This window comes from Benincasa hispida, chromosome 9, assembly GCF_027475165.1.
Source record: "Benincasa hispida cultivar pf3 chromosome 9, pf3_genome.v1.1, whole genome shotgun sequence".
Taxonomy (NCBI): domain Eukaryota; kingdom Viridiplantae; phylum Streptophyta; class Magnoliopsida; order Cucurbitales; family Cucurbitaceae; genus Benincasa; species Benincasa hispida.
In genome coordinates, this window is record NC_143486.1 from 31,251,809 (window position 1) to 31,323,897 (window position 72,089).

The 72,089-nt window shown below is 30.6% G+C and overlaps 3 protein-coding genes across 5 annotated transcripts; 2 read left to right on the forward strand and 1 right to left on the reverse strand.

Moving 5' to 3' along the window:
• Positions 1 to 1,996: 1,996 nt before the first annotated feature.
• ABO5 (ABA Overly-Sensitive 5) lies at positions 1,997 to 5,989 on the forward strand. 3 transcript variants are annotated; one of them, XR_005484070.2, is made up of 3 exons: positions 2,013 to 2,887; positions 2,994 to 4,929; positions 5,044 to 5,989. XR_005484070.2 is itself a non-coding variant. In XM_039042183.2 (2 exons), exons 1-2 carry the CDS (start codon positions 2,099 to 2,101, stop codon positions 4,197 to 4,199), a joined length of 1,995 nt encoding a protein of 664 aa, XP_038898111.1. In that variant the 5' UTR covers positions 1,997 to 2,098; the 3' UTR covers positions 4,200 to 5,989. The 3 variants fall into 3 exon arrangements, 1 of the variants encoding a protein (XP_038898111.1); XR_005484069.2 differs by having other exon boundaries at positions 5,047 to 5,989; XM_039042183.2 differs by having other exon boundaries at positions 1,997 to 2,887; positions 2,994 to 5,989.
• An 11,097-nt stretch (positions 5,990 to 17,086) lies between these two features.
• AUG3 (HAUS augmin-like complex subunit) lies at positions 17,087 to 33,511 on the forward strand. The gene is made up of 18 exons (XM_039043128.2): positions 17,087 to 17,543; positions 17,683 to 17,719; positions 17,803 to 17,906; positions 18,003 to 18,198; positions 20,017 to 20,083; positions 20,844 to 20,947; positions 21,193 to 21,277; positions 22,942 to 22,996; positions 23,626 to 23,757; positions 25,451 to 25,520; positions 26,242 to 26,299; positions 26,422 to 26,477; positions 27,540 to 27,692; positions 27,955 to 28,066; positions 30,140 to 30,281; positions 31,684 to 31,759; positions 32,082 to 32,177; positions 33,185 to 33,511. Exons 1-18 carry the CDS (start codon positions 17,368 to 17,370, stop codon positions 33,314 to 33,316), a joined length of 1,851 nt encoding a protein of 616 aa, XP_038899056.1. The 5' UTR covers positions 17,087 to 17,367; the 3' UTR covers positions 33,317 to 33,511.
• Positions 33,512 to 43,955: 10,444 nt separating this feature from the next.
• On the reverse strand, positions 43,956 to 46,314 carry LOC120086508 (pathogenic type III effector avirulence factor Avr AvrRpt-cleavage: cleavage site protein). The gene is made up of 4 exons (XM_039043190.2): positions 46,019 to 46,314; positions 45,710 to 45,901; positions 45,088 to 45,258; positions 43,956 to 44,401 (listed from the first exon to the last, which is right to left on the reverse strand). Exons 1-4 carry the CDS (start codon positions 46,022 to 46,024, stop codon positions 44,348 to 44,350), a joined length of 423 nt encoding a protein of 140 aa, XP_038899118.1. The 5' UTR covers positions 46,025 to 46,314; the 3' UTR covers positions 43,956 to 44,347.
• Between the last annotated feature and the right edge of the window lie 25,775 nt (positions 46,315 to 72,089).

The window sequence follows — 72,089 nt, forward strand, 5'->3', positions numbered from 1 at the left end:
TAGACTCCGTGAGGTTGCGAATGATCCGAACCAGGTTCTTGCTATATGTAGTGACAACCAAAGCTATATGGAGGAAATTCATTATATGTACGATATACCTATTGTTCCTCCACCAGCTCTTAGACGTAGAGGACCTGTTCGGGAAGAGGATGAGTTTGATGAGGTTGCACATAATGTGGAAGAGTTGCCCCCTATGATGCAGACGCAAAGTCAAACTGATTATGTTAGTCCGATGATGATGATGTCAGCATTTGGTTCAGGACATTATGACTCAGAGGCTGGTCCTTCGTCTTCATACGTGCATGGACATGGTCGGGGTCGTGGAGAGCATAATGAATATTTATATTATGAAGCGCCTGCAGAGGTACCAGAGCAACATCAAGAAGAACCCGAGCAACCTCAAGTTCGAAGTCGACGACGACAACCAGCTCGAAATCGACGACGTCCGCCTTGTGGGACACATTGATTTTTGTAATTATTTTTATATAAATGAGATATTTAATTTACATTTTTTTTTTATTTTTATGAGATATTATTTTTTTTAAATTTATTCTTTTTAGAGTTTAAATAAAATAATAAAATATTTTTAGAAATTGTTTTTATAAAATGGAAAATTAAAAAAAAAAAAAAGAAAAAAAAAAAGAAAATTTGTACGGATGACCCAAAAATTGAAGTGTTTCGCTATCTCGCTCTCGATCTCTCTCAAAATCTCACTCTCACTCTCAAAATCTCGCTCTCTCAAACTCTCGCTCTCTCTCAAAATCTCGCTCTCTCTCTTACTCTTCCTCTTTCTTACTTTCTCCCAATACAAAATTATTTTTAACACATCAAATAATTATGAGTGTTATAACGAATTTGATTGGGAAGTTTGGTGGCAAAAAGAAGGAGATTCATTAGCTCGTTATTTAGTCAGACTTGCTGAGATGATAGAATCCGTAAAAGTTATTCAATAAGCTTTGGAAGGAATTCTATGGGGACCTTATGAAAATTTAGAAATACGATCTTTTGATCGAGGAAGGTCTCCGGAATGATAATTAAACAAACTCAAAATAATAATGTTTCAAAAAGAGAAAGGGCAAGGTCGAGGGTTCAAAATTCGACTTTTGAGTTGGATTATCAACTCATTTGGGTTGGGTTGGATTCAAATAAATAAAAATTTTATGGGTTGAGTTGATTCATAGGTTCATCTAATATAATCCGAACCAATCTGAATTTATTATTAATTTTAAAATAGTTTTTTTTATTACATATAACACAATTATTTATACATATATTGATTTTGATTTTATTTAATTTCAATATCTTTTAATAATTTATTATTCAACAACTCTTAAAGTAGTTCCTTTGCACTTTAGAAAGAAAATTTTTACTATATAAATTGAAATTGAGTTGTTAATCTTAATTCAATATATGAAAATAATTAAATAAGATTTTTACATATTTACGTTGTGCTTCTTTTAGAACAAAATTTTAAACAAATGACCGGATTAACCCGAACCAACCCAATCCAATTATTTATTGGATTGGGTTGGTTCGTTTTTTAATAAGAGTTATTTGTGTTGAAGAAATTTACAACCTGAACAATTATGTTGAGTCTAAAAAGTCTTTCAACTCAACTCAAGCCAACCTATGAACATTTCTAGCATATATCTTTATACATCCTACTAAATTGTCCAATCATAATTAGTCATGTAGTAAATTGTTTTTATTTTTAAAAAATATTTTAATCATCCGTTTGGTAACAATTTTATTGCTTATTTTCTGTTTTTGAAAATTAAACCTATTTCCTTCATTTGTTATAGTTGAATTTTTAACCAAATTCAAAAAATAAAAATAAATTTTTAAATTTTTGTTGTTTTTAGTTTTCACATTTTGATTTGATTTTTTAAACTATAAGTGAAAAATAGATAACAACGAAATAAAGCTTAATTTTTAAAAACATAACAGTTACTAAATCAATCTAAATTTACACTATTTTAATAAGAATATTATTAGAATATTAATATTGATAGTTTTTTTAAAGAAGAAGAAAAAAAAACTAAACTAAACTAGAAAGGTGTGGCTTAGTTCGCCGTTCGAGCTAACCAGCGCCACAGGCATGGCGGCGATGAAGGTACTCCGGCTTCCCTGTTACTATCACCTCCAACCCACCGCCACCGCCGCCACGTATCGTCACTTTGCCACCAAATACACAGCCAAAATCACTTCTTCTTCTCCCACCGGACGCTCCGTTTCCGTCGAGGTCACTCCGCCGGCTACTCTTCCCGTCGACTCTCGCGGTTACTCTCTTCCCCGCCGAGATCTCATCTGTAGAGCCGTTGACATACTCCTCCATCGCAAACCTCATTCCTCTTCAATCACCATTGATGATCGCTTCTCCGATTTAGCCTCCTACTTTCAATCTCTCTCCGTCTCCCTAACCCCAGCCGAAGCCTCTGAAATTCTCAAATCCCTGAACTGCCCTGATCTCGCTCTCCAATTCTTCCAGCTTTGCCCCTCCCTTTGCCCTAAGTTTCGCCATGATGCTTTTACTTATAGCCGCATCCTTCTTATGCTCTCCCATTCATCTTCCTCGAAACGGTTCGATCAAGTTCGTGAGATTTTGTCGCAGATGGATAGAGATCAAATACGTGGTACGATTTCTACTGTTAATATCTTGATTAAAATTTTTGGTAGCAAGGAGGACTTGGAAGTATGTACTGGTTTGATCAAGAAATGGGACTTGAGGTTTAATGCTTACACCTATAGGTGTTTGCTTCAAGCTCATCTACGATCCCATGATTCTGATAGGGCTTTCAATGTGTATATGGAAATGCGGGGTAAAGGGTATCAACTGGATATCTTTGCCTACAATATGCTATTGGATGCTCTGGCAAAGAATGAACAGGTTTGATGTGATAATGTTGAAAAAGTTTTGATGTTTGATTAGTTCTGCATGAATTAGTTGTTCACTTGTTTCTTCTGTTGCAATCTTTTTTGTTGTGTTTCAACAGCTTGATCGATCCTACAGAGTTTTTAAGGATATGAAATTGAAGCACTGTAATCCAGATGAGTATACATATACTATTATGATTAGAATGACTGGAAAAATGGGTAGAACTGAAGAGTCTTTGGTCCTCTTTGAAGAAATGCTGACAAAAGGCTGTACTCCAAATTTGATTGCATATAACACAATGATTCAGGCACTTTGTAAGAGCAGAATGGTTGACAAGGCAATTCTTCTCTTCTCTAATATGATTAAGAACAATTGTAGGCCAAATGAGTTTACATATAGTGTCATTTTGAATGTTTTGGTTGCAGAAGGGCAATTGGGTAGATTGGATGAAGTTCTGGGAGTGTCTAATAAATTTATGAACAAATCAATATATGCATATCTTGTTAGGACTTTAAGCAAACTAGGCCATGCGAGTGAAGCTCATCGGCTTTTTTGCAACATGTGGAGCTTCCATGATAGAGGGGATAGAGATGCTTACATTTCCATGTTGGAGAGCTTATGCAGTACAGGTAAAACTGTAGAAGCTATCGATTTGCTCAGTAAGGTTCACGAGAGGGGAATTAGTTCTGACACAATGATGTATAACACCGTGCTATCTACTTTGGGGAAGTTGAAGCAAGTATCTCATCTTCATGATCTTTATGAGAAGATGAAACGAGATGGACCTTTTCCGGACATATTCACGTATAATATTCTTATATCGAGCTTAGGACGTGTTGGGAAAGTTAAGGAGGCTGTTGAAGTTTTTGAAGAACTTGAGAATAGTGATTGCAAACCAGATATTATATCCTACAATTCTTTGATCAATTGCCTTGGGAAAAATGGGGATGTTGATGAAGCTCACATGAGATTTCTGGAGATGCAAGATAAGGGATTGAATCCTGATGTTGTAACGTACAGCACACTCATTGAATGTTTTGGGAAGACAGATAAAGTTGAGATGGCTCACAGTTTGTTTGATAAGATGATAACTCAAGGATGCTGTCCAAATATTGTAACGTATAACATCCTTCTTGACTGTCTTGAAAGAGCTGGGAGAACTGCTGAAACAGTTGATCTGTATGCAAAGCTTAAACAGCAGGGATTAACACCAGATTCAATTACATATGCTATACTTGATAGATTACAAAGTGGCTCTAATAGAAAATTTAGAGTCCGGAGGCAAAATCCAATTACTGGTTGGGTCGTTAGTCCTTTGAGGTAACATTGTAAAAAGTTCTTTAAGGAAGAGAAAAAGGAGACGGATGCTGAAAAGTCCATATATTTGTCTGATTTGCTCTCTTATGTCTATTTCTGACACATTTTTACCAAATCAAGCAGTTGCTAGAGACGAGCTATTGAAGTGTTGAACAGTTTCGAAGGTCTAGAGAAAAACCATCATATTTTCTGATTCTTGAGCAAAAGAAAAAAGGCCAAGGTTTAGGAAAAATTATTCGATGAAACCGCCATAATGTGACTGCTTTCTCGAATAATTTCTCAACTTCAGATATCCGAGGTGGTTTTTTCAGAGCATCAAGTGGTCTGGCAGTGAAAACATCGGTGTTCTTCAGATATGCAGTGTGAACGATATCATCATACAGGTGGGCAGAATGTGTAAATGAAGCCAGACTTCAATCCTCCTGCTGCTGAACTTGAAATCCTGAAACTGGATCGTCGTTCAACAACATAATAAGAAATTGCATCACATTTCATTTTCCTAGCCTCACAGAAATTTTATCATAAGAAATCAAAAGGGCTCCGTTTCAAAAGGTTGAATACTCTGTTGTCTAGTGGAGGTTTTCACCAACTTCAAGTCCCGTTTCAAGAAATCACATTGAGTTTAAGGGTTTATTTGGAATGACCTTTTAAGAGTTTACAAACAATTTTACAAGCACTTAAAAAATTAGTCCAAATAAGCTCTAAATTTGAGTTTTCCATCTGAAAGCGGCTATAAGGTAAGCGAGGTCACTTATTTGTCTTTTATTTGTTTGAAGCAGTTTAATTTTATTTTCATCACATGAGAAAACAAAATAATCTCCTCTTCTGGTCCCTAATAATTCTTTCTTTAGTAGGGTTTTCATGATAGAATGCTCGAGGCTGTATTCTTTTGCCTGTTTTGTTATAGTTGTCAATTTTGGATACCATCGCCACTGGCTACTACCTGAAGGATCCTCCAGCTTAGCCAACGCTACTACTGCTCCGTAGTTACTGTTTGGCTTTTCATTCGAAGAATAAATTTCACGTTCTTAAAATTATTGATGTACTCTCCACATCCTTTGCCATTAAAGTTCCAAGTTCAAATATTACTTTTGTAAAAGGACTTTATAGCCATCAACCTCCGACACTCCTGGTTACGATTCGGATGGAGATTCAGATGTTGCAGTGAGGTTATTATGGATTCTCTACTCTAGCACAAGATGATTTGGTTGAGGAGACTCTAGAAGTTTGTTTCGTTTATGGTTTTGATACTTTGTTTGAGAAGGGTGAAAACATTCAAGCAAAATTGTCTCCCAAAATTTCTTCCAAGTTCTTCGCTTTGATTGAAAAATGAAAACCAATGTGGTTTTCAGATGGAATCAATTCCTCCTCATTCTCCTTCAGTTCAAGCATAGTTTGGTAGTTTTGTCCAGAAATTGCATTTTTCTCCTAGTAGTTGTATTCTTGGAAGCGACAGTTTAGAAGTTGGTTTGTTTTGTGCTCTCCTAGTAGTTGTATTCTCCAATAGTTTAGAAGCCGATTCTCTCACTTCTGGCCTTATTAGTCTTCTCACCTCGTCGGCTCATTGGACTGCTATCAACTTTGGTTTTTTAGTTTATATGCTCTTTGGTATTACTTTTCTTTTTAGATCTGGTTTGTTAGGGTTTAAGTGATTGTTTTTTGATGTCTTCTCTTTGTATCCCAATAGTTCTTTTTTCCTCTTTTTGTTTTTTCGCAATTTCTCTATTCTCTTGAAGGTTATTGTATCTTTGAGCATTAGTCTCTTTTCATTTAATAAATGAAAAGTTATGTTTCCTATGTTTCCTTTTATAATTTTTATTTAAAAAAAAAAAAAAAAACGTTGATGTACTCAAGATCTTTTGAGAATGGTTGTTTTGATCCTCTCTATTGTTTGCATGCCCAACAAGTGCAAAAGTTTCTTTCATATTAAGGAGCATCTTAAGGAGGAGGAGTTTTTTTTCGTCTAATTTGTTTTCTCATTCTTAGGAGTTTTATTTTATGTTGTTCACTTGTTGTTTTAGCTTTATTTATCTTGGACCAATTTTTGTATTTCTTCAAGTTCATACTAATATGAGTTATTTAATTCTTTTTACCCTGTGTCCTTTATTTTTCATTATGAGCTAAACTTTTTCTTGGAATTCAAATTTTTCAACATTTAGTAGTCATTTCTTTTATTGATTTTATTGTTTATGGTTAAATTAGCTCAATCACCTAGGTTAGTATACCATTATATGAATAACTTGGACATAAGATTTTGTTTGACCCCTATAAATAGGGTAATGTCTATAGAGCGCTAGAATTGTATGCTTATTTATCTAAGTTTTAAATTAGCCATTGAAATATGTGATTGATTGCTTAGTTTCTTAAAGGCGTCTAAAAAAGAGTTGGATATATGTTTAATTTGACTTATGTTGAAGTGTTGGCTATAGTGGATTGTGCAATTTGCGGGCACAATCTGATCACAAATGACTTAACCCGTTTCGCTTGAAAATGAAAGATGTTGATGCATATGGGTCGCATGCTAGATTGTGATTGGGTAAAGTTGAGCCAAGTAATTTGTTAGGTATCGAGGCTTCTGCACTCAGAAAAAAAATACCCAACAAGGACAGATAAAGGCTGATTCGAGAATGCCTCCCTCTCCCAAAAGCTTCAACAAGCTCCAACTTATTCGCCTCCAAAAATGATTCCCGTAAACCTTTTTTAGCCTCAGCCTGATGGTCCCCACCTCACGTAACCTCTCTTTCTGTGCCAAAATTCCCGTTTATTCCCAACTTTCCTCCTTTGCCCATTCTTTGGTATGTATGTATAATTGGAGGTTTTACGATACCCCCTCTGTAAAGCTCACCTTGTCCTCTAGGTGAAAGTCGGGGAATTGTGATTTGGAATTATTCAATTCAACCCAAGTGGCCTCTGACTCAAGCTGATTCTGCCACTTGATCAGAGCTTCTTCTTTTCTTACAGTTGAATTCTACTGTTTGCCCAATAACTTTTCTAGTTGGGCATTCATTTCAAAGTCGTCCGACAACTCTGACAATCAAGGATGGATAGTTTGTTGTCCCTCTATGTTCTTCAATTGAGAAACATGAAAGACATTATGTATGGTGGTTTCGGGAGGGGTTGTAAACGATAGGTTACTGCCCCAATTGTGATTGGGTAAAGTTGAGCCAAGTAATTTGTTAGGTATCGAGGCTTTTGCACTCAGAAAAAAAAATACCCAACAAGGACAGATAAAGGTTGATTCGAGAGTGCCTCCCTCTCCCAAAAGCTTCAACAAGCTCCAACTTATTCGCCTCCAAAAATGATTCCCGTAAACCTTTTTTAGCCTCAACCTGATGGTCCCCACCTCACGTAACCTTTCTTTTTGTGCCAAAATTCCCTTTTATTCCCAACTTTCCTCCTTTGCCCATTCTTTGGTATATATGTATAATTTGGGGTTTTACGATACTCCCCTCTGTAAAGCTCACCTTGTCCTCTAGGTGAAAGTCGGGGAATTGTGATTTGGAATTATTCAATTCAACCCAAGTGGCCTCTGACTCAAGCTGATTCTGCCACTTGATCAGAGCTTCTTCTTTTCTTTCAGTTGAATTCCACTGTTTACCCAATAACTTTTCTAGTTAGGCATTCATTTCAAAGTCGTCCGACAACTCTGACAATCAAGGATGGATAGTTTGTTGTCCCTCTATGTTCTTCAATTGAGAAACATGAAAGACATTATGTATGGTGGTTTCGGGAGGGAGTTGTAAACGATAGGTTACTACCCCAATTTTTTCAGTCACGATGTAGTGACCATCGTACTTCGGGGCTAATTTCTTATTTCACCTCTGAGCCGATGATCTCTACTTGTAAGGCCAAAGCTTAAGAAAGATTTTCTCTCCTACTTCAAAAGTCACATCCTTACGATTCTTGTCGGCATACTTCTTCATCTGTTCTTGGGCTTTTGCCAATTGCTCTTTTTATGCCACTAATGCTCGATCCTGTTCCATCAACCGTTGATCTAATGTATCATTATAAGTTTTTTTTTATCACCATATGAAACTAAAGGGGGCAGATCCCTACCAAATAACACCCGAAATGGTGTAGTATTTAAGGAAGCGTGGAATGTAGTATTATACCAATGTTTGGCTCAATAAATCCAATTACTCCATTTCTTTGGTTGTTCATTGCAAAAACAACGTAGATACGTTTCTAGGCATCAGTTTACCCTCTTTGTTTGGCTGTTGGTTTGGGGGTGGAAAGTGTGTTGCGCTTAATAGTTTCTTGCAATGTGAAAAGTTCCACCCAAAAGTTACTCAAGAAAATCTGGTCCTTGTCAAACACAATGGATCGTGGAAACCCATGATATTTGATGACTTCCCGAATGAACGTGTCAGCTACTTGTTTTGTTGTAAAAGGATGTGTCAACATAATTAAATGGTTATATTTACTCAGCCTATCAACCACCACCATTATTGAATTGAATCCCTTTGATTTGGGCAGGCCTTCAATGAAGTCCATGGATAAATCATCCCATATCTGATCCGGAGTTGGCAACGACTGGAGTAGTCCCGCCGTTGACAATGATTCAGTTTTATTTCGTTAGCAGATCGAGCACTGTGCAACATAATCTTTCATGGTCTTTTTCATCCCCTTCCAATATAATTCCCCGATCAACCTTTTGTATGTTCGTATGTAACCTAAGTGGTCTCCTATATAAGAGTCATGAAACATTTAAAGGGTGGAAGGAATCAATGAAGATGTTGCTGACAATACTAACCTCCCTTTATATAGAAGCCTCCTTTGACTCAATGAAAAGTTGGGAACACCGTTAGGTTCAACTTTCAATTTTTTGATGATCAACTTTAAATCTTCATTCTAGTACTTCACCTTGAATGACAGTGGTATCAAACAAGATTAGGGAAGATAGAATTCACAATTTAGCCTCAGGTGGAAGTCTTGACAAGGCACCAGCTGCTTTGTTATTCACTCTCGGTTGATATAGAATTTCAAATTTGTATCCAAGCAACTTTACTAACCATTTTTTAAATTGAGGTTGGACTTTCCTTTGCTCTAGCAAAAATTTCAAAGTTTTCTGGTCTAAGACTACCACAAACTTCTGTCCAAGTAAATAATGTTGTCACTTCTGCACCGATAATACCACAACCATTAGTTCTTTTCATAAATCAACTTTGCTCAAGCCCTTTCGAACAACTTTTGACTAAAATAAGCGATAGATCGTCGATCTTCTATCAAAATCGCCCCAAGCCTATAGCCCGATGCATCTGTTTTGATCATAATTTTTTTATTTTGTTGAAATCTAGTAAGGCCAAAACTGGGAGTGATACCATGGCTTTCTTCAACTTACCAAAGGCTTCCGTTGCGGACTGATTCCACACGGAAGCATCCTTTCGTAGAAGTTGAGTCAATGGGGTTGCGATCATCCCATAATCTTTAACAAATCAATGATAATATCTAGTCAAACCCAAGAATCTCCGCAATTCAGAAATATTCTTTGGTATGGGCCACTCGTTCATGGCTTGAATCTTTCCCCAGTCAGCTTGCACGCCCAATTCGGACACCCAATGTCCCAAATAATGAACTTTGTTTGCCCTAACACACATTTCTTGTGGTGCATACAACGGATGATCCCTCAAAGTGTTGAAAACGATTCCAAGATGTTTCTCATGTGAATCGAGGTCGGGATTATACACCAAAATATCATTAAAGAAAACCAAGATAAAATTGTTGGGTTATATGACTTTAAACTCACAATTTATAACATTCATTAAACATATTCTATTTCAAATAAAGATATTATTGAAGTTTATTCAATAAATATGTAAACTGTACTTTTAAAGGCCTAAATCCAATAAATTAAGATTCATGGTTATTACATGAGTTCTTGGACTTTATGTGGAAACATAAAGATGGATCAAGTTCGAGTAAATAGCTAAAATGGTCTATGGTATACGAATAAGGTTAGGTACCTTATTCTGGTAATACTATAGGATGGGGCCTACTTTGTATTTAGTACAAGAAACATGAAGTGGGGGTGTCTTATGCAAAAAGTATGTATAAGATCAGACCAAAAAATGAGTCATTCTTACTTTACAACGTTGTCTATTGTTTAAAACTGACTGTTTCAAATCAATGACTTAGGTAACTTGATCTTAATCCTGAGCTAACTATGAACTCCTGATTATTCTTGAATTTGCATAGGTGAGGGTTGGTTCTACAACATCGGCTTAATAAACCTCATATTTCAGGGGTAAGACCAAGTTGATAGATGGAGACATAGGGTGCTAGATGGAATTTACTCCTATCCGTTTTTAGGGATAATAGAGAGGTTGTTCCTTTAAGTGCTGACTTCGGGTCTTGAACAATGGGCCTCACTCTTTCATTGGCCCGAGAGAGACTCGGTTTGATGATTGGATCATAAACCAATTGTTCATTAGAGGATCAATGAGACTTAAGGAGCTAAATGTAATATTGGGGGTAAAACAACATTTGACCTAGTCGTTATTACGAATAATCTGTGAATGGTTAACTTACTAATTATGGTTATATCTAGTAGACACAATTATATCTACAGTGAGGGTAGTGCAACTGCTGGGCTTTAGTGGAGTGGCCCGGTACGATTAATCTTGGACTGTTGGAGCCCGTAATCTATAGGTCCATTAGGTCCCTTACTGGCTCACAAACGGAATATACCTTAGAATATAGTGATGAATTTAATTTGAAACGTTCAAATTTGAATTAAGGAAATTAGTAATTATATGTAATATAATTACATGCTTAGTTATCGAATTAAACAAAATTGGAGAATTGGTTAATATTTAAATTCGATTTAAATATTAATTTCATGAATAGAGATTCATAATTGTGGAATTGGTGGTATAAATAATTTATTGTTGGATATTGAATTATTTTAAATTAATTAAATTGTTTAATTAATTATTTAAATTAATTTTATATAAAATTAATTATTTGAATTAATATTATTTAAAATTGGATATTTGAATTTTATGAAAATTCAAGAAAAAAAATCAATTTTGATTTAATTTAAGTTTTAGAAATTTAAATTAAATTTTGAAAATTGATTTTAATTGAAAATTTTGTTTTTTAAATCAATTTCTACTTTTAAGTGGGTTTATCCTACATTTGAATTTGGGACAACACAAAATTCTACCATTTGCACAAGTAGGTGGTGTCTTTCATTTGATGAAGTCATTTAGCATGCTGAAGAAGATAAAAATTTAGCTAGATGAGCTGAGAAATAGACATGCAAAAGTTGGATGGTTGAGTTTTTTAGTTGAAGAAGTGTTCTTTAATTTTGAGAGAAAAAACCAGTGTGCTTCTCCTCTTAAAATTCCCTCAATTCAGTTTATTTTGAGTCTCACAACTCAATCCAAGATCCAAAGAGTATAGTATGGAAGATTTATTGGTGGTCTACACCTTGTTGATGAGGAGATTGAAGCTGAATTTGAAATTTGAAGTCTTCAAAGATGAGTTATTATGAAACTCTCCTTTTATTTGATGAACATGCTTAATTTGACTCTAAAACTAATGAATTAGAGTGCTTAATGATCCTAATTTGTTCCGCTAATTGCTTGCTAACTTTATCAATAAACGACGTAGAAAAGGGTTTGAATACCTGATTCATTAAAGATTGGAATGTGGCTGGAGCATTGGTGAACCTACAAGGCATCACAACGAATTCATAGTCTCCTTCATGTGTCTTGAAAGTTGTTTTTGATATCCTCCTCCTTCGTTCTTATTTGGTGATAACCTGATCGGAGATCCAACTTGGAGAAATACTTGGATCCGTGCAACTCATCCAACAACTCCTCGATTACTGGTATAGAAAATTTATCGACTATGGTAACTTGATTAGCCTTTCGGTAATCAACACATAATCTCCGCCCACCATCTTTTTTTCGAACTAGTATCACTGGGCTGGAAAATGGGTTTCGGCTTGGTCGAATAATGCCGAAAGGCAACATTTTCTTTACCATCAACTCTATTTCATTCTTTTGCACATGCCCATATTTGTACAACCTTACATTGATCAGTTTCTGGCCTTCCACCATTGGAATTTGATGATCAATTTCCTACTTAGGTGGCAGACTATTTGGGGTTTCGAAAGCCTCTTCATTCTCCTTTAAGAGGCATTCAATTTTCAGAGGTATGTTTTCATCTGAAACCTTCAGGTTGTCGAGCTGCTTATCCTCTTTTTCTGCGATCTCCATCTTCTAAAATTCTATTAGGAACCCTTGATCTTCCTCTTATCAACATCTTTATGGATATTTCTACTTTAGTCAATGATGGGTCCACCTTAGTATAACTTGGGAGTCTCCCCGCGTGGAAGTCCTTGTCCAAGTGGGCCAGTCAAGCCTCATATATCACATCGTGTTTAACCATATCATTTCTAAAATCATATCCAAGTTTCTCAGATCAAAAGGCAAAAAATTTTCCAGCACAGTTACCCCTTGTAATTCTACGATCACTTCTTTACAAACCCTTTTTCTCTGAATCGCCTTGCCATCTTCGATCACTATTCCGTAATTCGTCGTATTGGTCAATGACAATTTTAATTCGTCAACAAGCTTCCGATTGATGAAGTTATGAGTTGCTCCACAATCAATCATAACCATCACTTCAGTCTCTCCTAATTTTCCCTTCAATTTCATGCTTCCGGGGGTGGAAAAACCCAAAACATGCCTCAAAGCGAGCTCGACCTTCTCTACTTCATCTTATCGTATAATCTCCTCGGGAATCTCCTCAATTTCTTCTATCTCTTGGCCTTCTCCGACAATTAAAAGTCTCGATTCCCTTGTCTCTCTCGTTTTGCAATTATGGTCGTGGGAGTTTTTTTCATCGCACCTAAAACACAAACCTTTTTTTCTCTTTCCCCCAATTTTAGCATCTAATAATTTTCGGGTTGTGCCTTCCTTTCTTTGGGCCCCAGTTTTCTCGTGTAATTACACGCGCATAGTATTGGGTCGATTGTGCCCCGGGCCCATCTTCCCCAACCCACTCGATTTCATCTCTTTTCCTAAAGGGGTTTTTGCCAATAGCTCCCTCTATCTCCATTAACGCTTAGTCTTTCTCATCGAGGGCTTGTGCTTCCTTCATTGCTGTTTCTAAGCCAACCGAATGACAACTCTCCACCTCTACTTTTAAGGCGCCAAACCATTGATAAAAGTTCCAACCAACACCTCTTTCGATATCTCTGGTAATGGGGCAGAGTACCTTTCAAATTGCTTTCAGTACTCAGTGTACGATCTCTCTTGCTTGATGGCTAAGAACCGTTGTGTCAGGTTTCACTCTTTCATGGTATGATATCGCTCAAACATTTGTTTCTTCAGTTCCTCCTAAGTTCTAATCGGGTTCCGATTATGGGTCCAACGATACCAATCGATGACATCCGGATCAAAACTCACCATCGCCACCTTAATCTTCTCATCCTCCGTTAGTTCATGAATTTCAAAATAATGTTCTGCCCTATACAATCATGAGTCCATATGATCACCCTTGAATATGGGCATTTCCAGCTGCTTGTATTAACTTGTGTCCCCTTTCGATTTCATTTGGGACGATCCACCTTCCTTAATTTTTGTGGACCCTTCTCTGCGATCCTTCTGTTATCAGCGACTCATCCTTCTCTCTACTTAGATTAACTTCTTGCATCTCTCCCATAAGCTGATCAACATTCTGGCACATGGCAAACACCATTTCCTTCAAGTCCGCAATATCCCGATCATGGGATTCCAACTTATCTTCTGATTCTTTCAGTGTCATACTCCTTGTTCTTCCCAGGATGAAAGGGTGGCTCTGATACCAATTTGTTAGGTAAGACAGATAAGGGCTGATCTGAGAGCACCTCCCTCTCCCAAAAGCTTCAACGAGCTCCAACTTATTTGCCTCCGTAAATGATTCCCATAAACCTCTTTTAACCTCAGCCAAATGGTCCCCACCTCACGTAACCTCTCTTTCTGTGCCAATATTCCCTTTTATTCCCAACTTTCATCTTTTTCCCTTTCTTTGGTACGTATGTATGATTGGGGTCTTGCATAATTGCGGCACAATGTGAGTCTAAATTTCTTTTGAAGGTCAAAATGGTTTGAATCCTTCTTTTCTTTTCTCATATTTTAAAATAATTTCTTCCCTTTACTGTTTTCCGTTATTTTTAGGACTTTACTTTTATTTTTATCACGTCAAAGCACACAACCAAATCTAATATTTTTTATCGGTTATCTTTGTCTACAAACTTTTAGGCCTTTATTTGTAAAACAAAAATATTGTACTATGTTCTATTGAGATTCGGTATTTAGACTTTATCCATTTTATATTACTTATCAAAACTATATACTTGCAATTAGAGACTCTTAGTTCCAACACCCACCAAAGGTAATTAATGTCAAAGAGACCTTAGCCTAGTGATAATTGACATACACTTCCTCCCTTGAGGTAGGAGGTTTGATCCTTTATTCCTACAATTGTCATACTAGAAAAAATGGTAAGACAACGATCTTCATCTTCTATATAATTTTACATGATATTAAAAGTTCAAATCTTCATACCTATGTTAAATAAAAATAAAACTTCTAAAGTATTTTTCATATAATTTTGTTAAATTACAAATTTAATACACAAACTTTTTGGTTTGTTACTTGATCTCTAAATTTTCAAAAGCGTCTTATAGGTATCTAAACTTCCAATTTTTGTGTTAAACAAGTCCATAAGTTTTCAATCTTGTGTTTAATAGGTTCTTAAACTTTCAATTTTGTATCTAATATGTCATTTGTACATTCAATATTTTCTCAATAAAAAAGGTAGTTGAGTTTAAAAGTAAAAGTGTGTGCAAAGCTTACTAATAATTGACATTTACGCATTTTTTTGAGATTGAAGGTTCAAATTTTCATACATGTGTTAAAAAAATACAACTTTTAGAGTATATTTTGTACAATTTAGGTTAAATTACAAGTTTAGTCCTGTACTTTCAAATATATGTTTATTTAGTCTCTAAACTTTTAAAAGCGACTAATAGGTTCCTGAATATTCACTTTTATATCTAATAAGTCTTTCATATATTCCATTTTTTAAAGTAGGTTAAATTATATATAAAAAAAAATATCTTTGAACTTTGCCATATGTTTCAAAAATACCCTTATACTTTCAAAAGTTGCAATATTACTCTTGAACTTTTATATACGTTTCAAAAATACCCTCAGAGTAGAAGTTTGTTAGAATTTGAATGGAACGTGAGATGTGAAATGGTATAGTAGGTGACATAGAATGAAAATTTGAATAACTACATCGTTTTAGGTCATCCCCACACATTTCAAGTTCCAATTTCGAAAATTTTAAAGAATTTATACTCCAAATATAGTTTGAAATATTTATGAAAGTTGAAGGGTAGTATTGCAACTTTTGAAAGTATGGGAGTATTTATTAAACAAAAAGGAAAGTTGAAGGTATTTGTTATAATTTAATCTTTTAAGTAATTCTTTTTAAAACAAAAGTTTAAAACCCTATTAAATGCTTTTTAAAGTTTAGGGATCTATTTGATACAAAATTAAAAGTTCAAACTCTTTAGAAATCAAATAGACACATTTAAAAATTTAGGCGGTACTAAATTTATAATTTAACCTACAACAAAAGGTGTGATTCGAAGGATTTCCCCAAAAAATGGAACAAAAATGTTATTTGACTTGACTTTTCCAAAATAGTGTTTTATAACACTTTTCAATCTTCTTTTTAATATTTATGGTTGGTTATTTGTCTCTCAACTTTTGTTCTATTTCTCTCACTAAAACTCCCCTTGTCATCCTCTAGATTATTTTTGTGGTTCATCAATGACAACGCTCCTTTTTATATATATATATATATATTGCCCCAACAATAATGATACAATGAGAAAAATTGTTTTTTCTCTCTGTGATAACAAAAGTGAGTGAGAACGAAAGCAAGAGTGAATAAGTGAGCTAGAACGTTGGTAAGAACGAGAGAAAAGTGAGCTAGAAACGAAAAAGTGATTAAAAATGAAAGATTAAAAATTTAAAAAAATTTGGGTGACACCAGCGAAAGGTTATAAAATTTTGTTTCAAATTTCATGCTTCTAAAATTTTTAGCTAATCTACAAAAATCCTAATTCAGTTTTGAGTTTTTTAATTTTTTTTCCCAATAATGTTGTTGATGATTTTAAAATGATTAAAATTGTTATAAAAACATGCTTTCAATTATTCTAAATCAATTTCAATAAAATGAAAATTAGATTTTAAAATGTAAAATTAAATATTAAATTAATTTTGAGTGATTAAGATGTGTTTTTATAGAACTTTGAGATTGAGAGAATTGATTTAATAATTTCAAAGTCACTATTTGACATGCATTTATTCGTTTTGACAAGTGTCTTTTTATTTTATTTTTTTAAATTATTGACAAGTGTTAGGGTATTCAAAAAACCTGATGACTCAAAAAAACCGAGCAACCCAATCCGTACGATTTGGGTTGAGCTATCAACTCATATGAGTTATGTTGGATTCAAATAAATGAAATTTTTTAGGTTGAGTTGGTTCAAAGGTTCACTAATCCAAACTAACCCAAACCAATCCAAGTTTATTATTTACTTAAAAATGTGTATATATATTTTTTATTCAGGATTCAATTATATATACATATATTTATTTTTATTTTATTTAATTTTGTTACATTTTAGATAATTTATTCTCTTACAATTCTTAAAAAAGATTTTTTAGTACTTTGGAAAGAAAATTTGTATTATATAAATTGAAATTGAATTACTAATCTTAATTCAATATATAAAAATAATTAAATCAATTTCTACATATCAGCATTTTACTTATTTTTAGATCTAAAATTTCAATAAATTATCCAAACAATTCGAACCAATCCAATCTAAGGTTGAAGAAACTTAACGTCCAATTGGACTACGGAGTAGAAAATATTTCAACCCAAACTACCAACACAGTTTTCAGCTTGAGCAAAGTAAATTGAAATCTTCGTGAAAAAGATCCCCCACTGTCATGAAAAAGATAAATGGTGACACTTTTGAAAAATTGTCACATTTCTTTGGAAGACATTCAAATCACTGATCGGAAAAGGGCGGCTAACTTCAAAATTTCGCTGTAAGTTCGATCGAGGAGAAGAAATTGTCGATACCCACAAACCAGCAGATGAGTGGCGCGAGGCTGTGCGGTTTGTTGGGCGAATTGGGGTATGAAGGCGCACAAGCATTGGACCCTGACAGTTTCGAATGGCCATTTCAATACGACGATGCTCGCTCGATTCTAGATTGGATCTGCTCTAGCCTTCGTCCCTCCAATGTCCTCTCCCATTCCGAGCTTTCCCAGTAACTTCTTCTTTCCCATTTTCGTCTTTTTCCTTTCTCTCTTTGTTTTGTTTTTTTTTTTTTTGGTTAATTTGTGAATGGTTGTGATTGGCTTGATTTTTACTCATCGGCGAGTGTCGTTTCGACGTTTGATATCAAGGTACGGGCAATTCCTTGAAGAGGGAAAGCTTTTGGAGGTAAAATTCTTTGGAATTTTTTTAATATGGTTTCGTTTTGATAGAAGAAGTCTGGGGTTTTAGCTGTTGGGTATGTCGAACAGGGGGAGGATTTGGATTCAGCTTATGATAGCATTTCGGCATTTTCGTCTAAACGAGACAACCAAGACGCTCTTTTTGGAGGCGAAGAAGGGTTGAAGGAGATAAGGTACCATATTGTGTACATTCTTTAACATTGGCTCTTATATTTGATTTGTATTGCTGGCTCTTATGCAATTTACAATCTTGTTTCTGACATTGGTAGAGAAGCAACTCTTGCATATAAATCTGAAGCATTACAGTTACAAAGACAACTTAGCCATCTTCAGTCACAATATGATATGCTTACAAGCCAAGCTTCTACTTTGACTCAAGGGAGACGGGCACGAGTTGCTGCAACGTCTAGTGTAAATGGACAATTAACAAGTATAGATGATAGCATCTCTGCAAGGAATTTAGAGGTATATAAACAATGGGGTGAACATTTTATTATTTCTCCTTTGTTTCTCTGTTTAACATGTGTTGTTTAATCTTCTGTTTAACCACTACTTTTTGTTCTTATTTTCAAAGAAATTCTATCTTGAGTGTGCAGTTTTCATTAGAGGTCATCTTCTTTGACCATTTGTTTGTAATGTTGCATTTTTCCTTTTATTATTGTTTTTTTATGAGAAGCTTAGTCAATATATTCAACAAAAGAGGAAAGAACAACCTAATGGCCTTAAGAATGACAGATCACTAAGCCTAATAAGGAGTGTAGGAACCAAAAGGCCTCCAATCTGTAATGGTAGGGAAAGGTTGAATTACCAAAAGAATTGTGCAGGGGACTCTAAGGTGAGGCCGTTAACTGCATATTTTCACAAAAAATTTCAGAAGGTAAATTGTAGAGTGATAAGAGGGTGTTTTTGATGAAGGAGAAATCATGGGAGGAGGATTTTAGTTTTAAGTCACTTCACCTCGCCTTTGGCGCTTTGGTTTCTGTTTATATTTGTTTTGAAAAATTCTCTCTTTTTTTCTTTTAAATATGTTTATATATAATGTAAATAATTGAGGTTATTTCTTGTGATTGTTGTTGCCTTGGTTTGTCCATTTGCGTTGTTAGGGGCTTGGTCTTTTGTATGGCTATTTCATGAGTTCTTTATTTTGTCTTAAATCTTAAATGAAATGCTCCATTAAGATTTGTCAAAAGGAAAAAAAAAAAAAAGAAAGAAAGGAAGTGCTCCCAAAAAAGAAGCTAATTTGGAAGACCAGAAGAAACAAAGGAGCAAACCACTCTAATGTGTAGAAGTGTAACGTTGGTTTATTTTTTTTTTATTATTATTATTTTAATAAGATACAGAATTTCATTCATTATCAAATAAAAAATTAAAAAACTGAACAACTTTCATTGAGTAAAAATAAAAGAATACATGAGCATGCAAAAAACCAAACCCACAAAAAGGGAGCCCAATTATAAGAAGGGGCTAGAGCTATACAAAATTGAACCTATAGAATAATTACATAAAGTCCTTGGAATTGAAGTATGGAGGGAAACATGAAATCTAACAAGGGACCAACATCTAGGATCCCTTTCCAATCCTCTAAATGCTTGATTATTCTGCTTGGCTCAAAGATCCCTCATGCCAGCTTATTGCCAAAAAGGTTTCCAATTGGAAATAATTTGTCATGCCATAATTACAAAAAGCTTTAGAAGTGGAAGATCAAGAAGACGCGAAGATTCTAACTTGGTTCCAAAGAGCGTTACTACTCATGTCTTCTTGAAATATTCATTTGTTTCTTTCAAACCACAGTTTCCATAAAAGTGCTATTGCCCCATTGGACCAAAGAGATCTAGCATCTCGGAAGGTTGTCCTGCAGAACAGCTGAAGTAAAGCTTTTGAAGGCCTGTTGGGGGAAACACCAATTAAGTTTGAAATTTCTTAAAAAGTCTTTTGAGCAAGCAGCAGCAAAAGGACAATTAAAGATACATCTTTGTGTCATAATTTTTTTATCTAATGGGTCCTCGTCTTGTCCATGTTCTAATTTTTTATATGGCATGTTTATACTCACATCTTTGTTCATGCTTTTTAGATTGCGAAATTCATATACTCCTTTAGCCAGGGATCTTAATTCTTTTTCCCCCTAAACAATCGGTTGTTGTAATTGTAAACATTCCTCTTAAAGTAATTGGTGAATTATCTCGTTCAAAGACATCATAAAATGTTTTTCTTTTCTTTTTTCTTTTCTTCTTCTTCTTTATTATTTTTTTTATTTTTTTATTTTATTTTTTATTTTTAATTTAGATGAATGCAGTTCTTGGAAGGATTGCGTCCACAGCCCAAGAGTTGGCTCATTATCATTCTGGCGATGGTATTATCTTAGTTGTTCTTCTTCCACTTTTTATTACGAATTTTTATTCTACTACTTTAAGGTTGACTTGGTCAATTATTTTAAATTAGTTTCAAGCTTATATTTTGATTCTTCTGATATTTCTGAATTAAATTCGTTGTGTGTGTGTAATTAGATAGATACCGTTGCATTTTGCAATTCCCCTTCTTATAACCTCATTGTCTCTCAGGAAAATGTCATCACCAATCTTAGTTGGCTGTTTTGGAAATTTAACTGCTTGAAAGTGTTAATATGGTTGTTAAACTAAAGAAAAAAAAAAAGCAGGGAAAGAAAAGAAAAGAAAAAGAAAATAAAAGTGTTAATACGGGTGTTGATTTACTTGTATAGTTTAAAAGGAGAGGGAGGTTCTTAGGAGCTACAGGTTCTGATGCCTTCTAGAGGCTCCTCTTAGAGTGCTTATCTAATTGCTGTTATACTTTGTCTTTTCTTTTTAACTAGATATGGGTGGTATTGTTGTAGAAGAGGTACGTTTATTTGTGTTATTTCATCTGTGACTTACAAGTGTATCCAATCCTTGTATGTGTTGTAACAGATGATTCTAGTCACTACTAAGCTTGAGCATCATGCATGCCCATTTTCTTTGTACAATACAACATTGGCACTTCCAATCCCTTAGATAATAATCTAAGTTTCAATTCATTTGTAAACAATTTCTTTTCCTTTCTTTTTTTTTCCCTTTGATTCCTGCTTGTGCAAGTTATGAATATGATTGCTTGTGCAGAGGATGGTATCTATTTGGCTTATTCCGACTTCCATCCATACTTGGTTGGGGATTCATCCTGCATAAAGGAGCTAAATCAGTGGTTTTCTAAACAACTAGACACGGTATGCAGATTTGATTTTTATATCTTTTGACTTTAAAATTGTTTAATGGGAACTTTTGGCCATCAAGATTTCACTTACGACAAAATATGATGACATTTTTTTTATTGGAAACATAGAACTTCCATTGAGCAAAAACAAGATACTGATGGAATTACAAATTAATGTGCTTGACATTTGATTTTTATATCTCCAAACTTCTACCTTTTAATTTACTTTCATTATTTTTGCCATGCAATAATGGCTAGGGGCCTTATCGACTAGTTGCAGAGGAGGGCAAGTCTAAATGTTCATGGGTGAGTCTTGATGACATGTCAAATATCTTAGTAAGAGGTATCTTTCTTGTGAGCTTTATTTGTCTCTAGTTGTATGAACTTTTCCTTAGTTTCAGTAGGTATGAATATGTTGAAGATCATGTTCTACAACCTTTTCCTTTTTCTCTCCATGAGGTGGCACTCCTTGCAATTCTTGTCTTCAGTGGTCTCCTTGTGGGAGAGAGAGGGGGGGGGGGGGGGGTTATAATTTTATGTGTCGTTAAAAATGGTTGTTTAACCACGTCATAAATGGCTGTCAACTAACTCTAACTAAGCAACTAACAAAAGAATTAAGCTCTCAAATTTATAACCAAACTGCAAGGAAGTATTCCAGCAATTTAGGGGAATCCATGTTTAGTTCTGTATCTCATTTACCCCTTAGAACAAAGTTCTCTAGTTCAAAGTTCTCAAATTTAGGGTGTGGTGAATCACAATACCCATGTAGTAGTCAACCCTCAAATAACTTCCGGTTATTCTTAGGAAATAATGAATCCTATTCCTGTGTTCAAGCCTTTATGAAGAGGGAGAAGGGACATTAGATTCCGGTGCCCAATCCTTTGGAAGGGTTTTTGTGTAAGGTTTTCTTCCAGTATTTGGTTGATCCTTCCTTTTCCCGTGGGTGTATCGATCTTTATGGTGCTTTGGAGGATAATCCCCAATAAGGTGAGGTTCTTTATTTGGAAAGTTCTTCATGGCCGTGCTAACATATTGGACCGGCTGTCGAGGAAGTTGCCTTCGCTTGTTGGGTCTTTCTATTGTATTTTTTATCAGAAGGTAGAGAAAAGTTTGGATCATATTCGTTGGTACTGTGATTTTGTGATTTTGCGAGTAGTATCTAGGAGTTCTTCCTTCAGACGTTTGGTATGATGTATGTTCGACAGTCATGTTAGCACTATGATTGAGGAGTTCCTCCTTAATCCGCCTTTTGGTGAGAAGGGTCGTTTTCTATGACTTGCGGGTCTATGTGCGATTATTTGGGTTTTGTGAGATGAGCATAATAGAAGGGTGTTTAATGGTTTGGAAAGGGATCCTATAGAGATTTGGTCCCTTGGTTGTTTTCATGTCTTTTTGTGGGCTTCAATTTTGAAGACATTTTGTAACTATTCTATAGACACTATTTGGATAGTTGGAGCCCATTTCTTTAGTGGGTACTCCCCTTTTTTGTGGGTTTATTTTTTTTTTTTTTTTTTTGTATGCCTGTGTATTCTTTCATTTTTTCTCAATAAAAGATTGTTTTCATTAAAAAAAAGAAAAAAAAAAAAAAAACCCTATGATGTCATTTATCCCAATTAATATTTTTTGGGTCTTCTACAAATCTTCAAGCTCACAAGTGAGGAATGTCAAAAAACATTGAAATAATTAACTGGGTTTAGTGGTGGTTTAACAAAAAAAAAAGAAAAAGAAACTTATGGGAGGGCGAACATCACTGTAATCTAAATTCTTTCATCATCTTTTACTCTCCTTTCTCATTTGTATTGACATTTCCCTTGCACTTCAGGTTTCTGTACTGTATGAGCTTTTATAAATTTAAACCAATTAATTAAAATTGTGGTTTTTCCAACATTTTGGCCAAAGGCCATCTTTTAGATGGAGGGGAAGGTGAGAGATCTGAGTCATTTGACTTACAATGCACTTGTGAATGATTTCTTTGATTTCCAGATTGCTTGTTTTTTCTGCATGCAGATTTGGAGACATCTCATCATCAACGCGTATCTGAATTGCAAAGGCTACGCTCAATGTATTTATTTCTTATCCTTATAGCCAAGTGCATTACTTGCTTACTTGAATTGATGCTTTATTCCAGAATGATTACTTGGGGTTGAATAGTTATTGGTTCATTAGCCTTGAGAATGTAGAATTTTTTTTAAGCACGATCCAAAAGATTTACTCATGGTCCACTTTAAATCATACATGTTTTAACATAATCTGGGTATGCTTTTCTTTAAAGGATTGTCCAACAGTTTTATGAGATCTGCTATTTTTATTGTTACTACCTAACCTCATCCTCTTCTTTCTCTTTCCTCAGAAATAACAAGACACGAATCTTAAGCATGTTTATATACTGTTGGGACAGTTTCCACGTTCATCATCTGGACCATGCTTTTACTGTTTCAGTATTTGTTATGATAAATGATTATGCATTAGATTCTAAGAAATCCATCATGATTGAGGGGCTATAGGTTGTTTCTCTTTTGTGCTGATTTCTCTTTCTAGGGCCCTTTTTTACTCAGCAAGTTCTAACTAGACTCTTCACGTGTCGTTCCTCTTTAGTTCTTTGGTTCTGAGTGCATCAATATATATGCACTTTTTTCTTTTGTTGATTTATACTATTTTAATGATGATTTGGGGCATGTCTTTGCATTTTAGTTTTGGGACAAGTGAAAGACAATGGGTCGAAGCTCAGGTTGAAAACGCAAAGCAGCAAGCTATTCTAATGGTTCTCAAGTCGCAAGTAACATCAGATGAAGCCCATATTCATCTTGATCTTCATTCTCTCAGGTATAGTTTTCAAAGGGCATCTGATTATGCTTTAAGATCTTTTAGGCTTGTTTCTAACTGTTCCATACTAAATTTGGGTAGGAGGAAGGAAAACATAAAAGAAAAGCCAACATATTTGAAGAACCATGTTTGTTATCATTATTTTGAAAGTTAAAATTGAAGTTTTAAAATAATTTCAAAGCTTAGAGCTTGTGGTTGTACTTCTGAAAAACTATTGTAAAGAATTATTTTATTCTATTATATTTTTTTGTATAAAAACTCTTCAGAAGATTGTATATACTATAAATATTTTTGTTCATTTGCCAATTTGCTAGTTTTTACATGTGCTATAGGCTATAGCATCACGTTTAATTTATTTGTTTCCTACTATATACAGAATATATATATTAAAAAACCACCTAGAGCAATCAGAACCCTTAGCCCAAAATAAAGCAGAAAAAGGAAATGAAAAAATCTATTAAACACAGAAGTTTTTTCAACTTACGCAACAAATGTTTTCTTTCTTTTGAGTGCAACAGCTGCGGGACGAGGGATTGAACCTCTGATCTCTAGGGAGGAAGGTCATGCCAATTACCGTTGAACTTAGCTCACTTTGGTGTAAAGAAAGTTTTCTTTCATCATTGATTAATTCATGGCAAAAGCAATTATTCAACTTTCACAGAAGTCTGAAATAGTTGATTATCAAAATTCTTTATTCCATTTGCACCGAACTCTCCTTACAAGAAGGATGATATCATTCTTAATTTAGTCATGTTTTCCCTTGACGTGGTGCCATGGGAGGATCTTAATTGCAAAAACATAATGACGCCCATCTAGTGTTCATCGAAGACTAGGTAATCCCAGAATCCTTAAAAAGCATATTGTTTACCTGGCAAAGTATGAAAAGCAACCTTATTTGAAACAACTTGCTGCCTATCATATCTGTACTATAAATTTGCCCCATCCATCACATTTTTATTGTGCCTTGCTGAAACCCCCAATCTGCCAGAAAGTCTTCTTGACGACCTTGGTAGGCAAAGGAACTATGAACCTTGGCATGCTTACCTACCTGCTAGCAACTGTTGCCTAGTGCAGTCAAAATAAATATAGCTCAGTGTTAATTGACATGTACTCCTTTTTTGAGGTCAGAGGTTCAAAATCCCATACTCCACATTTCTTGTGCTAAAGAAAAAAAACTGTTGGCTGGCTCAACCTAGACAACTACTGTTAAGACACCATCATCATTTTGAATTTTAATCTCTTTTGGTAAGATACCCTTGTAATGTTCTTTGGCCTTCATAACAACTTCCACCCAATCCAGTTATCTTGAGCCTTTTATGCAACACCTTCCAATCATTTAAAAGGTTTTTCTATTAACCCGAGTATCTTATTCCATAACATCATTTAGATCTCATGGATTTCAATCCTCCATAGTTGGGAATGACTGAAATTTTGAATGAGGAACAGCGGTCTATTTTTCAAATCTAATGATGTTTTACTTTGTAAATTTATTTTTGAAGACCATTCAGAGAATTGGGAAAGATTTTGGATTGTATTTGTATTTTTAGTCTTTTTGTGGTAAAGAAAATGTATTACTTTGGCATTGTAAAATTCTGTGGTCAAACATTTTGTCTTGAACAGATGACAGATTTGAAATTTGAAGATTGAAAGTGATACATTTACTGGATTATCTAAATGATGCTTAATTTCACAGGAGAAAACATTCTGAACTGGTAGGGGAACTTTCAAATCTCTATGATAAAGAGGAGAAATTGTTATCTGAGGTTTGTATATGAATAGAGCCTCAAGTTTTATTTGCTGTTGCTGTCCTCTGACCAATTTTCCTGCTTATTTGTTGAATTACTCTCATGCAGTTTTGGTTGCAATTAGATCGTTGCTATTCTTTTTGTTGTATGTCAATCTATTTTTAGATGGTTGATCTTTTTGATTGGTGATTGTGTTTGGGTTTCTAGGGTCTACCTCACGAAGCTTTACCTTGAATCAGCTCAGTTTGGGATGGAATTTAAACTCATTCAATCTGATAATATCTGAGACTATTGTAGTTAAACCATGGCTCTTTCTCTTTCATTACAGAGCTAGTTCTTATGTACCAATGCACTATCAGTATTTGGCCAATAAACTCCTATAGAACTCTTCTTAATTTTCTTCCTTGATGTCTGAACTACAACCCACGTCCCAGAGTACATCTTGGAGAATCCTTTGTACTAACTTACTAGAATTGGTGAGCAATTGAGTTTTACTCAACGGGATCCAGTCTCATATCTCGATTCTTCAGCTTAATCAGTGGACATTTCTTTTCTTTCTGTAGTAACTATCTTTTCCGAAAAGGCTATGGTAGAGCACATGATATAAGTGTTTTTTAAAAAAACAAGAAACAAACTTTTTCTCAGTGCAGTAAGTGGGTTCTTCCTCCAGTCTTATATTATGGGTGCAGAAGGGTATATGTTAATTGTGTAATTCTTATCTAACTCCTTTTATCCGTAGACTATTCCTGATCTGTGTTGGGAATTGGCTCAATTGCAAGACACGTACATTTTGCAAGGTACAAAATTACAGTTTTTTTTTTCTTTTAAAAAATGTTGGATTATTATTATTATTACTATTATTATGATCATAATCATCATCATCAATGATTCTAATGTAGCTTCATATTAAATCAATTAGGAGATTATGATTTGAAGGTCATGCGTCAAGAGTATTACATTGATAGACAGAAAGTGGTATGCTCACTATCTACTATTGTGTATTCTATTGATGAAACTTTAGAACTTATAAGGTATAGATGGCTCTTTTTTCTCCTGACTTTATGGTTGGCTTGAAACATTCCGAAGTATGTGTTTATGGACTATTAGTTGGATTTGAAATTTATGTATTCTTTTGTTTGTATTTTGTATTTTTGTATTGGTGAGTGTTTGGGCTAGTGTAGCTAGTTTGCATGCATAGGTGACTTCGTTGGGGTTGAAACACACTGCCTCTAAGTCACTTTATTCTATTTTACTCGCCTCAATGACTACTGTCTACCTATGATGGTCAGTTTTATGTTAGTCAAATTTTCTGTCTGTTGGCAAGTTAAGTTTTGTTAGCAGTGTTGGAATGGAGTTGTTATTTATTTATTTATATAATTTTAAATATTAAATATTATTTTTATTGTGTATGTGTCTGAATATATTGAAACGGAGCAAAAGGTAGAAATACAGTCTAGAGGCTGGGAGAGAAGGGATCCCTCGCTAAAGAATCTGTACAAGTAGAGGGCATTCCAGCTTGAGGCTATTTATTGGAAAACTTAGATTTATTAATCTATATGTTTATATGTTTTGTTTCATATTCTGATTGCTTTCTATCCACAAGGATTGCGAAAGAGTTCTAGCCACACATTTTGACAAATGGTGGACAAGAAAAGGAGCTAGGTTTATTTAGGATCTTAATTATCTGAATTTTGTACCTACCTATTAAACAGCATCAGGCTAGACTAAATCAAACTATCAATTTCTGTCATTTTTTTTCCCCAAAACGAGAGCTAGATTTCATGTACCTCCAATGATTGTTTTCTGAACACGATGTCAAATTTTTGGGACATGTTTCGCTGTGTTTCTTAAAGGATGGACATCTGGAAATTTTGTTACTCCTGAAGCAGAGTTTGTTATGAAACTTAGTTATTCTTGAAGCAGAATCTGTTCATCATTTGATTTCACATTGTACCTCCTATGGTTATGCTTCTGTGGTTACAGTTGAACAGTTTTCAAAATGGTTGTATTGGTGACATTATTAATTTTGTTTTACAGTTCATCAGTCATCTGGTCAATCAGCTTGCTAGGCATCAATTCCTGAAAATAGCTTGTCAAGTGGAAAAGAAGAACATGCTTGGAGCATATTCATTGCTTAAAGTTATAGAGTCAGAACTTCAAGCATATTTGTCAGCCACCAAAGGACGAGTGGTATTGACCTCATCTTTTAATACTTGTTTTGCAATAATGGAATACTCTCTTTCGCTCTAATTGTATCGTGCATCTAAAATTTTCTGTTTACACATTTTTTATTGCAAATAATGTAATTACGAAGAAATCTGAATTCTGAGTTAGTTAACAATTATTTTGCCTGGATGTTAGTTCTACTGCTAATCAATTAATTTAATGGTCTGCCTTCTTTATGAATTAACCACCGTTTAGTGTTCCATGATTATTGTTTATGTCACTATAGGGTCGTTGCCTGGCACTGATTCAAGCTGCTTCTGATGTACAAGAACAAGGTGCGGTTGATGACCGCGATAGCTTTCTGCATGGTGTCAGAGATCTATTAAGCATACATTCAAGTAAGGACAATCTTCCATTTGAATATTCACATTTTAAATTCAATACTGGTCTATTAAGCATAAAACTTTGTATCTTTTTGTTTGAACTGGAAAATGTTGTTTCTGAATAAAGAAGGAAACAGAGTTACCAATTAAATAAATGGGTTCCCTATGTTTTTAGGTTCTCTCTTTTTTGGAATTAAATTTGTGAATGAGACAATTGAATTTTTTATTCTTTTTTATAAGGAACCAAAAATTTCAAACATCGAACAACAACTTCTATTATGAGCAAGAACAATTCCAAAGGTCCTAAATAACCTGTTCCACAGGGAGGTAACAAACGCATAGTCCCAAAGTAAATTGGTCAAAAGCCTTTTCCTCATACAAAAGAAACGCCATTAAGGATGCAACATTGTGGAGGAAAGCCTCTAGATACGATCTTGAGTATTTACTCTCTCATCCAAAACTAGACCAGGTAAAAAAAAAAGCTTAGGAATTTTAACCTTTCAAAGAGAGGAAAATGCAAGGATCCCCTGAGGGGGAGAAGGGGTACAAAGAATCTGAAAAGAAGAACCATTTGGAAAAGCCTGCTGAAGGCCTTGGAAACCAAGACCTAGAGTTCCTTCTCCCCAAATGCGCAACCTGGTTAGATATGAAAGAAAGGAGACTGACAAGAACATTGAGAGGAAGGCAAGACAAGGGCCACTAGTGTAATTTTTTTCCCAAAAGGTGGTAAAGATGAGGGAACAAGGACCCTAAAGGTTTCTCCTCCCACCCAGCAATCCTATCAGAAGTAGGTATTCGAACCATCACCTCGTAGTTGTAGAAAGCTTAGTATGAAGCTCTTTACCTAGATGCTACAAATATGATTTTGACAGATGTTGATGCGTACCCATTTTATTTTTTGAGGGAATAGAATTGTTCATGGAATGCATGAAAAATTCACAAGCCTTGACCAGAAGATCTCAAATAATAAAACAAACAGAAATCATGAATGCTACAAATTGACAAAACAAAATGGAAATTGTTAATGCTAACTTTAGGATCAACCACTTCAGAACCTTAGACAGCACACCCAACTAAACTACAGAAACCAGAAGTTGGAGCATCTAAAGGAAGAGCAGAAAAGGCATCTTCAAATTACTGTAGCTGAATTCCTCCTCTCATATTGAATCTTGACCTGAAGTTTGAATAGAAACCTCTATCATCAGAACCACCAACAAGAATTGACGTTGATGTGTGACCATTATAATAAAACTGAATACAATAGGAGACTAAAGATAATTGCTGGTTTTCAAGGAAAATTATAAATGAAAACAATTTGTTAATGAATGACTCTCTGTCTGTCATTTAGAAAGCATTGATATTTTTATTTCGTTGTCTTTTGCCAACTTCTTACGAATCAAACCTTTTACAGACTTCTGGGATAAGCAGGACTATGCTACATAGTATCAATAATTTTCTATGAGAACTTGATCTTTTAGGGGAAGAAAGTAATCTTCAACTGTGCTTTTTGGCTATTATTTTATGTAACACGGAGGGGAAGAATAGATTTTTCTGAGAAAACTAAAAAGCTGGCTATTATTTCAACTTTCAATGGGTCTTTTTCACTTGGGGGTTTCAAAGTTTTTCGGTTCCTGTCTTCTTTTCTTTTCTTTTTCCCATGAGTTTGCAAGATTTGATTCATTGCTATCTTTTATAATTAATGTATATTCTTGATCCAAATATTTATATATCTAAAAAAGAGGTCCAGTATTTTTGTCCAAATATTAATTGATTTTCAAACATGTTGACATTGTATTTAAAGTCAATACAATTACAGAAGACTTGACCTTCTGGTTTAGAGTATTCTGGTATTGGAGGCCCAACGAGACTGATAAGTGTCTGACAAGGACATATGGTCAGAATTAGAATGTTCATGCTACATTGTTTATCTCAAGGCTTATTGTCAGGACTAGGAAAAGTTTACCTGGACATTGTAACCAATAAAATAACTTGCCTTTTTGTGGCTCTTCGTAAATTCGTTTTCTTCTCGTAGGTCAATCATTGAAGATTCTGTCTACTTTGCGCTAACAATTTAATTGTCTTGTACAGATATCCAGGCTGGAGTATCAACATATGTGTCTGCTCCCGGCATTATTCAACAGATATCTAGTCTTCATTCAGACTTGAGAACCCTTCAATCTGATCTTGAAAACTCCCTCCCAGGCGACAGAAACAGATGCATAAATGATCTGTTAGTATCTTATATCTTTATACAAGACTTTCAAATCCATATATCTGTCACGCCTTTAGTCTTTTTTATGCACAATAACATTCAAATGAAGCAATGGAAGTCAGATGGACCAAAGAAGTGACCCGTGTGGCTATCCATACGTTGTTTTTTTTAAAAAAAAAAAAAGAAAAAAAGAAAAAAAAAAAAAGAAAAAGAAAGAAAAACCAACTTCCAAGTAAGGAAAAAATATTTCATATGGTCAAAATCATTTCTCAAGTAAGGAAAGAATATACATGCATACAAAAAATAATAATAATAAGCCCACAAAAGGGTGGGTCCTAAGGGATGGATCTCCAATCAAGCAAAATAAGATGTAGCGAATAATTACAAAATTAATTTGTCACTAACACCTAGAGAGAAAAATTAAAAATTCACAAGGGACCATGCATCAAGAGGGTTCCTCTCATTCCCTATAAAAATTCTATTGTTTGTATCTCCCCAAATACACCATAACGTCACACACACACACACATCCATAGAAACTCCCTTTCAAAGGCGAATGAGGGAAAAAATTCTTGATCATATCACTAACAACTTTGTGATGGGCTAACTGAAAGTCAAACATCTCAAAGAAAAACTTTGAAACAGTACGTGTATAATCGCAACTCCAAAATAGATCATATCGCAACTCCAAAATAAATGATCTAGATCTTCCTCCACCCTTGAACAAAGTTACAACAAAAAGGGCCAACCAAGGATGGTTGGTCACTGGTTGAAGACTGTTTAGGGTGAAGAGTGTTGGTGACCATCTATACACTCTTGTGATTAAGCATTAGCGTTGTAGATTGTTTTCCTATATAATTCAAGCTCTACTGGCTTTAACTATTGGAGAAGCTGTTGAAATGAAAGTCCATATGGTGTGGAGCTATGGTCTTTATTAGCTGACTTTTCAAATAAGCAACAATTTTTAAGAAAACTACTTTATTTACGTGTGTATAAGTTTTTAGGGTGCGAGGCTAGTTGAGGTAAAAAAGGATTTTCATTATGTCACTGTAGTAGATCATGAGTGATTACAAGAGAATATGGACTTGAGTCATCAAGAAGTCTCTATTCTTCTGACTTCCATCTTTAATTTTTTTTTTTAAAATTAAAACTTTAAAACTATCTAATGACCAACCAGTTTGGATTGTGAGTTGTATATTGGTGATGGCCTCCATGCTGAATCTTGTGTTGATGTTCTTTTCATTGTAAGAATCGTCCAGTTCTTAAAACATAATATGACCAACCAGTCTGCTTCAGATTATAGTTAAAGTGTTTCATTCTATATTCCTGTCCACTTCATGTTCCTTTTTTGTTTATTTACTTTTTTAAAAATAATAATTTACTTTATTAATAAAACGATTCTTTCTATTATTAATTGTAGGTGCTCTCTTATTCAAAGTTTGCAGCAATTACTCTTTGCGTCTTCTACAACTGCACAACCAATATTGACGCCACGGGTACAAGTCTTCATTAATTTCTTGCAGGGATTGCTCTTATCAAATGCATATTTAAGTTATCCTTGTGTGAAACTGGTTGGAATCATTGGACACCCAGATAAGATAACATATTTTTCTCTTTTTCAAAACATTTAAATATGGTGCTCAATTTTTTATTTGTCTTTGCAGTCGTCTAAGTTAACTTAATCTATCATATGGTTGTTACTTATGCCTTCATTAGTTAGTTTATTACTTTTGTGTTTAGATTGCCTTTCTATCTGTGGTGTGTTTTTATTTTATTTTTGCACAATGGTCCTTCATTTCTGGATATTTTTTTTTCTAGGCCTTAATGAAAGAGCTGGATGAGATGGAAAAGATAAATGCCAAACTATCTTCTGCAGTTGAAGAAGTTACCTTGGAGCACTGTAAAAAGAATGAGGTAATCTTTGAGAAAATAATTTCTTTCTCTCTTACATAATCTTTGACTTTTATATACCAAAAAAAAAAATCTATGTTGTTCGATCCAAGTCTACAAACTTTTTATTATGTCAATCAGATGTCTGTTAGCTATATGAATTGCATAATAATAATATCTATTTGTCATTAGGTATGAAATATTTTATGCTTTACAAACGGTTTTGATAACTAGTAACTCACATTCCTTCCCCCTTTAGTCATTTTAAAAGATTTGGTTTATTTTAGTCTATGTTTTATTTTGATATGTGAATTCATGATATCTAAAAGTTAGATCCTGTTTGGTAACCATTTGATTTTTGGAAATTAAATCTATTTTCTCTCAATTTCTTACAATGCTTTGCATCTTTCTCAAGTAAAAGAATTGAATTATTAGCCAAATTCTAAAGACAAAAACAAGTTTTTAAAAACTACTTTTTTTTTTTCAAAACTTGACTTCATTTTTTAAAATATTTTCAAAAAGTAGTAACAAAGCAAGAAATTTGGAGGTGAAAGGGGTGTTTTTAAGCTTAATTTTTAAAAAATTAAAACAAAAAATCAAATGGTTCTCAAACAAGACCTTAGTATCTAGCTTGAACAGTGACTTTTGAAAGTTTTGAATTAATGTAACAAAATCTAAGTGGTCCTTGGATTAGCAAACATGTAAGGTAAATCTTTTAGCCAAATTTAAGATAAGCTTTTACCAATATAAGAGTAGCACAATCGGTTAAGGTGTATACCTTCAATCAAGAGGTTAAAGGTTTAAATTTCCTGTGTACACGACATGCTCTTGTACTCAAACTATAAGATCAGCTTTCTAACTCGAAGTTGTACTAGTCAACTTCTAGCCAAATAATTGCTGTTGGTACTTTTATGGAAAAAATGTGATATGGAGTGCAGCCATTACAATGTCAATTAAACATTCCAATCCTTGCACTTTGATTGTACAATACAGTCTCAACAGGTCTGACTTTCTTCTACTCTGTCATGCAGATTGTCAAACATCATTCTCAGGAAGTAGGGCTACAACGCCGAGTTTTTGTTGACTTCTTTTGCAATCCTGAACGTCTCAGGAATCAAGTTCGGGAGCTGACTGCTCGAGTTAGAGCCATGCAAGCTTCGTAGTCGATGTCGTTTGTGTATAATATATAAATTTTTTTTATCATTGCTTTATTTGTATGTAACTGTTTACAATACATCACATGGGGATGCTTAATTGCAAAAGGAAGGTTATAGGTTTCTTATGACACACATGATCTGTTTTGGCAGTGTTTAAAATCATAGTATTCAATCATAATAGTTCCACTTGTGTTTGAGGCCTTTTGGATGCATCGTTGAGATATGATGTTTGAAATTCATGTGTGTGGAGTTTATAAGTCTGAAAAATCACCTTCGATATGGTTTGATGAAATCTCATACGTTCCATAAGGCTTTTTGGACCCTATTATTTATATAATTAACAATTCTACAACATATTTAAATAGTCATGAAATGTATGAATTGAATGTGCACAAAAAATAGGGTTGTCATTAGGGTTTATTTACATGTTCATGAATAATGGGGTCTATATATATATAATGATAATAAAATAGTTAAGTTGATCGGTCATACTGATTAGACGCAAACAATACCTCTTCCTAGGTTGTGGTGCGATTGTTAAGAAAGTATCAATTTTATAATAGTTGGAGGTGTGGTTATTGAAGTTGATTATCGAAGGTGATTTTTGTCGGAATTTGTAGTCGGAGGTAGTTGTCGAGCCCGAAGTTGGTTGTACAAATGTGGTATTGGAGTTGGTTGTCGGAGTTTTTCATCAGAGGTGGTTGTTGGAGCTCAGAGTTAGTCAACAAAGTTTGTAGCGCGAAGGTGATCATCAAAGTTGATCATCAGAAATGATTTTTGCCGAAGTTTGTAGTCAAAGGTGTTTGTCGGAGCTCGGAGTTGGTTAACAAAGTTTGTTGTTGGAGGTGGTTGTCGGAGCTCGGAATTAGTCGTCGGAGTTGGTCGCATGAAGGTGGTCGTCGTAGTTGGTCGTCGAAGGTGGTTGTCAAAGCCCGGAGTTAGTCGTCAGAGTTGATCGTGTAAAAGTGATTGTCAGAGTTGATTCTCGAAGTGTGATAGCGAGTCACCGATGATGGTTGATGAATGAAGACATTGAAAACCTTAAAAGAGGTGAGTTGGTAAAATATACTAACTCAATTCCACCATCATTTAAAGTTGGTGGGCCAAACATTAAGTTTATTATTATATCAACTCAACTCATGGTGAACCAAACATCCTCTTTAAACTTACTCTTGAATTGATGACACTCTTTCACTAGGTCCAAATAATCGGGATTTTTCTTTCAAAAATGATAATATTAATAATAGTCGTTTTGGTTAAAGTTTATATACTACGACAAAAAAATTATTTAAAAAGTTTATAAATTTTCATATTTCCAAAATGGATGAAATAAAATTGTAAGAATAATTAAATAAATTAAAAGTAAATTTAGGTTATAACAATTAAAATTTTAAACTAATAACTACATCACAGCATAGACTTTTATGAGTGAATCAATTTAAGATGTAGGATTATTTTCAAGTTCATTTAAGATCAATTCAAAACCATCCATACAAAATTATTTTTCCTCAAATTTCTACTAATGTACATGTGTGTTAATTCTATCCATTCATTTTGTAATGACTACAATATTTTGTCTTAAAAGTTATTTTTGAAATCTTATCCATTTTTTTTAAAAGAAGAAACATAAATGATTGAATAAATAAAATATGACCTATAATTATTAGTGGTAAATTTGCAATACTAAAATTATATTAAAAAAAAAACTAAGTTAAAAGAAGATTCACTAGTCTCCCACATTTTAGTGTCAAGATATGTTGAAATTTTGGATAATTTACTTATAAAATGGCTTTAAGTTGAGTTTTAATCCCAAAAATGTAACCGTGGGGTAGATTTAATCTCTAAACTTCAAACAATTCCAATCATATTCATAAATTTTTAATATGTTAAAGTGATTATTGATTGGATTAACAAATAATGAGAAGTGATTGACGTAACTTTAGATAATAAGTCAATTGGATAAACTAAGAATGAGTTAATCAAAATATAGTCAGTCGATAGAATTCATCTTTTTACCTATACACTTTTATTTTATATAGTTCACTTATTCTAGTACGTCACATCATGTCAAATTATCATGCATAGCTAAACAATGAGTTGTCTAAGTAACAATATTAAGAGAGTTTGGTTGAAGTGAAAAAACCATTCGTCTAGTGAGTCGTACATGTCTCCTTCGCCTTTAACTTTTGGCCTGACTAGCTTTATCTTGAAGGCAAGTTAAGTCAAGTGCCAAATGAAGATAGCTTATTAAGGAGCTGCAAGTGTCACATTAACTACAACAAATAATTATATAACTTAGATAAGAAGTTCAAGCATACCATAGAGGCTAAATTTTTTACTACAAAATAGGATATAATAGTATGAAAGGGGAAAATAAAAGTGAAAATCTTTGGAATACAATGGTGACATAACATAGGTTCTTACAATGACCAGTAAAAGGGCGATATCTGTCATAAACCTTTTACTTGTCTACATATATATTCTTTGCTACACAATGGAATATTCAAACAAATTAGACACACAATTAACCAAAAGAAAATCCAAACAAATACAGAGTGGAATGTAAGGGAAATGGTGAAAAACTACCCTAAATTATATGAATGGTTACCGTCACTCGAACTTTTAATATGAACAATTATCTCTGTAGAATTACAATATCATAATTTAGTAGTTAAAATATCTCTAACTATCTCTGCTATGAGGTCATAGATTTGAATTCTCGTCCAATATTTGTGATGTAATATTAAAAATGGTCTCAATATAGTAGTATAATTTTGTTAGGGGCTAGATTTAATTGCAACAATGTATTAGTTTTGAGTACATAAATGCAACCATCTTAGAGGTAGTTTTTTTTTTTTTTGTTTAGGTCCTAGCGTCTAAATGTAACAACTTTAATTACACAATCGATGACTATTTAATGTGTTATATGTTATATGCATGTATGTTTTTTTATTATGCTTCACCTTCATATTTTTCTCCGTTTGATCAAACATGTTAAGGTATAGAAATCAGGGAGATTTTGATTTGGAGTCGTAATTTTCTTACTAATGATAATTCGATGAAAATGAAATATAAAGATTCAAAAATATAAAATCAAACAAAAAAACATGAATTAGAAGTCCAATTTTTCTTCATTTTTTTTTATTTAATTCTAACACTTGTTTTAAATCCTAACCAAGTTTTTAAAAAATAAACCTCAAAAAGTATTTTTAAATTTTAATTTTTGAAACTTAAATAATATTTCAAAACTAATATTGGTAAATAGCTAGCTAAAAGCCAAATATAAAATTATCAACAACCCATATTCAATTTTCCAAAAAAAAAAAAAAAAAAAAAAAAAAAAGTTCTTTTATATTTTGGATTTTTTTTTGAAAATTTTTACAGCTTTACCTCTTTATTTATTTTTTTTTCTCTAAATTATGAGTGGACAAAAGAGGAGAATATACTGTTTGTAAGAAAACCCAAAAGAAATAAGAGAAAGTGACAAATGAGAAAAAGGAAACAAACAAAGAGGATAAGAATTATTACTTGGAAAAATGGAAAAGGAGAATAGCTGCATTGACCCTTACACCAAAGACAATATAACAATAATTAATATGTTCTTGAAAATTGTCCAAATGACAAAAACCAATGCCAATTTGTAAAACATAGTAAAAACAAATTTTGCTTTACTTTCAAATTCATATCACATTTGAAAATAAATGCTCTCTTTTTCCATGTTGTTTCAATCATTTGTCTTTCAAATAAATTCTCTCATATGAATACTCAAAATATATACAATTTTCATAATAAATACAAATTCTTTACTCTAAATTTTGTGGAGGATATTGCTATCCTAATTCGAGGAAAGTATCCAAAGAAATAATGTAAAAAGGTAAGAGATAACTCGATTCTTGCTATTTTCTTGTCGTTTAAATTCTTTTTTTTTAAAAAAAATCATAGTCAAAATATAAGGAAAATTATTTTAAATGATAAAACAGTTGAAAATACTTATAAATAATAACAAAATATTACCGTCTATCGCGATCTATCACGGATAGATTATGATATTTTGCTATTATTTATAAACATTTTGTTTCACTTTCCTATTTTTGAAAAAACAGTCCCAAATATAAATAGGTAATTTAAAAAAAAAAAAAAATCGATTATATTAGGTCCTAAACTCAATTTTTTTTAAAAGATTAAACTATAATATGAAAACATAGGCACTATCTAAAGATACAGAGTATTTCCAATTAGAAACTTAAAATAGAGATGAACATTTGATTCTTACTATTTCTTTGTCATGTAATCAATTTTTCATAAAACTTTTTTAGTCAAATATAAATATATTGTTATAAAAAATTAATAATATGAGTGCTTTGAAAATTTGGTCACAACATTAGTAATGTTAAATATGAAAACATAGGCTCTATCTAATACACTAGGTTCTAAAAAGAATATTTTGCATCAATTTAAAATCCCAAAAAAAAAGTGTATTGAGTGCAATTATAGTTATGTGAAAGTTTTTATTGATATTAAAAAGTCCTATAAGTGCATCATGATTATGTGTGAAAAATATTGAATTGATTAATGTGAAAATGTAATGATAGCAAAACAAGAAAGACTAGAAAAAGTTGATATATAAGTTGGCCCCAGTTTGAAATTAAGAGATAGGGCAGATTCTTTATTGAAGGATGAAGAACAAAAAGCAATTTAACTCTCACTCCTCTCAAATTCTTAAAAATGTTTTTTTTTTTTTTTTTTTTTTTTATAAATTTTTAAGTTAATTTTAGCTAATATTATTTCTAAAAATTAAGTTAAGCATTCAAAATTTTCATATATATGTTTAGTATAGTTTGAATCTTACTAGACACAAAATAGATCGTTTAAAAAAATTGATTAAATTATATGCATATAACATAAACATATGTATGTTTCAGGTAAGACATAAAGGAGTTCCATTTAGGAATTTATCGTAATATAATAAGTTCAAAAGAACACGTTTTTGCATGAATTTAAAATCCCGAAAAAATGTTGCATAAATTTCCAAAAAAAAAAAAGGTTGGTTGAGTGCATTATTGTTATATGAAAGTTTTTATAAGATTAAAAAGTCAGTTAAGTACATCATGATTGTGTAAAAATATTCAATGATTAATGTGTAACATAATGATGCAAAAGAAGAAAGACATGAAAAAGGGGAAGAAGAGAGTAAGAAAGTCAATGTATAGGTTGGCCCTTTATTAATTGAAGAACAAGAAAAGAGTGAATATAACTATTAAACTCTCTTAATTAGTCTTCTAATTGTTATATATATTGGTAATTGTCCTTGTAAGAAAATATATATATTAACAAATATGCCCAAAATTGAAGCTATGGATTCCAAATTTTCTTATAGATATAGTCTATATAATTTTTTCCTTTAAGTATTATACATTTATTATGTTTAAGATTATGGTCTCTAATGTCTTAACTAATTAAGTCATGTTCAAATTAACTAAACTCGAGTTTAGAAATGGTACATGAATAAACCGATATTAAATTCAAATGAGAGGGATCCTAAGTATATATGAAGTATAAGAGTTGATAGCATACCAATAAGGTGCATTTTCCTTTTCCATGGCTCAATCATAGAAATTTCTACTTGGTTTGAGGCAATTCTAAGTTGGGGACCTCCTAGGATTGTTCATGGGAAACATATAAATAGAGACAAAACATGTTAAAAAGGACTCTTGGTTTGTTATGGTAGCTTCAACTCTTAAAAACTGTTCAAGACAAGTAAGAATGACGTTGTCAAATCATAAGTGAATGTCGGAGCTATCAAGTGCTGAATCCGTATTTTAAATCCTAAATCTAGAGTGTTACATTAATCATCTATATAAGCTTGATTCTTACTTAAATTCAAAATAGGTAGTTTAAAAATCAATTATATCGTTGGTTTAGAAAATTTGGGTGTGAAGTTTAAATGGTGATAAACTTATACGAACTTAATTTAACAACACAAAAATACATTAAAGAATATATATACACATATAATATGAAAAAATAAGTTGTAGATAAGACATAAAGTAGGCAGTTCCATTTTAGGAACTTATAATAGAGGTATGTAGTTCATTGGGTTCCAATTAATATTATTTTTGTATCAATTTCAATTCCCAAAAAAGGTTTTATAAGATTCAAAAGTTTATGTTTGAGTGCATAATTGTTATGAGAAAGATTTTATAAGACTAAAAAGTCAGTTAAATGCATCATGATTGTATGAAAATATTGGAATGATTAATGAGTAATGAAAGTAATGATGGCAAAAGAAGAAAGACAATAAAAGTAAGAGGAAGGAGAAATAAAAAAAAACCTTAAAAAAGGGGGGGGAAAAAGGTCAATGTATAGGTTTTGGTCTCAATTTGAAAGAAAGGATTGGTAGATTCTCAATTGAAGAAGAACAAGACCACCTACAATTGTAAACTCTCAAATTCTTAAAAAGTGTTAAATTTCTACCTACATTTTTTTAGAAAGAAAATATATATTAGCAAAAAAAATTTTTAAAAATTAAGATCCCGTTAGTAATGATTTTGTTTTTGCTTTTTGCTTTTGAAAATTGAGCCTATGGACACTACTTTTTACTAATAATTTAAAAAACCAAATTAAATTTTGATAACTCAAAAAAAGTAGCTTTCAAAAAGTTGTTTTTGTTTTTGAAATTTGGCTAAGAATTCAACCATTATACTTAAGAAATATGGATGAAATAGGTTTTTTCTCAAAAACAAAAAACCAAATGGTGACCAAACGGAGTCTATACTATTCATTCTAAATTTCTCCTAGTTATAGTTCACATAATTAAACATATATATGTTTCAAGCAGTTGAGTTGAAACTACCTGTTTGTATAAGTTTGATTTCTTCCTATTTCTTTATCATATAATTCATTTGTTGAAATGAAGAAAAAAAAAAGACCCAAAATAGGTAGTTTAATAAAATTAAGGTTAAATATAATTGTAAATTTGGATCTTATGGTTCGAAGAAAATTAGAATGTAGTCTAATTTGATGAAACCTCATAATTAGGCCTTATGGTTTAATAAAATCCTTATAAGTAGTCCCTACTGTATGGACTATTTATGAAGATTTTATCAAACCATAAGGACTATTTATGAAATTTAATTCATTCATAGAGGCTAAATTCTAATTCTAGGACTAAACTCTAACTTTCTCTAAACGATCAACTTTGTAATTTAATCTAAAATCAATTATATTGTTAGGAAAAAAAAAGTCAATTATATTGTGGTTTTGTAAATGAAACAGAAACACATCGATAATATACACATAAAATATGAAAAAGTATGGTCTAGAAAAGAAATAAAAGTAGTTCCATTTAAGAACCTAGAGTAGAGATATGTTAATATAATAGGCTCCAACTCTCTCTCTCCCTATGTATATATATTGTTTTTGCCTCAATTTAAAGTCCCAAAAAAGGGTTTTTATTAGATTCAAAAGCTTCTTTGAGTACATTATGGTTATATATGAAAGTTTTATGAGATTAAAGTACATTATATTGATGGTGTGAAAACATATTGAATTGATTAATGTGTAATGTGTAATGTGTAATGTGTAATGATGGCAAAAGAAGAAAGACATGAAAAGTAAGAGGAAGAAGAGAAGAAAAATTTACAAAAGTCAAAATATAGGTTGGTCCCAATTTTAGAGCAAAAAAAGGGGGTTGGTAGATTCTCCATTTCAAGAAGAGAAACAAGAAGAAGAGTGCATATTACTATTAAAATCCTCTTAAAATATTCCCATCTTACAAGTCACAATAACACTTTTTTGGCTCTCACTTGTCATTTTCAAAAAAATTTCTCCTTCTTATACAGTTCTCCACTTTTTCTCACTATAATTTCAACATGTTTTGTTTTTTCCCTCTTGCATCTTATAATTTTACAAACTATATTGAATTAAGTTTTAAGGTTGTTTCTAAATAAAGAAAAATAAGTCGACTTATTTATAAATATAGCAAATTTTTATTATCTATCAGTGATAAACTACAATAGACATCTATCAGTGTCAGTGATAGATTTCTATCCCGGTCTATCACCGATACTGATAGACAGTGATATTTTGTTATCTTAGAAAATATTATCAATGGTTTTACTATTTAAACTAATTACTTTTAAGTTTATTTTGTACTATGTTTTAGATTTGTTGCTATGTGAGGGTAAGTTGGTCTTTTTTGGCTTATATTATATATTAATATAATTTGTTGGAAGGCTCGAAGTTTACAAGTTAAATTATAAGTATGGTCCTTTTCAATTTTATAAATTGGTTTAATTGATCCTTGAATTTAAGAAAACGTGTATTCAATACTTTCAATTTTATGTCTATTAGATCTTTAAAATTTTTAATATTTGTTAAATTTATAAATGTTCAATTTTGCGAGTTGATAGGTTTTTGACTTGTCAGACAGTTTTAAAAAGTTGTGATGTATTACATGAAAAATTAAAAAATAGAGTTATTGGAGAGAAAGTTTAATTTGCTTTTATATCTAATAGATCCCAACATTTTTTTTCTTTTTTTTCTTTTGATAAAGATCGATTTTTACTCTAAATTTATGGTTTCCTCTTATGTGTTTAATGACTTATAAAACATATATGATAAAAAAAAATTAATGAAAACCTGATCATTTTTTTAAAAAAAAATAAAAACAACATGAGAGGTAATTTATGAATTTTAGAAATGTTATTTGTGTATCGTTGAAATTTATTTTTGTGCAAAACTTTATTTTATTAAAATTAATGAGTTTCTAAAGATGTTTACATCTTTTTTTTTTTTAACATAATAGGCAAATTAGTGAAAATTTAGTTGAGGATGAAAATTGCAACACTTATGTAAGTTCATGGTCAAAATTGAGAAAATTAAAAATTTATATTTCAAATTGATACAACATGACAAGTTCATGGTAAAAATTGATTTTCTCCCTTTTAAAAAAATAGAAAAAATGCCAATAAATAATTTATTAGGTTATGATTTTTTTTTTTCCACAATAGCCATTACATTGTTATTTTAATACCCTCAATTTTTAATGAGAAAATGAAATAAGAGGAAAAAAAATATTAGAAATAGAAAAAAAAAATGTTATTGTTACAGATTTTATAAAGCTAATAAAGAGGGAAAAAATGTTATTTATGGCGGTTGGATTGACATGTATTTTTGGCTCACTTGTTCCAACTATAAAAACGGTTGTAGCCAAGTATTGCTCTTATACTTTTATACTTTATGTTCTACTCAAGCAAGAAGAAACAATTTTTATACAATATTTTATCATGTCCAAAATATTATAAGAGAAACATACAAGTAGGAAGAATATTTTATCTTTGAAATATGTCTCTTATAGAAGTTTTATATTTTTTTTTTCTTCAAGTATTTAGCATACCGCAGTTGAAATAAATTTGGGTTTCCTTAGAATGCCTAAGAAAAGGAAATTTGGGTTCATACTATTTTCTCTACTAATGTACCAAAATCTCTTGGCATCTAGAGAGTTTTGAATGCTCTCCTGAAACATGAGTTTTCCAAAATCCCGAATCGAGGACATTTCCATTTTACTTTTTCGTCATTTCTCTTTATTTTATTTTACATATATATTAATCTTTTTACATTAAATAATTAAAATAAATACCGTCAACCATGTATATCATATATTTTTAGTTATATCATAATTCTTATTATTTTTTAGCAATATATTTAAGTTAATATTTATTTTATAAAAAAATCTTGAATTATGATATATTATTTTGTTGAGAAAAATAACATATAAAAATAATATAAATTGTATTAACTTTAAAAGAAATTCAAATTGATAAAAAAAAACATATTATATAAGTTCAAATTATATTAAATTAATTATAATGTAACAAATAGTCGTAAGGACATTCTTGAAATTTTATGTAAATTTAAGACATTCCGAGTAGAAATCCTACAAAACAAATACAATTATCAAAATATTACCAAATATCTGCAAAAATATTTCTACATAACAAACATGCTAATATAAAGATGTCGGACATCTATAATTCCGAGCATCTAAGATTCTAGTTATCTACATTTACAAAAAACAAACAGCCCTAAAAGTTTAATGGACAGAGCAACAATTATCCTTCTAAAAAATACAGTTACCTCCTTTGGAAATTAGTCTAGTACTACGGTAGTACCATACTTCCCTTATTTACACCATAATTTTGTGGACCTCACATTAATATGAGTGGATCCCACATTATTTATAAAAGCATGTTGATATGACACATAGTAAAAATTGTCTATACGGTATAGGAAATTTTTTCGACCTTTAGATACACTAAGTAGTTAGAAGAGAGAAAAGTGTAGAGAAATTTTTTTTAGTATTCTAATAATACCTTTTAAGTTCTCCCTAACTATTTTTTAATGTTATTAAACTCACTTTATGAACAAAACTTATTATTAGTTAGAAAATTAGTATCTATAACTCCATATTATTTAATGAAAATCAATTCAAATAAATTCAAATATTATTTTAAAGATGGATGGTTGGATCTCAAATATTTTGATAGAAAAAAAAAACCCAAAGTCCAAAGATAAGAGTAACAAGTGGCCAAAGAGAGAAATAAGAAGCACATTCATAAGTCCAAATGTAACTCAAAAATGACAATTAAAGCCAAGGCCCAATAAAGTTGGTGGTCATTTACTTTCCAATCTAGAATATTCATTACACATCCAAAGGAGAAAGTAAGACATGGTAACCAATGGGAGAACCTTGTACAAATAATTCTCCCCTCTAAATTAATTAAAAAAAAAAAAACACTCCAAAAATACAAATTTTAAATTAACAGCCTCTAGCCATGGAGAAACATTGCTATGATAGAACTTTTTTTTTTCTTTTTTGGATAAAATATATATATAATATGATCATATGAATTTGATAACCAAACATCCCAAAAGATATTTACTATTTGGCCTCACTGTCTGTTTTTGATGATAAAAAAATATACATTAATCTTTCATTGTCCCATAATTTGAGCTTCATCATCTCTTCCTTCTTCTTCAAATCAAACAAGTTGGCACAAAGCAATTTGTTATGTAACTCAGCCCTCTCTTCTGCAAAATATATATCAAAACCATATATTAATATATATTCAATTTACAACCTACTAAAAAAAGTAGAAACAAAAAACCAATAGATTTCCTTACTATATAATCTACTACTTTTTTATAGTATTTACAAAAATGTAACCAAATTTTTAAGAAAACCCAAGTAGAATCTTAAATTACTAGTTATGTTCAAGTTATTTGTGTCTATTAAAAATAATTTTTCTATTCGATATAAATCAAAATTCATGTCTAATGAGATCCGAAACTTACAATTTTGTTTTTAATAGATTTACGTATTTTTTAAATAAAATGTCGAATAGGTCAAAAGACATATTTGACTTTTTTTTAATCAAATAGCACAAATCTAAAAATTTAGGCAAACATACACAATTAAATTAGTAATTTAACCAACAAAATATTATGTATTAAAAAAATTAGAGAATTATATTTATACTAACATTTATCAAAGTAATAAATAAGGTTCACTAATGTCACAATCCAAACTTGAAAATACCATCTTTTTCAAAGTGAAAGTCCCTTTGTTTATTTATAATTTATTAAAAAAAAAAATCTCATACAAGTTGCTACTAGTAAAAGTGAAGTTGATTAAGGTAAAATTGTAATAAAGTGGAATCTAAAATTTAAAAAATAAAAAGAAAAAAGAAAAAAGAAAAGAGGAAAGGTGAAAAGACCTTTTTGGTCTTGGCAGCAAGGAGATCAGGAGAGATTTTATACAAGTCTTCATCAACTGGCTTAGGCATTGGCTTTGTGTTGTAATGATTCATCATTCCATTAGGAGGGCTTTCTGTTTCCTTCATCCAATTTTCCTTCCTTCCTTGCTTCCCCTGTCTGTCACGCTTCCTCTGCATCACCCGCACCCATATTTATTTATTTTTATTTATCAACCTCCTTTTTCAAAACTCTATTAATTTACCTTTTTTTTTTTTAATATTTAGCCTTTCCCCTCTATTTATTATTATTAGAAACAATTAAATGAAATAATGTCACGTGACCATCACGATCTTTAACCTTTTTTTCCCTTGTACATTGAAAGGTTAAAAAAAAAAAAAAGAAAAAAGAAAAAAGCAAAGAGGCATGCTCAAGAGAGGAAGCATGTGGATCCACTCATTATCATCACTTTTCTTTCCTTCTTTTTAAAAATATAAATAAAGTTAACGAATTGTCGTAAATATAACAATCCAACTCAAAATATTAGTAAATATAACAAAATTTAGATCTCTGAAATATTGCTATACACTTTAGGCATAAAGTATTAAAATGTTGATGTTTAAAAGCGAGTTAAGAGGTACGAACCCTGGGGCGAGGAACGACGATCATGGCAGGGGTAACGACGTCGTTTTGGTACAAATCACCGGCGACGTAGAGATCGGTGTCATGGGGGTAACCGGCGATTCTAGAAGAATCGAAGCAGTGGGAGAAAGGGAGATGGTCGTTCCATTCCCAGTTTCCGAAGCTGGGAATGTAGTTTCTCCGGTAGTAGTAATCCTGTGCAACCCAAAGCATAATAAATAAATATCAACTGTAAAAACTTCAAAATGAAGAAGAAGAAGAAGAAGAAGAAGAGAAGAAGAAGAGAAATTGGGATGATTCCATGTGTAGTACCTCCATTGAAGAAGCTTTTTGGATTGCAGATAGAAGAGAGATTTGGGAGAGGAAGGTGAGAAGGAATTGTTGGGGTTGAAACTGAAAGAGATGAGGGGTGGGTGGGGGGGTTATTTATAAATTGAAAATGTTGAGAGAGAAAGAAGAATTGAATTGGGGTTTTGGGTTTTTGGAAGAGAGGAGAGGAGAGACACAAGGACAGAGGAGTAAGGGAAGAGAGAGAGAGACAGAAATGGGTTGCTTTTTGAAAAAATGGGGCATCTCTTTTACTTTTTTCTACATCAGTTTTTTTTTGGAAAGAGTGATAATAAACACAATGTATATACTATATTCTCTTTCTATTGCTATCAACTATGAGTCTATGATTCTCATTTTCCACTTTTTTTTAAGTATTTTTGTGTATATCACCTTGAGGGCTGAGTGTTATGTCGTCGTAGATTCATAGTTAAATTACAAGTTTAGGTCACGTTTACTAAACCGTAAAAAAATTGATATAATTATAATGAGATTTAATTGATGGATGAATCATAGTAAACTCTAATCATAAACATAATTGGATTGCTTTTGATTGCATAAAATTATGAACGTATCACATTGGTCAAACAATAACAATAAAGGTAAATGTAACAATAAATGTGACAGATTCATAATTTTCATATTGTTACCGTAACAATATCTACAACAATAAAGATGGTTGGTCATATGTAATTTTTAACCACAATCAATAGTCCTACAACTCATTACAATTATGGGTGGCAAGTAAACAACAACAAAGTAATCAAGTGGGGTGTTTTTACATTACCATTGATGGATTACCTTTCACCTGGAGTAAACGTGACTTTAATCTTCGAACTCTAAGGGGTCATTTAGATCGCAGATATTGTTTAATGGGTATAGATATTAAATATCTGGGATTTAAATGTCTGAGTTTCAAATGTCTAGAATAACTAATGTCTGTGTTTGGATGTACAAGATCATTAATGTTTATTCAATAATTTGTATATAAAACTAAAAATAAATAATTACTTAATTAAATGTAAGAGATCAATTAAATTTGACCTTAATTAATTTGTTGTTATGTAATTAATTAATTTAAATAAAAATAAATAGATACTTTTTAATTAAACATAATTAAATTAATTACTATAAATAATTAATTAAAATATTGATAATTAATAATAATAATTTATATTAAATAGTTAAAATAGCATAATAATAAATATATTAGTTGAAATTTATGAAGTCTAAACAATATATTTATGCCCAAACTTCCACAAATAGATCCAAAGTAGCATGTTTTGAAAAATCTTACCAACTTTAATTTCAAAAAAAAAAAAAAAAAAAAAAAAAAAAAAAAAAAAAAATTATGTTATTTCTTTAGGCTTAAATTCTAGTTGGGTCATTAAGTGTTTGTATTTTCGACTTTAATTAGTCTATATTTTTCTTCAATTCAAAAAAGATCCCAACATAAAGGAGACTTATGAGCCACCAATTTATCTTGAGTAGAGTGTTATTACAATCCACTTAAAGTTTGAGCCTCCCATTATAATAGTTGAAAATTTCCATTATTATAACTTACACTTAACTAAGGTAAAACCATTTGAAAATCTTTATTGTTTATAATATTTGCTATTTTGTAACTATTCCCTCTCTCGTTTGTAATCTAAAACTAAAATAGTTTGAACCACAAATATAATCTAGACTAAAATAGTTTACACCCCAAACACAAACTATTACAACTTAGATCTAATAATCATTGACTATTTTAACCAACTCAACCCTCCAACGTACCCAAAATTTCTATCCATAACAATGTTTCAAGATATTGACTAAATATGGTGTAATGTTAACGTTGAAATTGTCATACAAGAAAATATTAAAAAAAATTAAAAATAAATAAATAAAATATGTGAATGTTTCTAAAATTTATAGTAAGAGTGTTAATGGATAATAATAAATTTTTTTTTTTTTAGAAAAGCAACAAATAAACATAAGAATTGAATTTAAAATTTATTAAAAATACAATACCAACTAAAATGTTATTTTAACCTTATATATATATATATATACACACAAAAACAGAGTAGAGAGTAATTTTATTTGTAAGCAGTGAGGGGGCAGGGGGTAGGGCAGGGGCTGGGCAAATAGCAAAGGATGTGTTAAAAAGTACTTTTACAAACCCCACACGCGTACCCCTACTCTCCCCCACCTCACTTGGTGCTTTGTGCTGTTTTTTTCTTTTTTTTTTTTTTTTTAACCAATTTCCCATTTCGTCCGTCTCTACTTTATGTACAATCTTAAAACATACAAAAGATGGACGATACGGGTAATAAAAAATTAGAACATGTTTGAAAGTGATTTTAAAATAGTAAAAATCATTTGAAATATGTCGTTAATCATTCAAAATCAATTTACATGACACGAACATTGTATTTTAAAAATGAGAAATTAAATATTAAATTAATTTTGAGTGATCAAAAATATATTTGAATGATTATTTTAATAATTTCAAAACCACTCACAAACCTATAGTTTGTATTATCACAATGCTTATTTATCTTTATCATAAACGATATGGATTGACTTAGTGGTAAAAAGAAGATATAGTCTCAATAAATGACTAAGAGGTCAATGATTAAGTTATACGAATTTTCTCATAAAATTGAAATATGCATAAATTAACTCAAATACTCACATGTATTAAAAAAAAAAAAAAAAAAAAAACTATTTCTCTTGTGACAAAGTCATTTCGCTTCGTGAATCTTAGTAGATCTCAAAAAATTTCCTTTAAAAAAAATAATTTTTGCACAAAAGTGACTTTATTTACTCTGCCAACATTCTCTTAATTTTTGTTTACATACTAATAATGTTTATTTCTGAAATTGTATCAATAATTCCAAACTAGATGTGTATTTTTATAATTTCATTACCAATATTCCAACAAATACCTATCTTGAGATAAAAATTACCACAAAGGAAAAAAATTAATAACCATAAAATTACAAATTAACCCTATAAACTTTTATTTGCGTGTCTTTGGTCTCTAAACTTCTAATTTCATGTCTAGTAACTTCATAAATTGTTAAAAGTCTTGAAAATTTAAAGAATTATCATTGGACACAAAATTAAAAGTTGAGAAACTTATTAAATATTTTTTAGAATGTTAAAAAAACCATTTTAGTTCTCATACTTTGAAGTTTGTTCAATTTTAATCTCTTTATTTTTAATTGTCCAATTTTAGTCCTTGTATTTTCAATAAATCTTAAATTTACTCACTTAAAGTTAATTTTTATCGAAATTGATTAAATAATAATAGTAATTTTAATGTAAGGGAATATAATGTGAATATTTTTGCAAATTTTATAGTAAAATGCTAATAGATAAGATTTTTTTTTAAAAAAAAAACTAGCATTAGAGATTAAATTTAAGATTTATTGAAAGTATATAGACGAAAATTGAACAAGCTTCAAAATATGGGGACCAAAATCAAGGGTGTTTAAAAACTCAATGATCTGAAAAAACTAATCAACTCAACCCAATATGTGCGGTTTTGGTAGGGTTATCAACTCATTTAGGTTGGGTTAGGTTTATATAAATGAAAGTTTTTATGGGTTGAGTTGGTTTATGAGTTGATCTGAAATAAATCATATCAACGAGAACTCATCATTAACTTTAATATGTACATATATATTTTTACTTACAATACAATTATATATAGGAAAATTATTTTAAATTACAAAACTACTAAAAATATTTACAATTAATAACAAAATATTATAGTCTATATGTGATAGACCATGATAGACAACAATAGACTACTATATGTGTTTATTTGTATCATGATAGACATAGATTATAGTATATCGCTATTTATCGCAATATATTACAAATAGACTATGATATTTTGCTATTAACTATAAATATTTTGGTTTATTTTCTTATATTTGAAAATAACCTTTATATACACATATACTTATTTTAATTTTATTTAATTCCATTATTTTTTAGATAATTTATTATCTAGCAACTCCTAAAAATAGTTTTTTTTAACCCTTTGGAAAGAAGATTTTTCATCAAAGAAATTGAAATTGAGTTTTATTATTAATTCAGTTTATAAAAGTAATTAAATCAAATTTTTATATATTACCATCTTACTTTTTTTTAGAATAAAAATTTAAACAAACTACCCAAATAATCCTACCCAACTCAAATGTTTTATGGTTGAGTTGGATTAGGTTAATTTTCGTTAAATTTACCACTCGAACAATTGAATTAAATCTAAAAAGTTTTCCAATCCAACTCAACTCAACCCAATCCACGAACATCTCAACCAAAAATAGTATTTTAATTTTGAAAACATAAGACTACAAATACAAATTAAAAAAATTGATGGACTAAACTTGTAATATAAGTATAAATTTAAGAATGAAGTGAAAAAAAAATATAGGGGGTTCTGACAAAACTGGGGCTTGGTGTTGCTATTCTGAGAGTATGTCAGTGTGCAGCCCATAACCATACCCTTCATCTGCCCTAAACCTAAACTCCTCAGGCTCTCAGTGGTCTGAAACACCTTTTTTTAAAAAAAATTATCATTATTATTTATTTTTAATTTTATTTTCTCATGTGGCCTCCTAACATTCAACTCTTTTTCCACTTTCCAACTTCTAACACCTAAATATGCATTTCCAACTTCTAACTTTCAAACCTTTTTTTTTTCCCTCTCTTTTTAGAGCTACATATTTGTTTTCCTTTCAAGTCCCTAATGTTTATAATTATTTCAATTTAGTCCTTTAATTTTTCTCTAAATGTGTATTGGTTCTCTTAGTGAAGTGATGAAAAAAATGGAGAGATTTAATTAAAATAAAGCTGTATTTCTTATTTGTCAATATTTGTTTGATAGTAGATTTATAAATTTGATTCTAATTTAAATAATTGTTTTAAATATTTTTTTATATTATATTTATAAATTATAAAATTTGTTGTCGTAGTTGACCACTAAATATTAGTTTATAATAAACTATTGTTAATTTATTTATAAATAGATTTTATGTTAAGAAATCTATATAGTTATTATTTTTGTAATATTATATAATTTATAATACATTACATAACACTTATTTTTTTTTAAAAAAAAAAAGTTAATTGAGTTTATAACATGATATATTGTATTTCTATATGATTTATTCTTATATAATATAAATCTGCAATATAAAATTTAAAATTAAAAAATTGGATAAAATGAAAAAAATAAAAATATTGTTTTCAAGATTTGCACGATTTGGATCACAAAATCTGAAAATAGTTTTTTAGAAACATAATTCGAATTGTTTGCCAAACATATATTTACCGAACTAATATGAACACATAAAATAAAATCAAAATTTTCTTGAGAGATTTTAAGAAGTTGGTCATTTATAATAAGAGTTATTTATAACAGTGACCATTGTTTAAAAGGTAAATTGTAGCATTTGTACCTAAAAAAGAAAAGGGTAGATAAGGTGAGCCTAATTCAATAGTGATTAGTATGTACTCATTTTTCTAAGTCGAAGCTTAAATCTTCATACCTCACTCGTTGTTCTATAAAAATATTGATTGTGAAATTTTCTTTGTAATTTTACGATATGCGCTTAATATGGAGTTTAATAAATAATTATGTATTTTAAATTTAAAAAAATATATAATATATAAAAATAAAAACTAAAACTAAATTTCAAAAATTTGCATTTAGTATATGTTAATAAAACAACTTTTTGACAAAAAAGAAACAATTTTCCATGTCAAAAGAATACTTGAAATTGTGGTGAAAGAGTAATTAAAGACATCTTTATATTCAATCAGTACAATCACTAAATCCTTTTCCATTATTTCAAAAAACTTTCATAATGGCAAACTCCAATAATAATAATAATAGTAATAAAATAAATAAATAAAAATCATAATAGCTTAGATGAAAGTCCCCTCTCCTAAACCGTTGGAAAAGGAAGCAGTATTTCAAAATAAATAAAGAAATAAAAAAACTTTCCTGTTTAAAAATATTTAATATGTGTAATTATTGAAAATAAATATAAATATAATGTTGTATAGAAAGGTATTTACAAATTATATAATAATAATAATAATAATAATAATTTTTGGTGAGTAGATACAATAATTATTTTGATCATTGATATCCAACAAAAATTTAATTTAGATTACGATATTGGATTCTTGATCTATAATCAATTGATTTAGATCTTAATTGTCTTGTAATTCTAGTACTCATTGACTATGGTATATTCAATTTTTTTTAGTCATTATTAGTATAATATTTAATTTTAATTATGTTCGATCTCCAATCAATTTACTGTTTTTTTTTCTCATAATAATAGATGTAAAAGTGGGTTTCCTCCATTATTGGACGGACTTAATAGTACTTTTGTCCCCTTTTTTTAAAAAAAAATCATAGAGGAGGAAATTTTAATCTCAAATATTTTTTTATCAAAAGTTTTTTGGGAAATAAAATTTTGAGAGGATAAATAGATGGAGATGGAAAAAAAAACTTGGGCATCTATCTCATGATCAAATGACAAAAATAGCTATTAATATATTGAATGAAAAACAAAAAGAGAGGAAAGAAACTCAATACAATCTAAGGAACCATTATTTCTCGATAAATTTCTTATTTTTTAAGATGTCATTTATATATTATTTCATCAATCAATCATTTTATTTGCTATTCTCCTAGCTTAATCCACTTTTAAAATGATAATTTGATAAGGGCATATATAGTAACATATTCTAAAGTTTGTGTGATAATTGAAACTTTCCTCACTCATCACATGTACCACTGTTTTAACAAGTCACCAATATATTGCATTTTATTTCTCCATTTTAATGGAAAAGTAGAGAGATTGAGTTGTTCTAAAGCATATTTTAGGGGTGTACGTAGTCCGGATTGAAAGATTTTTGTAAACCAACCCAAAAATTCGAGTTGACTAATAATGAACTTCTTTTTTGGAGGATAAACCCAACTCAACCCAAAATTTTCGGGTTGGGTCACTGGTTCTATTTTTTTTTTAATTTGGCTATTTTTTTTTTAACTTTTAATATATATATATATATATATATATATATTTGGGTTGGGTCAGGTTGATCCAACCATGAAATGGGGTAACCCGAGACCCAACCCGAATTTAATATTTTTTTTAACATTTTTAACCCAACCCAACCCAAAACAAAATCTAACCCAACCCAACTCTTGCGATCTGGGTTGGGTAGTCCGGGTTGGTCGGGTTACTGGGTTTTTTGAACAGCCCTAACATATTTAAAGTTTAGGGATAAAACTAAAACTTTGAAAGGTCTAGAGACAAAATTGAAGCTAACATAAATCATGGACGTTTTATATAATTTAAATATGTTAAAATACAAGTTTAGTCTCTTAACTTTCAATTTTGTGCTTATTTTGATCCTAAACTTTCAAAAGTGATTCATAGGTCCTAAAACTTTCAAACTCGTGTATAATAAATATATGAACATTTCAATATTGTGTCTAATAGGTTTTTGGTAAATTCGAAATTTATAAATATTAATTGGCCTATTAGATATAAATTTAGATATCTAATGTAATTAACATTTAATTTTGTGTTTAATAGATATGTATAAGTTTTTAGAAAATTAAAAGATTTAGGAACTAAATTTGTAATTTTGAAAGTTCAAAAGACCAAACATTTCCATACACAAATCTTAAAGTTTCAAGACTATATATCTTTTAGTACAATAATCGTGGGAAAGAGATATCAAGCCTCTAATTTTTAGACTAAAATAAAAAATCATGTTAATTATCGTTGAGCTAAATTCATCAGCAATTTGAAGATAAGGTGTAATTTAACCAATTTTATATTAATGTGAGCTTGGAATATAATGAAAAAGGAGAATATAATTAGTTTTTTTTTTTTTTTTTTTTTTTTTTTTTTTTTTTTTTTTTTTTTTTTTTTTGTTAGTAGGAGGATATAATTAGTTCATACTTCAAATACACGAAATGGAAAAGGTATAGTTGGTCTTCATTGATTCTTCAAATAATTATCCTACAGATTTAATTATTAGTTGGTTTGTAATATATATGCATTTAATTAAAAAGACAAAAAATTGAAAATACAAATTTCAACCATGATCCACAAATACATCTAATAATGTATTCAAATCAAAATTTTATATCCAAACTGAAAAAAAAAATAATTAAAGAAAATTCATTGAAAAAAATAGTTTATTGCAAGATAGATGGTGACATATATATTTGATTGAATTTAAGAAACCATTACACTTTTTTTTTCTGAAAAATATTGCATTATATGTGAATGGGGAAATTTGAACTCATTATCTTCTTTTTCTCCTAAAAAATTAAGCAAAAATTCTAACACAAAATAGGTTAATAATTTGATCAATAATAGTAGGAGTTTTTTCCCCAATTTAGTTTAGATAATTTTTCTTTACTCACTTAATTTTTAACATTTTCTAACCATGTCAATTTTACTAATGAATATTTAAATGAGTGGATGATAATTTGACATAACATGAAACCCGTCGATAGAAATGTATGTTGTCATAATGAATTTAACTCAATTGGCATTAAATCTCCCACCTCTAACAAGTTAAACACGAAAGCTAGAACCGCACGTGTAAGTTTTCGATTTTTTATGGGTAATGCAGGAGTGGATCTATGAAAGGGCAAGGAGGACACGCCACCCGTACATTGTGTCATTTTGCATATAAATATATTATTATTTTTTTATTAAATATAAAAAAATATTACTTATATTATAGATATATATAAGGGAGTTTGCTTCAATGGTGAAATGGTTTAACTTTATTTCACTAGCAACCAACACGGTTCGAATTTGCTGGGACACAATTTTTTCCTTTTTTCTTTTAACCAATTTTTGTTGCTTAAAATTTCAAATATATATGTTAGAAAAACCAAATTCCACCTTTTCTTTTTCTTTCCACATATGCGTTTATGTTTATATACAATTTTTTATTTTTTATGTTTATATTTTAAGTTATTGGTTTTTAATTTTTTAAAATTAAGACAACACCATTTTCATATATAATTTTTTTTGTTCTGTTATTTATTTTACCATTATTTTAAAATTACTTTTAATTTCAATTTAAATCTAATAAATCTTGTTATTTATTTTACCATTATTTTAAAATTACTTTTAATTTCAATTTAGATCTAATAAATCTCTTTAAAATGTCTAATAGGTATATAAAGATTCAATTTAGTATTTAAAAATCTCATAAAATATATACAAAATATTTAAAAATTAACCATTGTACTAGACAAAAAAATTGTTTTTATTTCTAATTGAACCTCAACATTTCAATTTTATAGTCAATAATTACATTATTTTTTTTTAAAAAAAATATAGTACTACATATTAGACACAAAATCGAGATGTCAGTGATCTAGTACATATTTTTTAAAGTTCAAGAACTATATATGCCACAAATTAAGACGTTAATGTGCTAATTTTTAATCTTATATAAAGTTTTGTCCTCTAACATAAAACAAATTTATATGGTCAACCAAATAATATTGAGTTTCTAAAATCGTATTTAAAGATATTCATAACATAGGAATCTTAATAGACCAATATATCATTTTTTAACACAAAAAAACAATAGTTAATCCATGTCAACAGAATATTATTTGACAATGCAAAAGTAATCCAACCAATACTTTAGAATACTTTTCTTTGAAATCAATTTATTATTTTCTATTAAATCAACTTTAATTATAAATTAATGACTATTATGATTAAAATTAATTGAACTTGTGGTGGAAGAATCGTTAAAGACATCTTTATATTCAATCAATACAATTGTTCAACCTTTTTCCATTATTTCAATAAACTTTAATAATGTCTCATAGAAAGCCCATCCATAAATAGTTGATAAAGTGGAATCCGTTATTTTTTTTTTTTTTTAAAAAAAGAAATTGATTAGATTACTTCCTTTGAAATAATATATTGAGAGAGAAGAGAAATGAAAGTAATAAAATAAATAAATAATAAAAAAAAGTTTGAGTCCCGACTACACCCACTCTTGTGCAATCAAAGTTGTATAAAAAAACAGTATGTCATGTGGAAATTTAAAAAATATATATATTTTTTTAATTTTATTTTTAGTGTGCAAGAAAATGTGAGTATTGGATTAGGTGCAACCCATTGTTCATAAATAAATAAAATTTGTTTGAAAAATAATCATATTCTTTTGAAAGTTGTAATACTATTATTGACCTATCATAAATATTTCACGGATTAAAATTAATTTTAGAGTAGAAATAAATAATGTTGGAGTAGAATTACGTTGAAACGTTAGATGAAAAATTGATATCTAACATAGTATTGTAGTACCTAGAATGAAAACCAAGACTCAAATATCGCATAACACTAATATATCATCAATACACTTGTACCAATTTTCAACTTTCATTCAAAATTTTGACAGATATTTACTTAAATTGTAATTTTGAAACGCATACGATTAAATATAGTCTTATCATTTGGAAAAGAATATATGTATTTTTTAAAATAAATATCAAAATTTATAGCCATTTTTGAAATATTGCGAAAAAGTAATTACAAATTATATAATATATTTTTTTTACCTCAATAATAATAGCAATCCAACCAAAAATTATTTTAGATAATGATCTTGATTTACATAATCTATTGTTGATTTAGACACTAATTCACTTGTATTTATAATTTTTTTTTTTTTTGTAATATTTATATAATTATTTTATTTTTTTATTGGTATAATGTAATTATGTTTGATCTACAACCAAATGATTGTTTTCTTCCATAATATACAATAGATGTAAAAAAAAGTCTTTCCCTCTATAATTGGGTGGACTTAATAGTCTCTCTTTTTGGCTTTAATTTTCTTTAATCATCCCTTCCAATTTGTTCTTAACTACTATTTTTTCAAAATTCTCTTCATGAGATAACTGATTAGCATATCTTTGTCTTTACCTTTTTTTTTTTTTTTCTTTTCTTTTATTAACTTATTTCTTGATGACACCTTTAAAGTAAGTGTGATATTTAATGGAACGAGAGAACATAATATATAGAGGGTATATGTATATACTAAAATAAAAATAAAAATAAGTTAAATAATCATCTTAGTTTACAATTATCTTCGAGATTAAATTAGTTACTTTTAAGATTTTTATATTCTAGACTAAAAAATACACATCGTATGATAATTATTCAAGTAATTCGCGGCCTATGAATACACATTGAGATGTGCAATTTTAACCCCATCCGTTCTGCGGGGAATATGGGAAAAAAATTCCCAGTGAGCTAAACGGGGATAGAGAATTCCTCGCCCCACCCCGATTAACTTCTGCATATTTATTTAGTATAGTTATCTAATGTTATGTCATTATTATTATTGTAAAAATATTACATTTAAATTTCAAATTTTATTATTTATTTGAAAAGATAATGAATATGTTTAAATTGAATATTTAAATTTATATTATATATGTGAATAATTTGATTTATATTTATTTGTTTCTACTAAAAAAATTAATTAGTTTTTTTAAACCAAAATTTGAGTAATTTATCTTTAAATTCAAATTACCATATAAAACTAACCATAATAAACAATTTAGCGATAAAGTCAATTATTTAATTAAAATGTACTCACATTAGTGATGTAAATTAATTTTTTTTTTTAAAAAAAGTAATGGGGAAAAATTTTCCGCGGGAATCTCCGCACCGATCTTGTGAAAAATTTCACGAAAATGAAGAATGAAATGGAGAGCGGGGACAGGGATAGGGAATGACCTTTCCGCCCTCTTCTCGTGGACATCTCTTTATACACATACTAGTTAATGGTTAAACAACTCCAATTTTTAGAGAGTTTTAACTACAAGATAAACAATGATATAACCTTTTTTAAATATTCTTATTATCATTACTCTTATTCATTCAACTTTGAAATATCTTCAAGTTTCTTCAATAAGCTTCATAAACATGATTTTTTTTTCCAATGATGAAAAAGAGTTAAATAAGTGAACATCAAACTCTAAATATAAATGGATACTAACTTAGAAATGATATTTGATTTTTAATGATAAGTTATCATAAAAATGTATGGTTCACTCTACAAGAAAATGAAACAAAAAAGTGTAACTTCACTTCTATAAGATTTGGGGGTCAGTCCTCTAATGATATATTATAGATTTAATTCTTAAATTTAAATAAATTTCAACTATATCCTTTATTAATTTTTGAATGGTGACTCCATCTGGTCTTTCTTAATACTATGATTATGTAATATATATGTTTATTGAACAAACATTCATATATTTGGCTAGACATGACAATTAAAAATATTGTAGGAGAAAATGATGTCAATATCCAAGTTTGAAATGCTAATTTTAACAAAACGTTGAGGTCTCAATTTTACAAAAAAATGTTCATAAAAATATTGATAAAATGTCCACGTCAATAAATAATTCTGAAAAATTATAAAAATAAAAATTATACACTCTAAAATAAGTTAACATGTCTATTATTTATATTATAGCCATTTTTTATGTTTTGTAATTTTTTTCAACAATATAAAGATAATTTCGATTTACTCTTCATGTTGATATCAAACTTATGAAAATGTAAAAATAGCGATTGAAATGTCTGGACATAAACATAATGTCATGCCAATAATTTTGTCGCTAAATAGATTTTAGGGAAAAAAAATGTTTTTTGATCACTAGATTTTGGGTCTTGTTTTTGTTTGGTTCTAAAGTTTCAAAATATTACACATTTAGTCATTAAGTTTTGAGGTTGATTTTAGTTTAGTCCCTAAGTTTCAAAATGTTACAATTTGTTCTTGAAGTTTGAGTTTTGTTTCAATTTGGTCTCTAGGTTTCAAAATTTATATTTTTAATCTCAATTTTTACTAAATACTCACTACAATCTTTTGTGTTAATATCTATTAATTAATTTAAAATAATTATGAAGTGAAAATTTAAATTAATTTTCATAGTTATGAAAAAATAGCAAAACTTAATCAGTTATAATTCTTTAGGTCTTTTAAATTAATTAATAGACATTAACATTTAAGATCGAAATTAGCGAATATTTAATGAAAAGTCGTTAAAAATATAAATCTTGAAACCTAAGAACCAAATTAAAATAAAACTTAAATTTTAAAGATAAAATTGTAATATTTTGAAACTTAAGGACGAAAATGGTCTTTTATTTAATCTACCATCTATTATTGGCTAAAATCACTCTATATAAAATTTTAATTAGACATTAGCATTTTTTTTTTAAAAAAAAACAACTTTTTAATTCTCTATAAACATAAGAGTATTTAATAAAAAAAATCTCAAAAAAAAAAAAAGTTAATTAGAAGAATTGTGAATTACTACTTATATTAAGTGATAATAGTATTTTAACCATAATATTCACCATCAGTGAGTATCATTTTGTTTCATCCACTTTGAATTCCATTTTATTTTAGTTCCTATACTTTTAATTGTTCAAATTTAGTTTTCTACTTACAATAAATCTCAAATTTAGTCCATATACTTCAAATTAATCTTAAATTTATTCTTCGAGGTTAATTAATAATTATTCTCGAGTAAGAAAAGATGCTACTGTTGTAAAAATGGGGAGCATAATGGAACACAGATATAGAGAAAATATGATTTAATAATAAATAATATAAAATAATATAAATAAATAACTTAAATAAAATAATGAAATAATGAAATTTTCCCTAATTTCTTTCCAAAAAGTTGGGATTTCTCACCAATCTCCACCACCTTAGAAAATCCATAAAATGATCATTATTTATAGGAGAATTGGCAAGTAGGAGGTAGAATTAGTTGGACACTAAGGATGTGCACTCATAAGACATAGGACTACATGTTCAAAGACACATTGGGGTAGTGGAAGAATGTCATTGGTTCTTTTAGGACACCAGGCTTTGGCACTGATGGGCGTCTATTATTTATTATAATATTTATAAATAGCTACGTGAATATATCTTCACAATTTATAGTGAGAATGTTACTACATGTCAATTTTTTTTCTTAAAAAAATTAATAAGAAATTATAACATGGATTAAATTTGATATTTGTTGAAAACACATATTAAAATAGAATGTAACTCGTAGCCCATAAACTAAAATGATATTTTATTCAATATAAACAAAAAGCAAAACTTATTTAAATTTTATAGTATGTATCTGTTCACATGATTCTTTCTCAGTTGAATGCGTATGCTTGACTTGAAAAAGTGGAACGCGTGATTTTCTTGATTTTGAAGTCTTAGAAGAGTCCTTGTATCTTCAGGTGCAGCTTCAGGAGTCTAGGAGTCTTCTAATTATTGGGAGAATTCTCTCTGCACCCCCTGAAATGTAGAATTGCTCACCCACACAAATGAAGAGAGCTCCTCTATTTATAAAGTTCTCTGGTGGGTTTCGTGGGCTTGGGTTTGATTGGTCCATGGGCCCAATTAGTTGGACTTGAATCTATCTTGGCCTTTGGGCAAAATTAAGCCCATTTTTAGGCAGACTTTAGCTCAAATTATAATCAAATTGGGCCAAATTAATTTCACTCAATTCAACATTTGTGATGAAAACACATGGCATCATCGGACTTTGTCAATTTATGTCTTCAACTTCAATTTGAGGATATATGTCAACTTCTAATTGGTCTCAAGTTCAATTATTTGAAGTTTTGTTATTAATTTAGTGAATGTTGTGACAAATTGTAATTAATCCAAAATTTCTCCTTCAACAAATGCCTCCTTTTCGAGATTTATGCTAGACGAATCTCGAAAAGGATGAAGTTGGAGTAAAAATACAAGATAAATGACTTTTAAGAAAAATCTTGTTGTGAAGCGACTTTCCCTATATAATTTTGTGATATGATCCCAAATCTCCTTTGCATTTTTCTTCTCCTCTATGCTTGAAAATATATTATTTTCTAGCGCCAGATGAAGATTCGTAATAGCATTCCCATCCACCTCATTCCACTTGTTGCCATCTATGATCTTCATTGACCTTTCACTGATGGCTGCAAGGCAATTGTCTTTTCTCAAGATAACCTTCATCTTCAACTTCCACAATAAGAAATTAGTTCCATTGTACTTTTCAATCTCAAACTTTGCAGTCATTACTTCTATGACAAATTGTAAACAAACCTCGTGCCTTTTAATATAGGTGAAAAATTTCTAACTTATTTTCGGATGTGAAGGATCCAACTGTTAGTGACAAGAGCATACAATAAGTAGATATTTACATCCAAAACAAGGCTTTAATACCACTTGTTACAAAAAGAATTGTGACGAATATAGTGTAAGAGTATATCAGCATGCAACAGAAGCAACAAGGATCAATAAGCACTCTAATTCATTAATTTTGGTAGTAACTAAAGCATAATCATCAATTAGAAGGGGGGTTTGAAGTCATACCTTTGTAGAACTCTTCAAGATCTTGATTCTCAACTGTTGTCTTTTTCGAAACTAGCTGTGAACCACCTCAAGATCTTCCCCACTATACTCTTGGAGCTTTAGAATGAGTTGTGGGACTCAAGAACAACATGAACGAAAGGAAACTTGAAGTGAAGCTCACTGCTACAACCCACTTTGAAGAATAATTTTTCAGCCCGAATTTTTCTGTAAAAACTCTTTGAATGCATGCCTCAATTCCACTCCAATCTTCTTTATTTATTGTAGGTTTATCATGCAAAGAAGATCCGCATGAGATGCAGTTCATGCTTGGAGTTATTGAAACAAATGTGAAATGAGTTTTGTGTGAGCTAGTTGAAGATGATAATGAGAAAATCCATTTTTCCATTTTGTGTAAATTTTCTTATTTTTCAATCAAATGATTTCAAAAACCAATTTGATTTTAAAATTGAAAATATTATTAATTTTATAAAATTAATTTCATATATTAATTTTCTAATAAAATTAACAAATAATTATTTAAATAATTCAATTAATTCTAATTAATTTAATATCGAATATTAAATTAATTTTTACACAAATCCACCTTCACATATTTAAATCATATTTAAATATAAATTCTCTTATTCTGTTTAATTATAATTTGAACATTTCAAATTAGCTTATCATACTACTCTAAAGCTAATCCATTTACGAACTAGTAGGGGGACCTCGTGGACCTACAGATCATGGACTCCAACGACCCGAGATTAATTTACTAAACTCATTATACCAAATTAACCCCCATTTTTTAACTAATGGGTCACTCCATTAAAACCCATAGTTGAACTCCCCTCATTGTAGATATATTATGTCCACTTGATATAACCATGATCAGTAAGTCGATCCATCAAGGGTCGTTTGTAATCACAACTAGGTCAAGATCACCATTTTACCTTTATGAATACATCTCATTCCTTAAGTTCCTACTGATCCTCTTAAAGGATCTCTTACCGAAGAGTTCCATGAGTCCGTTCGGATCGTTTCGATCTCACTGTGACCGAAATACATATTATACATTCAAAACATACAATTATGTAAACAAACACTAATTATCGGCATGCTATGAACAACAAAATAACAAGAAAAGAGTCTCATACCAATTGAATACGTTTTTCAAACTTCGGCACTCCAAGAAGCGGAAAACCTCCACGCAATCTACCAACGCCCAGCGGAAGCGTCGACTACAACAACATGAACAACTGCGAACACGAACGTCGTGGGGACGATACCACTATAAAAGAGCCCCGGGTATTCTCGGAGTGAGAACCCACAGTGTGTCTTTAGTGAATTTGGTAGAGGAAGGAGGAAACACGGATCGTGTAGGTGATAAGCAAGTGGAAGGAGCATAGCAAAATGCTTATCGTTTAAGAGAAGCTACACGATCGTGTAGGTTTTACTGAACGATCGTTTAGGAAAAGGTATACGATCGGCAAAATCGACAGACTATACGATCGTTTAGAGAAGCTATCCGATCGTGTAGGAAATAGCGTGTGATCGTTTAGGTGTGAGGTGGACGATCGTTTAGGCGCGAGGCGACTATCGTATAGGCTATCGATTCTTTAAGCGATCGTTTACAATACTACCAATGCGCACTCACTATCTTTTCTTTGGGACGACGATTCAAAATGAAACGATTTCATTTTTATTTCATCGGTTACAATAACCGACGCTGCCCCACTAACTCACGTCCAAACGTGATATTTGGATTAATTATCATATAATTAATCAATTAAAAAATTAATAAATATAATCATATTATATTTTTATCCTATAGTTTGATATCACATATCTACTATAGTATTTTATCCTCTACTTGATATAAATCATATTTATATCTAATTTCCTCCAAAATAATGTATCTCATACATTTAGCCAATTATATCATGTATAATTAACCAGTCCAATTATATCATATATAATCGAACATTCACTTGTCAATTTGAACATTTCAAATTAACCCAAATACTAGTTTTTGACTTTATCCAAGCTATCTAGGGGACCTAATGGACATGTGGCTCGAAGCTACAATGGCCCGTGAATAGCTGACTAAACTCTTTAACCACGAGATCCACCATCCATTAACTGTCAGGCATTCCACTAAAGACTAACAGCTGAACTCTTCTTACCACATATATATTTCTGTGTCCATTGGATATAACTAATCATGAGTACGATGACCCTTCACAGATGCTCGTAAGTACAACTGGGCCAAATTACTATTTTGTCCCTCTAGTTACATCTCACTCCTTAAGTACCACTGATTTCTCTAATGAACAATACAACATAGTCCAACTATGTGTGAACATCTCTCAGGCCAAGAGAAGGTGTGTAGCGCCACATCGTTCAAGCCCTAGAATCAGCATTTAAGGAAGCTATCTATCTACTTACCCCTGCCTTAGGGAAGGAGCGAATTCCATCTTGTGTAGCTGAGTTCCCAGCTTCCAAATCAGACGAATCCCCAAAATGGTAGGTTTGAATCGACGACCTGGTCATTTGCACCCATACAAATCAAAGAACCGCCCTCAATGGTAGGAGTTCCCAACTCACTCAGGATTGAGGTCATGTTACCTATGGTCATCCTAGTGAAGTGAAGTCTTTGTCATGAACGGTGTTATATAACGAGACGTTAACACTTCGTGGTCAGGTCTTATACAAACTCTTTGTATAGGACGCCCTTGCTCATATGTCCCCAACACGAATGATTAGGATTAAACCATCTGTGACAAGTCACAACATTTGTGACCATTTCACAAAGCGGGCCATATCCGTAGCGTTACCAGGATAAGGTTTCCCTTCTATATCCATATACTACAAACCATTTTTGTTATCACTCAATACATGATCCACTTGTATGTTACCACATACATGCTTGAGTCACATACAAATAACCAGGGATTTTATGTTTATTGGTTTGTGGTAAAGCAAATAAAACAAGTAACCGAACATAAAACAAGATGTGAAGTAAATATCATATATTATACAACATAAACGTTCGTACAAACTGTTTACAAACTACAAGACATAAGACTTTAGAGCATCAACCCCAACAATCTCCCACTTGTCCTAAAGCGAAGTGGGGTGTACAATAAACTAGTACAAAATAATAAACTAGGGCATAAAATCCTAGTACAATAAATTCTCTCACTTGCCCTAGTCCAGCCGTGAGCAATCCTGTAGACCCATACTCCGTAGGTGACTCTTAAACACTGTAGGTGTGAGAGCCTTCGTAAACGGGTCAACAACATTAAAATGGTCTGGGTTAGACTGATCCGTCTCATCTTCTCAACGTCTTGAGGCGTCTTAAGACATATGTCCTTAGACAAAGTGACTCCATGCCTAAACGGCAGTAGGCCCCTCCTGAAGTCTTGCATCGAGTACTTGAGCAACGTCTTGTCACAGTACGATGCCTGAGACAGTGCTACCACTTTGTTCTTACGATTCCGAAAGATCTGTATACCTAGAACAAACTGAGCCTCTCCCAAATCTTTCATTTGGAATTGGGTCACTAGCTAGTTCTTAACTACAGTCAATACACCTACATCATTCCCAATAAGTAGGATATCGTCTACGTACAACACTAAGAAGACTACTGAAGCGTTGATGATCTTCTGATAGACGCAAGGTTTATCAACATTTTGGTCAAAGCCATACGACTTGATCGCAATATGAAAATGTATGTTCCGAAATCGAGACGTCTGTTTTAGTTCATAAATGGACTGATTCAGTTGGCTGAACTACAAGATCCCATACTAAGTTGAAGTACATCGACTCCATCTCGAGATCCATGGCCTTGACTCATTCATCCTGGTCAACATCTTTCATCGCCTTCTCATAAGACAACAAATCCTCAACGTCGCCATCTACTACCATAGCAAGGATTTTCGTGAAACCTAGATAGCGAACGGGTGGGTTCACAACCCTCCCACTACGTCGAGGTTCCTTCAACTTTTGAGGTGGAACTGACCTACTGGATGAACTCCCATCAACAAATCTTGCTGATGTAACAGGCTTTTCAACAACTCTTGTTGAAGTTTCAGTAGTTTCATTAGAAAGCTCACGCAACACGACTTTGCTTTGTGGATTGTGCTCTCTTATATGATCATTTTCTAGGAAAGTGGCGTTTATTGAAACAAACACCCTATTTTCCGTCGAATCATAAAAATAACCCCCTTGTGTACCTTTGGGGTAGTCTACAAAGAGGCATAACCTTGACCGTGGTTCTAACTTCTTGGGATTAGCCTCAAGCACATGTGCAGGGCAACCCCAAATGCGGAAGTGATGTAAACTAGCATTACGCCCGTTCCACAACTCCAGAGGTATTTTTGCAACATTCTTGGAGGGAACACAATTGAGTTTTTATACTGCAGTCTCCACGGCGAAACCCCAAAACGAGTTTGGTAAGGAAGCGTAACTCATCATCGAGCGAACCATGTCTAAAAAGATCATATTTCTCCTCTTCGCTACACCATTCTGCTGAGGTGTACCCGATGCTTAAAGTTGGGAAATGATTCTATGTTCTATTAAATAGTTCTGGAATGCCAAGTCCAAAAACTCTCCACCTTGATCCGATCGAAGTGTTTTAATCCGTCTATCTAATGCGTTTTCAACTTCAGCCTTAAACTCTTTGAACTTTTCAAAGGATTCAGACTTCCGTTGCATAAGATAAACATACTCGTACCTGGAGTAATCATCAGTAAAACTGATAAAATACTCATAGCCACCTAGTGCTCGCATATTCATAGGACCACAAAGGTCAGAATGTACTAACTCAAGAGGCTCTTTAGCTCTATAACCTTTTCCAGTAAAAGGTTGTTTAGTTATCTTACCCTCGAGGCAAGATTCACACACTAGTAAAGAATTTTCTTCTAACTCACTTAGGAGTCCATTCTTCACCAATCTCTCAATCCTATTGAGATTGATGTGCCCTAAACGAAGATGCCAAAATTGGACATTTTCTTTTGGAGAAATATGTCGATGTTTTGATTGAGTTACGACAGTTCTGAACAATTCAGTATTATGGAGGGAATTAATAGCTGATGACTTTGGCACATATAAATTCGATTCCAAATTTACTGTGCAAATAAAAACACCATTTTTATGTATCGTATATCATCTCAGTGCTTGAATATATCCAATCATACTCGATCGTTCATACTCGATCAGAACTCTTTAAATATCAGAACTCTCCACATCCTTTAGCGCTTCAAACAATCCATTTATATTATCTTTCACCTTGTCCTTGTTTGTAACTTAGGAGAAAATGTACATGTGAATGACTATTTATTATAATAAGATAACCCATGAATTTTTGTTAAACAAAAGCTGTTTTTTCTATGGCCTAACAAAATAATAAAAAAAATAAGAGAACACCGCATGAGTGCCCTAGAGAACTTGGTGTTTTGTGCTTTTTTATAATTAATTTAGTTATAGTATAAAGTAATTAAATCATAGGTTAAAATATAATTTAATTGGTCTATGTCACTGACATTTCTATATTTTGGTCCTTCCACAGGTCAACACTTGGGACAGTTTGGGAAAAAACAAAAAAGCTGCATCACAAAACTGTCCCTTTACTTAAATTGCAGCTCCTTTAAAAGCTTAAGCATGCAGCTACTCTTGTTTTATGCCCTAAAATTGTGTGGTTGTCCTTTTCCCTTGGGATTTTTATTGAATATTAGGTTTTGTTATAACTTTTGTCCTTGTTCTATTTATTTATTATTATTGTCTTTTAAGATTCAATTTGGGGTTTTAAGGTATTTTTGTTATGTGAATTCCATTTTAGGTTAAATGGTAATTTCACATTCAGAAATATTTGAAATCTGAATTAGGCATTCGATGATATCGACAATTTTTTCAAGAGATCGCTTAATATAAAATTGTTCTGATTAACTTTTGAGTTCTTATGAATAAACCACTGATAAGGAAACTATACATTGTTGATATATGTAGTAACTGTCAATTCTTTTTAGTCTTTTTTAATCATATTTTCATATCCTCTAGATCTATTTTATTTAAATGTAATCTGGTTCATTCATGTACCATTTCCAAACTCGCACTTGACGTATATGATTTGATAAAATCCTCGTACATAATAATTTCCTATGGTAGGGATTATTATTTTATGAGTATTCTATCAAACTATAGAGATTAAATTATAACTTTTAAAATCATACGGAAAGGACCGAATTTGATATTCAACCTCATGTTTTATGTTTTTGGGTTCAAGTAGGTGGATTCAACAAATATTCATTTGCTAGATTTGTTATTGAAAATTATTTCTTAATATTGTGATCCATAATTTGAATTTTCAAATTTAAAATGAAAAATTATGGAGATGCTCTTTCTTTTTGTCGATAAATATGGTATTTCATATGATAAATTTATTTTCTTTTTGCTAAATTAAAATGGGGGTAATATAATAATATGTGAGAAATTATTTTAAATGAAAAATTGCTGAAATTTTTTTCAAATATAACAAATGTGTCAGTCTATCAATGATAGACATTGATAGACATCGGTAATAGACGATAGTAGTCTATCAGTGACTATCAATGTATATCACTAATATACAGTAAAATTTTGATATATTTATAAATATTTTGGTTCATTTTACTATATTTGATATACAATCTTATAATATATTATAATTGTGTTATTATAATATAAACGGATGATTATACGTAATTCATAATATAAAACAAATGTTCATAAATTAATCAGTAAGAGCTAGAAACTGAAGTATAATTATTTGGTAATTAGAACTATTTTTATGATCTACAAATATATTATTGCACATATTTTGAAAAACAATGAAATTAAAGTTTGAAATATGTTATCAAACACATATTTTAAACATTAGAAATATCACATACTATAAAGAGGGATTTTTTTTTTAATGTATTTATGCATACATTTGTTCAAGAGAATAGCAAGTTCTTTTAAAATAATATATTATGAGTCTCATATATAGTTTAAAATACTAATACAAATATACTTTTTTTTTTTTTCTTTTTCTTGTAATGAAAATATTGTTCTAAGGCTGTTGAAACCATGATTATTGCTACTGTTCATTAGTCATAATGTCACATTGGACAATCATTTCTTTTCATCAAAAGGGTTAAATTTGAGCTTTTATGGAAGCCTTTTTCTTATTTTTTTTATTTTTTTTTATTTTTTTATTTTTAAAGCAAAGATATTACTTTATTGATTGTTGGGAGATATATAAAAGTTGAATATTTCAAAACTTCAAAAAAAAAAAAAAAAAAAGTGGGAGTACTAATATATATTGTAAGAAACTAAAAAAATAATTGGGGTCAAAAACAATTTTTTTCAATTAAAATCTTAACATTTCCTTAATTTAAATAATTTCATTAGGATTTCCTTTTAAAATTGGTATTACATCATTTTTCACATGAGTTTATGATTTCTTTAAATATAAGGATTATATAGTGAATAGTAAAGATAATAGCATAAATTTTATTAATATGGCGGTTTTTATCTCCTTACTTTCCTCTATTTTTCTTAATTTAAGAAGAATTATGTCATTTTTTTTTTTATTATTAATGGATTTCAGAAGAAGAACCATTTTACTTATGTGATTTTGAATTCATTTCAAATAAAACCAAATAAAAAATAGTTAATAAATCATTAAGAGAAGATAAAAATTTATTTACCATTGATATAATTATTAGTTGTGAGTTTTAATTGTCACAACTCGAGGTATAAATAGATTTTTTTAAAAATAAGTAAAAGTGGACAACTTAACTAATTAAAAGATCATATTTAAAATTAATTACTTTTATATTTTTAATATAAATTTCTAAAATTTGACACATTATAATATTTTGAAAAACAAAGTAACTTTTGGTGATGTGCTATTTAGCTACAATATTGTCTACCATTCAACTAGGTTTTTTTTTTTTTTTTTTTTTTTTTTTTTTGTCCTCACATAAATATTTGAGTATATTATAAGACACACTTATATTTTTACATTCCACAGTTTGTCACATAATAAACTGAATGAACAAAATAAATGGCAAAATTAAATAGCATATTTAAAAATAGCAAAAGTACTTTAATATAGTAAAAATTACAAAATGTAATATTAAAATAATAAATTCAAACTGAATAATACGTAATTCTCATAAAAAACTTAACACAGCTCTAGTTTAGTTAATTTTTGAGTTTGGCACTCTTATTTTGGCTATGAACATATTTCCATTTCTCTTTTGGGTTGGTTTCCCAGATTTGGGCCAAAATGGGCTCAGGCCCATGGGCTTAGAAACCTTTTTCCAAGAATCACCAACTATTTTGAACTATATTCTTTTGGAGGAAGAAGTATATGCTTTACATTTTTTAAAACCAATCTTTGGTATTTTCTAATGAATTTTGGCAAGGGAAATGTTTATTGGTTCTATTAATATGATTTATCACTATTTTGACAAAATTTTTTATAAAAAATAAAATCACTTTCCATGGAAGAATTTATAAATCATTGAAAGAAATGGTTTTAATTTTGTAATTTGTTCACTATAACACATGTTCAAACTCAAGAACAAGTTAATTTTAAGAGGAACAAATTGATGTATGGAATCATAGGATTTTTTTTTGGGCTTTAATATGCTTTGTTAGTAAATAGTTCTTAGTAGAAGTATTACTCTATATAGAGGATTTAGAATTTTTCCATTAAGAGATCTCATAATAATATAATTAATTTTTTAGTCATATCTCTCTCTCAAAGAGCTTTTGAGTCGATCTTTTAAATTTTAGTGAAAAAAGTATTTAAGGATTATTTAGTAACATTCGCATTTCTTGTTTGTTTGTTTTTTTTTCCTTATTTTAGAGACAACTTTATAATCGTTCATGTCAATTGCTTCTCTTCTTTCAAAATTGTGAGAAATTTTGGAAACTACAAAATCAAGTTTCCTTTTCCCTTGTTCTAAAAAACATACTCTATCAATCTTGACTTAAAAACACACAAATAAATATTTAAAAATAAATATAGCATTAAAAGATTGAATACATAATTTAAAATGAAATTATTTTAAATAACAAAATTACTGAAAATGTTGGCAAAAATAATAGCATAATATCACAGTCTACTTACAATAAATAACGATAGATGACGATAGACTACTATGTATGTCTATCATGACACAGATAGATATAGATAGTAGTCTTAGTTTATCATGGTCTATCACAGATAAACAATGAAATTTTACTAAATTTGTAAATATGTTAGTTCATTTTTTCTTTATTTGAAAACAGTCTTAATTTAAAATTAAAAGAAAAAGTATATAAAAAATACATGTCAAACAAGTTCTTACTTCTTTCTTCAAATACCAGATGAAAGAAAAAAAAAAAGAAACATTATTGAGTCTATAAACTTGTTGATATTTCCAAATTTGAATTTGTATTCATAATATATCCTTATAGTTATAAGATTTAAATTCTAATATTCTCTAAATCAAATTAAGTTCTCAATCTATTGCTTTTGAAATATTTTGTTTTGGTCTTGGAATATTGGATAAAATCTACCTTGGATCTTTTGCATTAAAATTTTTTACTCTATTTACCAAAAAATTTATAGGTGCATCATGTGACATATATTTGAAGACAAATGAATTAGATCTAGTATCACTTTAGTATATTTAAGCACTTATTTGTTTTGAGGCAGCCACATGCTAGGACTCTAGAGATAACTGAATAGGTAGCTATTTAATAGTTAAAACCTAAGTTTTGAAAAAAAAACCATAATTATGTGGTAGTCACCTACTTAAAATTTAGTATCTTACGAATATTTTTGACACTCAAATGTTAGGGTCAGACGGGTTGTTTTCATGAGATTAATTGAGATGCGCGTAAGTTGGTCCAAACACTTACAGATATTAAAAAAATCATAGTTATATTTTAATAAATAAAATTGATGTTTAACTCCTATTTTGGTTTATTAATTGTTATGCAGAATCATAGAAGAAGAGAACTCAACTATTAGTGAATTTTTAAAAATATTGAATAGCTAACTATAAAACACAATGTTTAAAGTTTAAAAACCTAACTAGCTATTAGACAGAAGTTGAAAGCTTAAGATTTTTTTTTTTTTTTTAATGAAAGTTTAAGAATCTATTATACACTCTTTAAAGTAAACCTAACGAGTTCAGAAACTACATCGACATGGATTGAAAAATTCATAAACCAAACTTTATAATTTATCTATGAGAAAAATAATACCAAGTTGCCCATGAATATGCAAACTATTGTGGACTTAGCAAAATCTTTTTTGTTAGTGTTTGATTTATTCATGTCATTTGGATAGAGAGGACGAGAAAAACGTATTTATCTTTAGTACTTACAAAAATATCGATTCAAACATCTAATCTTAAGAAAATACATATAAATATTTTGATCGGTTGAATTATATATTTCCATAACACTTGTATATTAAACTAACACAAGTATAATTTAAATAACATAAATTTACACTATTATCAACTTCGAGATCAAAATACCCGAATAAAATTAGGTCAACCAAACCAACCCTATAGTGTTGGGTCTT

Coding starts and splice junctions, on each gene's coding strand:
- ABO5 (XM_039042183.2), top strand. CDS start 2,099: ATGGCGGCGATGAAGGTACTCCGGCTTCCCTGTTACTATCACCTCCAA. Junction 2,888..2,993: donor CTCTGGCAAAGAATGAACAG/GTTTGATGTGAT, acceptor GTGTTTCAACAG/CTTGATCGATCCTACAGAGT.
- AUG3 (XM_039043128.2), top strand. CDS start 17,368: ATGAGTGGCGCGAGGCTGTGCGGTTTGTTGGGCGAATTGGGGTATGAA. Junction 23,758..25,450: donor CTTGATCTTCATTCTCTCAG/GTATAGTTTTCA, acceptor TTAATTTCACAG/GAGAAAACATTCTGAACTGG. Junction 26,478..27,539: donor ACATTGATAGACAGAAAGTG/GTATGCTCACTA, acceptor TTTGTTTTACAG/TTCATCAGTCATCTGGTCAA.
- LOC120086508 (XM_039043190.2), bottom strand. Junction 45,259..45,709: donor TCGTCGTTCCTCGCCCCAGG/GTTCGTACCTCT, acceptor CGGGTGATGCAG/AGGAAGCGTGACAGACAGGG. Junction 44,402..45,087: donor TTGCTGCCAAGACCAAAAAG/GTCTTTTCACCT, acceptor TATATTTTGCAG/AAGAGAGGGCTGAGTTACAT.